General features: G+C 34.0%; 1 protein-coding gene across 2 annotated transcripts; it reads left to right on the top strand.

Annotated features, from left to right (window-relative positions):
* The first annotated feature begins 2,754 nt into the window (after positions 1-2,754).
* On the top strand, positions 2,755-57,832 carry LOC149801700 (enhancer of mRNA-decapping protein 3-like). 2 transcript variants are annotated; one of them, XR_016420715.1, is made up of 8 exons: positions 2,755-2,819; positions 13,269-13,448; positions 17,747-18,078; positions 27,337-27,648; positions 30,963-31,116; positions 32,003-32,220; positions 34,807-55,008; positions 55,268-57,832. XR_016420715.1 is itself a non-coding variant. In XM_089955970.1 (7 exons), the coding sequence occupies exons 2-7, from the start codon at positions 13,285-13,287 to the stop codon at positions 35,133-35,135; spliced, it is 1,509 nt and encodes a 502-aa protein (XP_089812096.1). In that variant the 5' UTR covers positions 2,755-2,819; positions 13,269-13,284; the 3' UTR covers positions 35,136-57,832. The 2 variants fall into 2 exon arrangements, 1 of the variants encoding a protein (XP_089812096.1); XM_089955970.1 differs by having other exon boundaries at positions 34,807-57,832.
* Positions 57,833-60,948: the final 3,116 nt, after the last annotated feature.

Here is a 60,948-nt window from a genome sequence, read left to right as displayed (position 1 = left end):
ATACATTGAAACAAACTGCTGACACAATTTCCTGAAAAAGTGAGCTAGGTAGAGCTTTTTAAAATCCAAATTCATTAAATTTTGCATGCATACGTGTATCACATGAAGGACTTATATTTCATTTATAATTAAATATAGTAAGAAAATGGCTTACAATTCAGTTATGAGCAAAGTAGACTTCATTTATAATTTGCATATAAAATCCTATCTCAGGCTGTTAACAACTGTAACACCTACCATTTAATTTTCTGGGTGTGAGGAGACTTGGAGTCTTACCTATAAGTAGAGTGAATGGTCACTTATAGTTAACTTATAGCCTCTTAAAACTGACGTGACTTAAGCTACATATGAGTTAGTTTCGTAATTGTACACCCAATACCTGGATTCTCCACCAACTGTGACCAGGTTGACATGGGGGATGTAAATACATCTCCACACACTGTTTCTATTCTACATTATATTGAATAGCTTGGTTTACATGATGTCCACCTTAACTCTTCCTTACAATTTTGATGTTAACTATTGGTCTTATGTTTTTTCTGTCCTGTTTTCACTCTCATCTGTGATGTTAACATGTCATTCAGATCTTACCAACTATTTGCACCACTTCTGGTCAACTCTACCACTGAGATTTTGTCTTTCCATCATTTCACTACACTGTTCAACTTCTATCATAATTATTTTATAGTTGATTTAAGAGACGGACACTTTCAAAGTTCCACATCTTACTTTCATTCATCTACATTTCCTAATTAAGTCTCTGTTAAGACTGTCTTCTTTTGGTCATAATCACAGACCCACAGGATGAACCTTATGGTTTATTTGTTCACTTGTTCTGCTTTGGTCCTGAATGTCAGAAATCAGAAAGCCTTGTTACTTTTTTAAGGTACGTCCCTTTCTCAGAGCGTATAAATTGCATAACTTTGAAATTAATGACGTAAAAATGTTCAGGTCTATACAGGATGAAGTGATGTGAATCTTTTGCCTTGCACTGACTGTGTTCAATCTCTGAGGGTCAGATGCCCTCATGATGTATACTCAGGACAGGGGTTGGAACAATTGCATATGTTGGTGGATTATCTGATAAATCGGTCCATGGGCTGAACTAAACCATGGACAAATGAAGAAACTAATGTTCATGTCATAATATCAAAATGTCAAATACCATAATGAGTATCCAGGCTGAGCATTTTTCCCTGATTTTTCTGAAACTTTTATAATTTTGCAGCTTTGTGGACATACTGAGGAACTGACATTTGTGTTGATTTCCCATGTAATATGGACATACCCCATCTAAGGTGTATTTACCTGCTTTCTATGTACATTATTATTGTGTTTATTCTAGTGCAATATTTTTAGTCCATACTTTCTAACTGTGTATTGGCCAAGTTCCTAGACACTGGTGGGTGACTTCTCATATTGCAACTGGGGTTGTGGTCTCATTGGGGATAACTGCAAGCAGCCATGTAAATGACATTCTATAACGAATAAAAGGTTTTATACATGTAGTTAATATATTATTTTCTCATAATCACCTATTTAGTATAGTAGGTTTTAGTGTAGAAACATAATAATGGATGTTATGTATTTTTATTTTGTTAAGACTTTATTTTCTTTAAACTTTGTAACAGGAAAGAAGTGATACAATTTAAGAACAAATCCAACAAATAATTTATTTGTATAGATAAAAAGTGAAAATTCAAAAGACACTTGCAGTATTATGAAATCACTTACAAAAGTCATAAATACCCTATCAGAAATCCCAAATTATAACATGTTCCGAATGAATTCCAACAGTCTTGAATTTCCTGATGAACTACAAGTACATAATCCAGAATTACTTTGAATGAGTTCCTAATAATACCCAAGTAGTGTTTTCCTAAAAAAAAAAAGGTCAAGGAGCACATTGTATTTCAAATGAATAATTTAATAACTAAATAAATTCCTCTTCAAATATATCTTAACACAACCATAAACTCTGAATATAGATTCACAAAGATCAGGACTGTATTATTTGTTTACAAAGTTTCTGTATATCAATATTTCACTTGACTTGACCTGCGAGACGATATTATTTTCTATGGAAAAATCCATTAATGTATAAAAAGGTAAGGTCTTGAACTCAAATTCAAGTAAACATTTTATTAACTTCTTTAATTCATTAAAAAAAATCAGGTAGGCATCAACTCCACAAGGCTCAATCACGGACAAATATGAACGACTATATAGTTATACAGGACACCTGCATCTTTAATGTAATAGTATTATCATTTTGCTGCAGTAGGTCACTGTCGGATGAAAATTTATATAAAATAAAAAAAATAAAAATTATAGTGAGGCCAGAAGTACATTGATATTGTATTCTTAGTTCTTTGATCAACACTTGAGGTCTGCATAGTGAACGTTTTAGCTTTTAAAAATTTTTTATCATGCACGTGGCTTTGTGTAAATACATCAATAATGGCACAGCGCAGATACTGAGAGTTCTCTTGTAAAATTAATTTAAAAAATTGCCGCATTAGTCATGTGTTTACATGGAATCATCTGGAAAAATGTTTGTGCTAACCGCTTAAACCATTAACAAACACTAGTGAAAAAAATATCACATGCTGACAGTGTGTCAATACGATAATTCTTGTTTATTAAATGACATGTTAAATCATAAGAACATCTTATAAGTTTAAAAAATATTTCGAGGTTAAAAAGTATATTTTGTTTGGACAATAAGCAATGAATTAAGCGACATATGTAGAAGCCATTTTGTATTTGTTTTTCAGTTAAATTTTGTTTAAACGTCCACCTGTTCAGATCTTAATAAGGTATGTCATCTAAATTTTTATATTGTATCACTTCAGATGTCCTTTTTATTGTTTAGTTTTCACTAACAGATTGTTTACTTAAATGTGGTTTGCTCACAAAGTATTGAAGTAAGCTAGTCAAATACAAGGTTTAGTAAATGTTTTCGGTCTTCGTAATTTTGAGTCTGGTCAGTCCCTGTTCACTGTCCTGTCTGATCAGTTTCAAGGCAAAGGGCGTAGAGAAATGATTTCAAAAAGATTGGATCGGTTACATTTATACATCAGTATCTGTAAACTTCAATGCTGTCTAGAATTTAACTTGGGTCAAGGTCATGGATCGTTTCACTTTCAGTTACTTTTATTTGACGTTTGGATTATGTTTTACCTCCCTTACTTGGAGTTACATATTTGTACATACGTATCCAAAGGTATTGTTACTTGTGAACGAGATGAAGGCCAAAGACGAGCAAAGTCTTTCTTTATTGATTTATTTATTTTTCTTGATGTAAATCAAAATCTTTGTATCACTACAGTTAACTCTTGAACTACAATGTAAAACGTCTACCATAGATTGTTGGTTATATTGACATTGTGCTTTCACTAAAACACTTCTTAAGATGTCTAGGTGGTACAAAATAATATGGGCATGGTCTAGTCCGATGTCGAATGTGGCCACCATGGCATCTAGTCCTACAATTTAATACCTCCACAGTGATATTTATTTTTGGGTGTTGAGTTCTTACTGCCTCAATAATGGCACTGTGTAGCATGTTTGTTGTTGACTAACATCATAACAAAAGCCAAATTTTATGGAATATCTAATTCGCTTGGCAGACCTTAATGACGCTTTGCTACAAATACACAGATAAACAGTTTCATCAGCACAGCCATTTGCTTAGTAGAGCCTGGATGGATGTATCTCAAGCATCTCAGAGGGGATGGTCATTTAAAGTTCCTCTAAAAAAAAAAAAATCACAGTTGTTTTTGCTTTCCTAACAGAAGAAGGCAAAGTTTACACTTTTCAGGCAACTCAGTCACCCATTTCACCTGGTGGCATGACCCCTGCATTTGCTTGTATGGGAATTTGAATTTATTAGGAAAAATACATCATATTAAGTAAAGTCTGACTAAAACATAACTTTAATTTGTAGAAAATCATGGGTACGGGCTGCCAAGCTTGTGAGATATTCCTGAAAATTTGACTTACTATTCTGATGCTAATCGACATCAGAACATGCTACACAGTGCCGTTATTTGGGAAGTAAGACATTGATGCCCAAAATATAAATACCAGGGTTGAGGTCTTACATTGTAGGACTACATGGCATCCATCTTGAAAATCTTGTGAACATTGTTCCTCCAAACAGAAAGTTATATCATTTGACATCCACTATGTTCACCAGAGCAGCTAATTGGAAGATCTTGTAATTATTGAAGAATATCAAACATTGTTTTCAACATTCCACAGTTAAAAGGAAGCAATGATCTTGTCTTTAGTTTCTGAAAATTCTTTGTAGCCATTTGAGCACAAGACCCTTTGGGGGACTCTGCTTTAAATGCAATTTGCTCTAGGCCAGTTGTTCATTGAGCCATGGTCCTCCAGTACACTGAAATACACATTCATATTTAATGTTGAATGCACACACATTTCAACATACAAGTTCTTGGTGTACAATTTTTTTTCTTGTTGTGAAATGAGGTCTGGCTATACATGAGACCATTTATCACCAGAGAAACATTTGGACTTTTTGAGAGAAAATGTATTACAGGACAAATTTTAACCACATATATTAAACATTTTATTTTGTTGCCTTTACATTTTGCGGGGTTACATTTTGCTACTAATCGAGAAGAAGCAGCTTAATTTTTCACACAGTGAAATGACCATGTGGCACAGACCTTACAACTCACAGTTCAACGACACTGTTTGATCTCTTTTAACAAAATGAATATTTGTACTTTGGTGTCCAGTTTATCAACGATTCCAAGTAATTGTAGATGGATTAGGTTGAGCTGCATTGGTAATGGATTAGGTTGAGTTGCATTGGTAATGGATTAGGTTGAGCTGCATCAGTCATGGATTAGGTTGAGCTGCATCGGTCAGATCTTAGTAGAATAGCAGAAAAAGTCTGCACTGTTCACAAATGTAAATGAATTAGTTTACTGCCCGTAAACATTTATAAAATTGGTAACCCAGCACATGAACATGCATGCGACTAGCAACGATGCAGGAACACCCATTCGATGAAATACCTTTTTCCAAATCTTCGCTTAAGATAACTGTTTTGTAAGAATTTTCTGTAAATTATTTCTTAAAGTACAGATGATTTTCATATTGAATGTGACATCTCTTGGAAAAACTGAAGTTAACAATTATTGGTTGTACATTATTGCATTTCATTTTCAATGTTATAAATCAGATTGATTTACTGGTTGTATTGCATTTCATTCAGTGTTACAAATCAGATTGATTTATTGGTTGTATTGCATTTCATTCAGTGTTATAAATCATATTGATTTATTGGTTGTATTGCATTTCATTCATTATTATAAATAAGATTGGTTTATTGGTTGTATTGCATTTCATTCAGTGTTATAAATCAGATTGGTTTACTGGTTGTATTTGCATTTCATTCAGAGTTATAAATCAGATTGATTTATTGGTTGTATTGCATTTCATTCAATGTTATAAATCAGATTGATTTATTGGTTGTATTACATTTCATTCAGTGTTATAAATCAGATTGATTTATTGATTGTATTACATTTCATTCAGTGTTATAAATCAGATTGATTTATTGGTTGTATTGCATTTCATTCAGTGTTATAAATCAGATTGATTTACAGATTGTATTGCATTTCATTCAGTGTTATAAATCAGATTGATTTACTGGTTGTATTGCATTTCATTCATTGTTATAAATCAGATTGATTTATTGATTGTATTGTATTTTGTTCAGTGTTATAAATCAGATTGATTTATTGACTGTGTTGCATTTCATTCAGTGTTATAAGTCAGATTGATTTACTGGTTGTATTGCATTTTATTCAGTGTTATAAATAAGATTGGTTTACTGGTTGTATTGCATTTCATTCATTGTTACAAATCAGATTGATTTACTGGTTGTATTGCATTTCATTCAGTGTTACAAATCAGATTGATTTTACTGGTTGTATTGCATTTCATTCAGTGTTATAAATCAGATTTACTGGTTGTATTGCATTTCATTCAGTGTTATAAATCAGATTTATTGGTTTTATTGCATTTCATTCAGTGTTACAAATCAGATTGATTTACTGGTTTTATTGCATTTCATTCAGTGTTACAAATCAGATTGATTTGCTGGTTTTATTGCATTTCATTCAGTGTTACAAATCAGATTGATTTACTGGTTTTATTGCATTTCATTCAGTGTTACAAATCAGATTGATTTACTGGTTTTATTGCATTTCATTCAGTGTTACAAATCAGATTGATTTACTGCTCGTGCTGACAAGATGAGTTCTAAACTAAATTATTTACCTTTGGAAAAACATGTTCATCACCAGAACATTTGATGAGTAACATTTTATTTTAGAGTTTAAGCCAGAGAAGTTTCTTATAGTCATTATAAATCATACAATAGCATCCCATGTGCGTGTCAGGGCAGTACATCCACTTTGCATTATCAATAGTTTCATTATATGAATCTGTCTAGCAGTTTGAAACAATAAAACCATGATCTTATATCATCAGGTATATTAAGCAATGAAACAAATGAAAGCCGAGTTGAGTTCTATATGCATATTGTAAATAATAATATTACTAGTTATAAAAAGGATGATTTTATCAAGAGGGTGAAACAAATTACATGTAGTTGGAACTAATCACCTTATGGCCCTCAATTAATTGCACATTTACAACATTATTATACATAGTTGCATACACAATAACAAAGGCACGTAGTTGCACACACAATAAAAGGACATATAATTTGTACACACAATAAAAAAGGGCACATACAATATTAATTATTTAAAGTGGAAAACAAAACTGAAATAATACATAAAAGTTTATACATGTACTGTACCTGCCCCACCCCCATAATAATAAGGTAAATTTTCATATGGAAATAAAAAACAGCATTTTGTAAGAACATGCACCAACTAGAGCCATGTATATACATAAACGCAAAGGCAGTGTAATAGAAGGTTTGGGAATTCGTACTCTAAGTTGTAATGTTTTTGGTCAAATCAGACATGTTCCAATGAAATGGATTATAATTAAATGCACTTATATTTATACTTTTTCTAAGTTTCATTAGGATTCTGTTTGAAATTTGTGTCCAGAAAAATTTACAACATTTTAGAGTTCTTTAATTGGTTTTGGAATGGAATGACAATGAAATGTTTCTTAAATTGGGAGTCTGGCTTTTTTTTTATTTCTAGCCTTAATTAGTTCCTTAAAATATATTGGAGCCATATTACTTGAAATTTTGTGCACAAGTTTAGCCTCTATTTAGTGTCAACATTTTAATATAGTTCTTTGCATTTACAGTGTATGTTGTTTATTGCATTTACAGTGTATGCTGTTTATTGTATTTACGGTGTATGCTGTTTATTGCATTTACAGTGTATGTTGTTTATTGCATTATCTAGAATGAGTCTGCAAGTGGAGTAATTTGCAAATTTTCTTCTCAGAAGTGTTTTGCCAAATGGATTTACAGTATAACATAAGGTTGTATAACGAGCTTGTAATACATTAACTTACATGTATCATGTATGTTTGGTTGATAGTCATGATCTATCTATGTCCGATAACCACTGAAATGAAATGACTTTATGACTTATGAATTGAATATATTCATTCCGTTGCAAATTGTTGTTAGCCACTTCTGAAGGATTTTGTCATGAGCAAACCATTTGTCGGTAAATTTTATTCAACTTAATTTTCAGATGGTTGTTTTTGACTTTGTCTCATTTTTTGGGTAGTAATCAGATGCCTGGATTAAAGTCCTTGAAGGCCCTAGGCACTTACGTTTTATAGGCCCTAGGCACTTATGTTTTATAGGCCCTACGTTTTGTGGCTTTTTGATGGATGCATTTTTTTACATCACTGCTTCTCTGTGTATACACTTTTCAGTAACATGGTAATTAACAATACATTTATTCAAGAATATATCATTGTTACAGTTTTTATCATACAAAGGAAGAAAAAAAAAACATGGTCTTTTTTTCATAGACCCTTTAGAACTCGTAGGACCTAGGCATGGTGCCTACTGTGCCTATTAGATAATATGGCTCTGATATTAGTTCAGACTTGCCCATGTTTCCTTTTGTTATAATTTCCATTCACCAGAACCACTCCAGTGGCCTATGCAGTGGACAGAGCAACATGTGGCTGGGTGGAACATGATACTACATGTATGTGGCATGATGCCCCATTGCTATACATTGCCATTAACGGCCACATTGTGGACATTGGAGTGATATGACAGGAAAATTGTTAAAGCTGTGTTAAAAATCAAGCTCACACAAACATCCATACGCCAGGAATCTTCTAAATTAGATTATCTGCAGGAACACCTATAGGTCTGATTTTAGCTGAACTCTAATAGAGTCATCTGTGTATAGGTCGTTAGATGAAATACCATTGCCTGTTTTCAGAGGCAGATTGTTTATAAAAACAAGTGGATCCAGGATTGATAACTGTAGTAATCAACATATAATTGGTTCTTCAGTTTGGTGAATTATGTTACAGTTTGATGGGTACATATCATTGTCATAATATGTTAATGAAAAAACATTTTGGAGCAAGAGTATCCAAAAAACAGTACATGTGTGTTGTGGAAAATTGTACACAAACACCATAAAGAACAGTTTTCAAACTTGTTGCAGCTGGCTATACTTACTATGTATAAGCCCCTTAAGGCAGCAGTCAATGAAAGGGGTTCTCAGTACAGAACAATATTCAGTAATGATAATGATTCAACCACAGATAAGGAACAGCTCAGAAACAATCAACAAATTAACAGATTAATGCTTATGCAACTTGAGTCAATATATTTTAAAGCTTTTGATTTCAGTAGCAGTCTTACATAGTGGAGCAGGAAGAAAGAAAGATGGATATTGAAGTGTTGTGTAAATATTGAACTATATGGTCATTTCCCCCTCCCCCTCATTTTTGTTATACTTCCCCCTTATTTTGATGACAAGGTGGAAAATCCCCTCCCACCATGATACAATCACGGGAGCATCTCAGAAGTTTGTGGCTTCCTTTCATGGTGCCTTCTAATTTCTCCACTCCAAACCCAAGTTTGTATAAACAAGTTTAAACAGCCAGCAATGTTATCGCAGAAAAAAAATCATCAGGTGGTACATTCGATCACCGATAAGGAAGTTAAAATCAAAATCTGCGACATTGGCGAAGCCCATGAAAATCCCTGAATACACTTTTTAAGACATTATTATTCATACTTTTAACACATTAACCCCTGGGTATGAATTTAAGTGGCAGGAGGTAGTAGCCTACTGCCGAGCTCTGTAGCGTCAAGGTCATGTATGATACAATAAAGTGGTTGGTATTATAGAAAGGTAGACAGATGTAGCTCTACAATGATACCAGATAATCTGGAATTTCTAGCTGTACTACAAAATACAAAGGGATAAACCTCATTTTTTGGACCAGATTTTTTTCTACCCAAAATTCGCTGGTGGTTGGAATCTGATTTTGTGTCCGGATTTTAGACTTTTTGGTCTCAGATCTAAGGCAGAATTGAAAACAGACAGATGAACCTTTGCAAAAAGTAGGATAAGATGGGCATTTGGAATAAAGACTGGTCTCGATACAAAATGAATGGGTCCATTAAGCAAAAAAAAAGAAAAAGAACTTAAGCTTTTACCCTTCTGCTGATGTGTGAGCCAAATAGCCAATGAAAAACTATGTTTCTAACACAACTAGGCAGTTTGTTATTGGAAGATCACCTGGAAGTGCTGTTTTAGGATATATTCAGAAATAGCTTTCAAAATGTGTTTCCTACTCGAATTTCAGATGAAAACGGCAAAAACCTCCAGGGGTTAATGTGTTAAGAAGAAAAAAATATTTTTTATGTGCAAGAAAAATACATGTATATGAAATTTTCAGGAGCTATGTTATATCCAAATTATTGTTATTATGCAGCATGCTACAGTAGTGTCATGCTGTATTATGTTGTTTACACAATGTTCCTAGAAAGGTACACCATTTACTTTATTTTGGATTACAGTCAGTTATAAAATACATTAATACATAACTTAAATCATGGAGGAAAAAAGCCAGCAAAGAATACAAATTAAATATGCATAACACTCATCCTGATCAGGTCAAAATTGGCTGTGCCAAGGCAAAGTTTACTATTTATTTGCCCCAGGGCCAAGTAAATAGATTCTTATTCATACATTGAGAATAAATCTGCATTTTCTACCTTAAAAGAAGCTAAGAGGCCAATGTTAACAATGCTTAGCATCTAGAGTACATGAATTATTTAATACTCTTATTAATTTTGCCTTCTGGTTGATGGTTTAGAACATGTTTCAAAGGAAGCTACTTAATTACTAAAATGATCCAGATGATGAAAATATTGTTTGGGGTGATGACAGCAGGTTAAAAACCTTTCTAATATATGGCTCCTCATTTGCATAGATAATAAGTGACATAATTTGTATACCAAATTGAAAAATTTCAGTTTCACACCGAGCCCTTGTTTTTTTTATGGTATTTTCATTTTGAGTTGACACCTTTGATAATTTAGGCATTTAAATGTAGATAGAACCGGTTTTATGCTTCCTCCAGGCCACTGGTATTTTCAAGTATGTACAGCTTTATTAAATAATCACCACACAAAATTAAGACACTTGTAAAAAGGTATGTAGTAGAGGTACATGGTATTACTGGTTTACAACATTATTTTTTTATAGTATGTACTACACATTTTTCACTGCACCAATACTTAAATAGTTTCCCTCAGTAATGGATGGAAATTCCAGTGTAATCTTGTTAAAAATTATATTTTCATTTTTCTTGACAAAAAATAATTAAGAAAAATTATTATTATTATTATTATTATTATTAATATTTTACAAAAGACCTGTATTTGTCACAAATTAATTTTGAATATTACAAATATAATTATATTTAAAATCCTAATCGCAGTGTTTCCCAAAGTATAGTACTCATACCACAAGTGGTATGCAAAACGATTTCTGGGGGGTACGAGACAGAAAATAAATCTCAAAAAATTTGCTATAAAACCCCACTACGGCACAAGGAGATTGGCTACACCTAAAAAACCAATATCCCAAAAGGGGTAGCTGAATATTATAAATTTGGGAAACACTGCTTTAGTCACATATTGGGTGGCCAAATGCCATGTTGTGAAAGATTTTTGTGCTAAATCCAGCTTTTGGGAAAATGTTGAATTTTAAATAAATGTCATTGTTTATCTATTTACTAGCATATGTTAATGTGTTAAGTACATGTATTCTTTTGTAAGATTGCAAATCATCAGAAGATTTTCAGGAGAGCAGTTGTAAAGTTTTGCCTTGAGAAAGCCAAAGGGAAAGTTAGCCAACTGGAGTAATGATGCTGTAAGCAGAGTGTTGTGTTCTCTCTGCACCACTGAGAAAACCCACCATTTCCCATATGTGCTGTCAGTCTGGTGGACCTTCACACTGAACAGTTCTGTCCACCCCTTGTTATAAATGTTGCCCCTGACATATTGTTTGATATGGTCAACTCATGCAGGTTTAATAGATTGGATTCATATTAAACATCTGCTGTTAGAGTTATTTTTATTCGATAAAAATCCCTAATGTTCCTTGAGATTTCCAGTATGTGGGTTAACAAGATGTTTATTCATGATTTTACCAACTTGAAGTGAGTGACCCTTGCCTTTTGTGGGATTTTTGGGATTAGAGGTGCTGCAGGATAAATGCATGGATCCATTCCATTCCACTGTATGGATGAATCTGATGTCTAATATCGTGTTATCTGTACTCCTCCCGAACAGAAAGGCATATAGTCTTGGGGTTTCATCAGAATTGTAATGTATAGTTTGTCCTGGATAAAAATGGTGCTGATCTGATGGCCAATCTTGAAAATCTTACAAGGATGGTGAACATGGGGTTTTCACTCAAATACATTTTATGACATCTGGTTGATCCTATTAAAAATGGGGCCTATCTGATCTTCAGCATGGCCACCACATTGGCAGTGTTGAAAATATTGAAATTGCTAATCCCCCTGAATGTAAAGTAATATTGCTGTCGGATTTTAACTGAAAGACTTCTTACGATGTTTAGCTGGTCCAAAATGAAAAGTGTTGATCTGATGTCCGATTTGGACACTATAGTGGCCATCTTGAAAATATTGTTATAGTTAATCCTCCTGAATAAAATGTAATATTGCCACGTGGTTTTGACCAGAAAACTTGTGGTATAAATGTAGTTGGTCCAATATGAAAATGATTTTGATTGAATGTCTAGTGTGGTCACCACATTGACCATGGTTATATGGGTTTTTTACTTAACAACTTCTTATGATGGTTGGCCCTAATGGTGCCATTCAGACATTCAGTATGCCTGCCACAGAGGCCATCTTGAAAACATTTTCACCACAATTTCTCATATCAGCATGGGGTTTTCACTAAAATACTTCTTATGGTGCCTAGTTAGTCATAAATGAACATGGTGCCAATCTGACGTGTAGAACATGTTTGTGTCTCGTGGGTCGGTGGTTCTTTTTGAGGTTTTCCCGGGTTCTTCCTCCACCATTAATAGTGGCCGCCATGTATAGCATATCGTGTGCTGAAAAAATGGCATTAAACCCCACAACAACAACAACATGTGTGTGACTGTTCACATCAGGTCTGAGCTAACAGCCTTCCCATTGACTTTTGGTAAGGAGATAAGGTGAGGCTGAATATGGTGATTGATATGTTTGCAAGACATAGCAGACCCTAAACTTTTGGATGATATCATGGAACTTATTCAGCATATTAAATGCACAGAATTAGTGGTCTGTTCTTAAAAAAAATGTCACAACATGAACGAATACTAATTTTTAACTGTGACCTGCATTAGTGGCTGTCAAAATAACTACTGGCATCAAAATTTGCTCAGACCGCTACAAAATGTATTGTCTTTCTTTTCCATTTTAAAAGAAAGAGATGCACTGTGTAATTACCAACAAAATCAAGGTTATTGATGCAAGTTTAGCTACTGCCAGAATTTTGTTTAGTTGGAACCTATAGTGCTAATTTGCATAGATAAGTAAGTCTTTAACACTTTCCTTCATTCCATTTGCTTGCAGAATGATGTACAATTGGTGGATTGCTAATAAGCAAATGTAATAGTATGATGCAAAATAGGATAAAATTATGAAACTCAAATAATGTTAAATTAATGCTTACATCATATCTTTTTTCATTAACATTTTTACTTGTAATATTGCAGATTAGTATTGGTGAAGATGAGTATAAATTGGATAGGATGTCTGGTCTCCCTTGACTGTGGAGATGTCCTTGGAACTTACCAAGGTCAGGTCAAGGCGGTGGACAACAATGGGCAGACATTGACAATTTGCCATACCTACAGGAATGGTATTGCATGTGAAATCCCAGAGATCACCATTAAGTGAGTATTTATGGTGTTATCAAATCTGGTCAGGCTGATCTCATAATTAACATTGGAGAAGCTGGACAGTTATTATTTCTTATTTTATTACTCCTTATTCCAAGAAAATATCAGAATATAGTGATTGAAAAACAGGTGGGCATTCCAAGCTTGCTTTGAATATTTTGTTCTCAGCATGTTAGGAAAATAAATGTGTTTGATAATTGCTTAACAAGTGTTTGATACCTTTTGCAAAGGAAAACGTGTTCCTGAAATACAGTGCATGGGTTCAAAATGAAAACCACACCTCAAATGAGTAACAGTAGGAGGGTTTAAAGGCAAAAACACAGTACTGGCTATATGTAGTTGATTAAAAGTAAAGTTCTAAAACACTTAAATATGAAGAAAGATAAAGCCATCCAAATGAAGATAAATATGGGCTTAAAGTGCATATAAAATAAACAGTAAAGGTAAAACAAAAATTAAATATAGTTGAAACATGCATTAAACTTTTGTGAAATGTCTTATTTTAGATTACATGAAACCTTTTGACTCTGGCTTCTAAAATGTCTTTTTTTGCCAGACATGTTCAGATGATGAGCTGATATGCCTGGTTTCTAACTCGGCATGTCAAACATTTGACATGTGGAGTCCATAATTATTCCGTGCAGTATTATTCTGTTAATTATTTTGCTCAAATTATTCCAACACCTTTGAGTCCCAAAGCATAAGACAATGCAGCTCTGAAAGCCTGTCACACAATCTCTTGCAGATCTCTAGACATTTCCAAATCTTTCTGTTGATTGATAGCCCAGGTGTCTTTATTTTGGGAGTGTTACAGGTAACATTACTCCATGACGACATTAATGTGTGGAAGCACATACAATACCTTAAAACAGCATATGGTCAAAGCCCAAGGTAAATGGAATAGGTGGTAGCAACAAACCTTTATTTTAACCTGCCATAAAATGTTATTTTGGAGATCAGTTCATTATCAGATTATGCCAAATATGTCTGCATTATAAATATTTTGTATTTTGGGGGGCTTACATCTGCAGCAGATGAAGTCATGCAGGCATTCAGCACTAATACAGTAATGGGTATACTTTTCAAGACTTCGATTATAAATACCTTTAAATGGCAATTATTTGCTTTATTTCAATTCTCTTACATTCGTATTCCTTGAAAAGTCATTGTATACACTTTCTGAGAAATACATAGGGAAAAATAAATGTCATGTGGACATTTTTGGATGAGGCCAGCCTGAAGGTGTGATCCAATACTAACTGGAATGAATGTTGTATGCTGTGAGGTCACGAAGGAAGCTGTGCATGTTGAAAAAAATGCATACTGATGGACCTTTCATCATCTTTTTTGGATCCACCTGTACAAGTCCATGGTGATCAGTAATTTTTATCTGAAAGTTTTTTTGATGACATTTAAGGTGTAGAACATTAAACAATCAGGATTGAATAGACTGGTTAAACTGCATAATCCCATTGATATAAACTTTACCTAATATGAATTATAATTTTTTTGTCTAATCAATCGAAAAGCATAAAATAAGGTTGTTGGATGATTCATTATTAAGTTTATTTTTTTATTTAAAAGAATTGGAGAGGGAAATTACAGAATGAATGGATAATTCTAAAATGAGCAAAACAAGTTCAGATTGGAAAACAAGCACTTTCAGTACATCATTTCAGGAAATATGTAAATATTTTTCTGTTTTTATCATTATTACATCTTCTCTGTCAGTCTTTGCAATACATTTAATCATTATACAGGGTGGTAGGTTAATTTGGGGGAAGGGAAAAATGTCCCAAAAGGGCAGAAAACTTTTGAAAGCCCTAATGTTGACTTTGTGATATTGCCATCCGTATGCATGTGACAAGTTTCACACTTCTTCATATTCTCATAAACTGCTCACTCATTTCACATTATAGCGAGGGTGCATTCATTTTGGGGATGAAAAATGTATCAGAAGTAGGGGTGAAATGGTTCATCAGTATATCATTGCATCGATACCATTACTGTACTGATCACATATTGATACAAGAGGTAAGGAATAAATACAAAGTATACTAAATATGTTTAGATCTTTTTAATCTTCATCACTCATGACTAATTATTTGTCATTTGCATAGGTATTCTGGAAATTGAGAATATATCTGAGACAGTTGTTGCAGGCACCGACACTCAATTTTGTTAGTAAAAATGAAATAGACTATTGAGAACACTCGCTTGACTTGTACAAAAGAACACAAATTGATGTGGTTCATAATCTGGCCTCATGTGCCAATTGCATGATAATTCTCCTATCCACACAGCATGTTCAGGATAAAGGAGAGATTCCAAATGTGTTCTACCTGTATAAGGAAATACTTTGCTCATTGTTTAATAACCACTTTTACATGAAGTTTCTATGTTGATTTGTATCTGATCTGCTGTGGTCAAATTTGAAAGCTATATTACAAATGTGTCAAGCTTGATATAAATGGTTGTTAAACAAGCTTTGATTGGCACATTGGGTCCTAGAACAAGCATTCTGTCCTAGTTTGAACCTTGTATCAAGGAAGTTTTTCAAATGCTTGTTTACGTTTCAGATGACAGTTTCTTTCTGCCAATGCTGGCTGATGATTGTGATGATGAAAATGATTTTAATGGTTATGAAATATATCAGGTTATTGGAGCTGGGAAATGTTAATGGAGATCTTGAGTCCTAAATTGGTGTTAAATACAAGTCTGATGTACGATTGACAAAAATGGACAGCATGCCTGTCAAATCTCTTTCAGTGCTGTTTCAAAAATAAATGCAGAATTTGCAAAATAAATTAAAAGCATTTATTCAAGAAAGTGGAACTTGGGCAGAGCTTATGTTAGTGAAAAATCTTATTTTGGAGTAGAAGCATCCGAAAGATAATACCTGTGAGCTTGGAAAATTGTCAGTAACAAGCCATAAAGAACAGGTGCCCAACTTATTTGAGATGATCTGAGCTAACTATGTACATTCACCATCAGACAGAAGCACAGAACGATACACATACACAGAATATGCTCAGAAATAATAGATTAATGCTTGTACAAATGAAGGTGACACCTTTTAAGATTTTGATTTTTACGAAAGCTATTACAGAGTGGAGCAGGAAAAAAGACAGATAATTTAGTGTTAAGTAAATGTTGAACTATGGCTGTTTCCTCCTTCCTGTCCTTTTTTCCTATTCCAACTTTATTTTTGTGACAGGAAGAATATTTCTCCCCTTAGATAAAATCCTGGTAGCATCTCTGCTTAAATCATACATGGGAACACATTTGGAATCTGTATTTTTATGCAGAGATATTTAATCAGTGATTGTATGTGCAGACAGGATAAATAAAATCACCACAGAACCATTGAGGGGGCATATTTTTTGTAATAGAATGGGAGTAGGTTATGTCATTAGTTTTCTTTCTTCACTAACAAAAACAAGCACATGTGGCTGTGGCAAATTTTCACCTGCGGGAAGTATAATGTGATAGATTTTGTTGATATTCATCCCCAATCCTATGCCTGGTCTCTTTCTAGATGAGATTTTCTTTGTACAAGGAAACTTCATTATTTTGTCAGTTTTGAAGATAACATTGTTGTGTCTTCCAAGGTTAAGTAACACATAGAACTGATTATAAGATGTTTATAATGCATTCATGCATTGCAAACAAAGAGCATGGTGGCTGAAATGAGTCCTGCATCTGTTCAGATGGAACATATGGCCTAAAATGTTGAATACAAATCACTGACAACTTGAAGGTAAGCTGTTTGAGAGTATTTTTGTGTTCTTGTCATTGATGTGAATGGCATTTAAATAGATGCCATGTATCTTGTCATTGATGTGAATGGCATTTAAATAGATGCCATGTATCTTGTCATTGATGTGAATGGCATTTAAATAGATGCCATGTATATGTCTGACTGTAATCTGCATACTGGAAATAAAACATAAAAAAGGGCACCATCTACCACTGACAAATGTTCTGAAGAAGGAAAGACCATCAAGTTCACATGTGTATCGATAATGTATCATATCGAAGGCTGTGTATTGTGAATCCTATCAATATGTGGCACAGTTGTATCGTTTCACCCCTACCCAGAAGGGCCAAAAGGTTTCATAAACCCTAATGTAGATTATGTGATATGCCAGCTGTGCTTGTATGCATGTGACAAGTTTAACAATTTCTTCATTTCCTCTTACATTGTGTAATTCAGTGACTTTGATCAAGGTGAATCGGCCTATCTCAATTACTGTTTACCTATCTGTTAATTACTAACTTCTGTTTTCAAGTGCTGCTGATATAAAAGACCTTAAGCTAGTTAAAGGTCCGGAAGAGGCAGCCTGCATAATGTTAAAGCCCACAACACCTTCCAAACTCAGAACTGAAGAGACAGAGCAGGAAGCTGTAGCCCCTACTGTGAAAGTGTTAGAGCCACAAATTGGTGGCTACCCAGATAGTAATCATGACAGTAATAGTTTCCATGTATCACCCAGTGGCTACAGACAACAGACACCTACTAGGGACAGAGGAGAGAATTTTCAATTTTACAGAAATGGAAATAGTCCAAGATACACACCAACAAAAGAAGATCAAGTGGAATTGAGATCACGCAGAAATTCAGGTAGAGTATGCTTAGCAAAGTGTTGGATGACTCTGCAGCAGGTGGTCATTGATAACTGTTGTATGTGCACAAGTTCAATTACTGCATGATAGTATATGGGGCTAAGCCACCAGGTTATCAGCCAATGAAAACACTTCAAGCAAACAAATACAGCATGATGAATTATCAGTTCTTTAAATGACCTTGTTAGATTGTATTTTCACAACACTGATACTCATGAGATTACTGTATATACTCGTGTAAAAGTCAAATAATTTAGGAAAAAATAAAGGCCTGGAAAAAAGGACTTTGGCTTATCTGTGGGCCAGGGTCTAAACTTTAATGATTTTATGATTTTTTTTTGTTGACTACCATACTTACTAAGCTGTTATAAACTACTAGGATTGCTTTTGTTATTATTGAAATAAATGTAAATAAAGACTTCATAATTTAGAGGCCAGGTTCAAGTTTACCCGGAAGACCAGGCAGTACTATAATCTACAGTACTTACACGACACAAATCATCTTGTTTATTCCCAAGCAGATTAGATGTAGATTTTGCTTTATTTGTTTTTTTGACCAAATCACATTCTTCTAGGTAACACTTAAGCTAGTCGGTAATAGCTGTTTCATTTACATTGATCCACGCACTTGTTACTTTTTTTCAGTGATATATTTGATGCTACAAACTGAGGTAGTCTTTATGAAAAGTTACACACATTTAATTGTGCATGGCACAACCAGCATAACTGTTACATGTTCATGAAAGAGTGGTAATAATAAAGGCTAAAATTCTGAATATAGATCAACTAAGATCATCATTATTCTATTTTACTCTTGTGTTTTGGCTGAACAAAATCATAACTTTCAACAAAATGGAAAGCAGGATGTTTTGGCATCTCCTTTGTTTATAGTTGGGGCATTTGTCTTTTGTTTTCCGACAGCAATACAGGCCAGTTAATCATTAAAACCCTGAAACTGGCTTGGGTTAAGAGGGAATTTTGACCGACAACTATACGAGTACTTTGATGTGTAATTGCCCTTCACTCTGTAACATTAGCACAATTACCATAGTTTGTAAAACGGGCTGTAAGGTAGCTTAAATCAAAGCAAATTACGACTCAGTTTTTACGGTAATAATTTTTAAACATTATTTCTGAAACTTTATTATTGTATTTTTGTACTTTTCATTAAAGTTTAATGTACTGGTGCCCATGATTCGAATCCAAGGGACATATTTCATTCAGTGGAATGTACTACATTCAGCACATTCAAACTTAAAATGTACATGCAGTGGTGCCATTATGTAAATACGCTTACTAGCCTAACTGCAAGCATTGAATCAAACCCAGTTGTTGTTCATTGTTGTCATACTGGGATAATATTTTAAGGAGGTATTTACAATTTCAAGACAAAATAAAAACATAATTATTGGGTGCAGTTATGTAACAAGTCTAATGCAATAAACAAACAATAGTCAAATCAAAGGGAGAGGTAGTGTTAAGCAATCAAGTTATGCACAATTCTGAATCAGGCTAAAACAATAAGAAAACAGAAAATTAAATAAATGTTTTGACTTTTCAAACAAATTTATACCATTTCTATGTTATAATTGTACATGCCAATCCCAAGAGAGTAATTTTAATTTTTGCTAATGCAAGTTTGCCTAAAAAAATGCATTTAGAACTTACTGTGTGCATCTTGTGGTGTCTTCTTGGACTTTTGGGTTGGCTTATACGTTAGTCATGTACTTTTTAGTGTTTATACCTATTCAGTTTGAGGGGTTGGCTTATACGCACTGGGTTTATACACGAGTATATACAGTAACTTTTGATTTCAATCCACGAAGTAAATGCATTGAAATTAATGAAATGCACTTTATTTACGTAAGTATCCATTTCCATTATGAGCTGATTAAATGACAGTAATGAGTCATTTTAATTTTTTTACTTGATTGTACAGACATTACTTGATTGTACAGAGAGTGACTTCAGTGTGCAGTATTCAAAGCAAATCAATTACATGTATGCTAAAGGAGTGGTCTGTGTTTGTATTGAAACAACAAGCTTTTTGTTATGATCAGTTTAAAAGAATATAAGGCTGTCACTGTGTCTGAAGTAACTATTCCACCTAAGAGACATATGCCAGACTCTGTAGCAGCAAAAAATGTCAAATATGACACAAATAAGAGACAAAGAAATTTTCAGTCACATGGAGATGATAATTATTCAAGGCTTGAAGTCATTGACTCAGAAGGGATGATGTTTTGCGGTTATTGCAGGAAATATCCCATAATGAAAAGGTTGGAAACTTAGCCATTGTATTTTTAAATAGAACTGGCGATTCAGGATTTGATCAAGCAAGTCAGTGCAGCACAGTATATGCAAGACACTAACCAGAATGTTCAGATAATCCCTGAAGTAAGACTTGATAACACTCCACTTTTTAAAATGAATGAGAATGAAATGAAAAACAACAAATGAAAGCTCTCTTTAACACAGTATACACCCTAGCCATGTTTTTCTTAGTATGGAAATGCTGTGTGTCCTCCAGAGACAACCAAAAAAAGCAGTCTTAAGCTTGGTGCTGGTTGTAAGAACAGACTCAGTTCAACAGCCTTGGTTAGAAAGATCTGAATTCCAGTAAATTCTTTTCCATTCTTTCTGATAGAAGCTTTGATGCTACCATATCTGAACAAGAAATATTGTATTCAAAAGATCTTGACAGTAACAAAAGCTTAAGACCTTTGAAGAAATAAATATGTCATACATAGTTTCTTTTGTTTTCAGTATTGATTAAGTACATCTCATTGAACCTAGGCAAGAGATTGAAATTTTGAGACATGTGAAATTGCAGACAGGACAACTTGAATTGTCTGAAACCACTTATCCTTGACAAGTGGTTGAAAAAACATGTGATCAGCCCTGCAGATGTACTCATTGTGATTGAAAATGGAATTTTTGTTTTCATAAAACTTCCTTTTGCCTCATCTGTCCATTAGATAACATGAGCTCATGGTATGACCTTGCACCTGTCCATTAACATTTGTTTGTGAACCACTCTGGAGGCCATGGTTTTGATTGGATTTCGATCAGACTTTGAAAATAGTGTTATATTTAGGCTCTTACAAAACGCAACAAGAAAAGAGTGAAGACAGCAAGCTTTGTAAAATTTAACAAATAATTTATTTCCCTAGAAAAACAAGATAAAAATGAGAAAAAGAGCTAAAGTTTTACAAATCAAATCCAAAAATAAACCAAGAATTAAAGAATTGAAGTCCTAGTAATAAAATGTCCTAATGAAACTGAGTTTGAATCCCAATGAATTCCAAACTGGAAAGCGATGACATATGCTGTGGTCAGCGTCATACTGATGCGTCAACAGTTCTTTGTTGAATCATAGAAAATAATATTCCAGTTTTTGAATTCTTTGTAAATCTTGATAACTGTTCTTGTCCAAGAATTAATTTAGAGCACAAGTATTTCCAGGGACAAAGATTCTTGGAATCTGAATAATTTGAAGAAAAAGTTAAAAATTCAACTCAAACTGGCCACAGCATAAAACATTTTGACTTCTCAAGTGTTATGGCAAGAATGACTATTCTTTGTCAATGCATCAATAATAAATCTAGCTATGGCACAAAACAGATGCCTAGATGCAGGTCAATCCTCTGGAAAAACAAGAATTTGAAACAGTTGTTACATGTTATTTGTCATGTATTCCAAGTATGACTTTGATTTCACTTTATGAATCTACTCTAAGAAAGAATAAAAAGTTGTTTACTTCAACTCTTACTGATTTCTGAATCAAGGTCAGGAACTAGGTCAGCATTAGATACAAAGTTTTTGTTATTAGTGTTTATGAAAAATAGGTCAAACTGAACTGAATTTCTGGAAAATGAATTTCGGGAAAATGTCAAATCCAGTAAATAAAATTACATTACAGTAACTTGTAATGGAATAAAAAGTTTAAAACTAACAAACAATGAAATCAAATAAAAATTAAATCAAATATACATAACACTTCCCCCCATAAAGAAAAAGAAAGATTTATATAATAAAGCTTTCTTTTTACCATAGATTAATTATAAATGAAGCTTAAGAAAAACATAAAAAGAACTTTTATGAATTATACAAAGTATACATAAAATAATACATTTTTATACATGGGAAAATGTATCTGCTATTACATGATCTTTTCCCTTAATGTGCCTGATTATCATTATTATATTCCTAACAACAAACTCCACCTTAGTAGTCTTTGATTTTTATTTTTCATCTTGCCAATGAAAGTAAGGGGGTTGTGATTACTAAACACAACAATCAAAGAAGGAGCTGAACTAATGTAAACTTCAAAATGTTGTAATGCCAATATCAAAGCCAAACATTCCTTTTCGATTGTTGAATAATCTCCTTGGTGCTTATTTAGTTTCTTAGAAAAATAGTACACTGGATGATGAACACCATTTTCATCTTCTTGAATCAATGCTGCTCCTACCCCAACATCACTTGCATCAACAGACAGTTTAAATGATTGACTGAAATTTGGAGCTGTTAGAACTGGTGCACTTTTAAGTATGGCTTTTAACTTACCAAAAGACTCCTGACATTTTCCAGTCCAATGGAACTTGTTTTTCTTGCTCAATAAATTTATCAGGGGTTCTGCAATTATGGAAAATTGGAACAAAATTTCTGATAGTATCCAGCCATACCTAAAAATTGCATCAGTTGCATTTTACTTACAGGCACAGGGAATTCAGAGATAGCCTTGACCTTAGCATCTATAGGTTTAACTTGTCCATGTCCCATGATATGTCCTATAAAAGTTACACTAGCACAACAGAACTCACTTTTGGATAAATTGATTGTCAAATTTGCATAAGTGAGTTCTCAAAGAATTTCCAAATTGTTGCTAGATGTTCTTTCCAGGTGCCCTTGTAGATGATGACCTCATCGATGTAAGCATCACGATTATCTAGACCAGATGTAATCATATTCATGAGACGTTGAAAAGTACTTGGCTAACCTTTCATCCTAAACGACATCATTTTATATTGATAAAGTCCATCTGGAGTCACAAATGCCAAGTTTCCTTCACTCTTTCTATCAGTGGAATTTGCCAAAATCCTTTCAGAATGTCACATTTAGTGACATACGTGGCATTTCTGATTTTATCAATGCAGTCGTCAATTCTTGGTAATGGAAATGAATCTGTTTTTGTCACACTGTTAACCTTCCTATAATCAGTGCACATACGGAAAGTTTTATTTGGTTTTGGAACAAGTATACATGGTGAACTCCAGTCACTTACTGGGTTCTGTGAAATAATTTTCCAGCAAATATTGAATTTTTTTTCTTCAAGTATTCCTCTTTGAGAGGGTTCATCCTGTACGGGTGTTGTTTCATAGGTTTGGAATTTACAATTTCGTCATGGAAAATTTTGTTCTTGTAGGAACATCTGGAAATAAGTGCTCTATTGAAATAGTAACTGTTTAAGTTCATTCCTTTCTTGCTGTTGCAATGTGAAAGTTTCTGGTCCACATCATTCATAATTTTTGAATTCCGAAGACTTGTCACTCCAAAATCAGTAGAGTCTGATGGTATTCCTTCACTTAGGTACAACTAAATTAGTTGCATGTTTAACCTGGCTACCTCTCTCAATATACTCCTTTAACATGTTTATGTGGCAAACTTGTTTTTGTTTCTGCATCTCAGTAGCATTTATGATGTAATTTAAATCATTTACTTACTTTTTAATTGTGTAGGGACCATGATACTTGGCCTGAAGAGGATTTTGTGGTATGGGCAAGAGAGCCACAACTCTATCACCAGACTGAAAACTCCCTTCCTATGAGTTTTTATCATACCTTTATTTCATTTTTGAGTGAGTAGAATGCAGATTCACTCTTGCAACCTCACAAGCCTTTGACAACTTATACTTAAAATTGGAAACATAATCGAGAAGATTAATTTCAGTATCTTCGTTAGAAAGAAGTTTCTCTTTCAACAGCTTCAATGGTCCATGCACAGTGTGTCCAAAAACCGGCTCAAAGGGACTGAATCCTAAAGATTCTTGAACTGATTCCCTAATGGCAAACAATAGTAAATGAATGCCTTCATCCCAATCTTTACCTGTATCAAAGCAGCATGATTGAATCATATTTTTCAAAGTCTGATGAAATCTTTCTAAAGCCCCTTGGCTCTTAGGATGATAGGCAGAAGATTTGAACTGTTGGATGCCTAATTTATACATAACTTGCTGGAAAATTCCAGAAATGAAATTCGACCCTTGGTCAGATTGGACAGATTTGGGAAGGCCCGATTGAGTAAAAAAAAACTTTGTCAAAGCTTTTGCTCTTGTTTTAGATTTAATATTCCTGAAAGGAATTGCCTCTAGAGACCTTGTTGATGCACATTTATGGTCAACAAGTATTGGTTACCTGACTTGGTCTTAAGTAAGGGACCAACACAATCTAGTATTATTCTGCTAAATGGTTCATTGAAGGCAGGAGTAGGTTGTAGATGAGCCTTATGTATCTTCTGATTGAGTTTTCCTACCATTTGACAAGTATGACAAGATCTACAGTATTTATAAACATCACTTTTGATTTTTGGCCAATAGAAGTGAATCAAGATCTTGTGATAAGTCTCATTAATCCCTAAATGACCAGCCAAAGGAGTTTCATGGGCCAGACTAAGTATTTCCTGTCTGTATGATTTTGGAACTACAGTTTGATAGTTCACTGACCACTTGTCACCAGCATGTACCTCGGGAGGTTTCCATTTTCTCATAAGAATTCCATTTTTAATGAAATAACAGACAGATTTTTCATTGGCTTCAGTTTCACTAATGGCCTTTTGAAACAAACAGGAGATTTCAGGAACTTTTTCCTGTTTGATGACAAGTGATTGTTGTTTGTTACCCTGATTAGGATAAAGAGAATGAGTAGTTAAAAGAGGATTACTGTGATCAGTACCTTCTGATTGATCCAAACAAGGAGTGAAAGTAACCTCATCAAAAGCCTGACCAATACATGTGTCAGCTAAAGGAATACTTTCCTGATCAACATTCTCAAGAGCTTTCTTTGCCATAGCTCTGGTAACTGCACAAGCTGGGTATAAATTAGGGAATTCTTTTTCAGTAGGATTGACTTCTGATCCAAACAAGGCTTGTCAGTTACAAGTGGATTAAACCACAACCTTATCTCCAGCTAGGTCATTGCCTAGTAATAAATGAATGCCCTCAACGGGTAAAGCAGACACTGTTCTGACTGGCATGGTCCTAAGACTAAGTCTGATGACAGATTTACACAGTGGAGAGGAACATTAACAAAACTGCACTCTACTTCCTGAATAAGAACTCTTTCATTAGAAGAAGACTTCTCAGAAAAAGGCAGAGTACCTGATAATAAAAAGACTTGGAGAAGCTTCTGTGTCCCTTGAAATTTTCATAGGGATGGGATTGGCTAAATCATACAAGAGTGATATAGAACCCTTCGACATGAATAGTTCATAATTCTCCATAACAAAATCAGACTGGGTATTATTAGACCCAACAAATGTATTGCTTTCAGTACACGACTGTGACCTTGACCTCCCAGAAATAAGAGCATTTGGAATAGGTCTGTCTTGATTCTGATGCTTATTTTTCAGTTTGTAGCAATCAGACATATAGTGTCCTTTCTTGCAATATATACACATAGGAAGAGACAAGGATTTTTTTATCAAGCTTTAAAGTTGTGCCAGATTGAGATTTTGAAGGACTTGTATTAGGCTGAAATACTTTTCTGCCAGAAGACTGCTGAGTGGAAGACTTGCCTACAAAAGGAACTTGATGAGCTAAAGAATACTCGTCAGCGGCACGAGCAGCTTTTTCCAGGGTTTCGACCCTATGCTCATCAAGATAAATTCTAATGTCACTATGATAACCATGTGACGGTGTCTGCTACACACAAAAGCATATAACACTGATTAAGTTGCATCATTTTTTGGTGATGTGTGCTTGGTCGTGATGGAATACGGGATAGTGTGTGAATGCAAGTGATGGGTCCTGTTTACCTACAGATCTGGTTCAAGTCTCCATAGAGTACAAATTACAAATTCTCTAACCTGTATGATAGTATTATTTGTATTAAATATTATTTATACCTACTATTACCAAGCATTCTTCTGTAGAATCCAGGGATAGTACTTTCAGTTCTGTATATATATATATAAATATATACACATACATTCATACACACAGACACACAAAGGACATGTACTCTCAGGTTTGGATGCTTGAAATTTAAATTTGAACCATTTCTGACACATGGAAATTCCAAACTGTTTTTATGACACGTTAATTTGGGATGAAGCATCGTTCTTAATTACCCTTAATTTGCCTCGGGCATAATTTCTTTACTGGTGCTGTCCATAAGATTGACTGCACATGCTAGTGATCAACATAATCTAGACTGCTCTTTACACCAATTGATCTTGGTAAATAGGTTTTTATCATCAATATCTTGGATAAGTTCAGTTACGATTGAAGTCACTGCGTATTAAGTATGCCTTCTGTGTTTGAAAAGGGTTCTTATCTGACAATAGTAAAATATGTAAAATGGCAAAATATAGAGGTCGGAAGATAGTTAACATAGTTTTGTGTTCTTACAAGACTGCATAAGCATGCCTAACAAACTGGTCTACGGTCAAGTTATGTAAGGTGGGTAAACAATATCAGGTCCTCATGGGCCTCTTGTTTTATACTTAGTTCTTGAATGTTTATTTATTAATCAATCCTGCAAGAATAGCCACAAAACACAGTCTGCTAATAAAATGTTAAAAGGTTTTTGATAGCTTTAGATCTCTCAGGCCTTGCCTTCAACCTTTCCTTAATATTTCAGCAGGCACTCATGGAAAGCAAGCCATGCTTGATCATCACCTTAATGTTCCTGTAGTTGTCAAATTCATGTTGTTTTCCACATACCTATCTTTCTTTTAATCTATGATATAGTTGTGAAACTAGATCATTGTATTCATCTTTAGGAGAAATGTAAGAACTAATCATAGCTAGCAAAAACAGGTTACAGTTACTCACATTTCAAATTCCACTGATAACAGAAAGACTTTTCCATGTATCATTATTTCCTTTACAGTGAAGCATATGCAACTTTAAAACATGTATTTGCCTTCATCACAGGGATGAATGCTCATGAAAAGCAGGTCACAGTAACTTACAGATGCTCAAGTGACTTAATCACATATCATTAAGCAGAACTTTTTCTTGTTTTTTTTACAGCCTCTGATGAAAAATATTCGAGAATATCATCAACACCTAGAAAGATTGACTTTAGACGAAAACCCACCATTAGAGAGAACTGTTTCAGTGCTCCTGTTGAATCTATGCTAGACGAGTTTGATTTTGAAAAAAATTTAAAACTTTTTGATAAAAAGGCCGTGTTTGAGGAGATAGAAAATGGACAACCAGAAGTCATTAAAGCGGCTGAGAGTAAATCAAAATATCGACATGATGAAAATATTTTGAATTCAGGACCAGTGACATTCCAACAGATTAAGTTACCTTCTCCATCTGAACAAGAATATGTTACAGGTTAGATTCGAGTCTGTCATTAAATACATATCAAAATATACTTGCTTATAAGCTTAGTCCAAATGCAAAGTGTATCAGCATATTTGGATCTATGCAGTTTGTTAGGAGTAATCAGTAGAACAAAAAACACAGACCCTGATCTTCCAGTGCATAATATATAATGCACTGGTAGATCAGGGTCTGTGTTATTTACTTGTAAGTATATACATTACCAATTATAATGTTAACAGGGAAATGAACTAGAGGGGCAATCCCTTTTTTGATAACTTGGTCTTATTATAATCTGCAATTCATGAAGTTTTCTGTCTGGATCTAAATTTATATATATATAAAAAATATAAGTTAGGGTATTCAGATTATTCAAAATTTATATGAAACTAAACCCCCAAAATATAAATTGCATTTATGGGTGACTGTATGATATTGAAATGCCTTTCCTGGCTCCCAAGTATGTTACAACAGCCAGTAGTAATTTTCTACCATAATATCAACATTTGCTCTCTACAATTGAAGGTCATGAGTTGCTAAGATCAGGAAACTTGGGGACCAGTGTTATTTCCTTGATGTCTCAATTTCATAATTTGGATTGAACTTGATTGAAGTATCTTGAGAATAACAAGTCGGGCTTGGTGTGTGTGTAATTAGGATTTTTAATGTAGCTTTAACAATTTTTCTGTCATATTGCTACGATGTCTGCAGTGCGGCAGTATATAATGATGTCTAGCACTGGGGCATCATGCCACAGACATGTAGCATGATGATGTCCCACCCAGTCATATTATCCTGACACCAGGCCGACCAGTCCTAACACTAAACTCTTAATGCTGAGCGCCAAGCGAGGCAGCTGTAAGTGCCATTTTTATAAGTCTTTGGTATGACTCAGCCTGGGTTTGAACCTACAACCTCCCATTTCTGAGGCAGATGCTCTAACCACTAGACCACCGGAGCGGTCGTCAGGCTTGGTAAATGTCACTGTGCTAGTGTTGTTCAGAACTTAAAGAAATTATAATCACACCATGACTAAGTTTAAATTTTCAACAATCTACAGTGTAAGTTGAACTAAATTGATGACCATATGAACATGGCTTTTCACCAGTAAACTTCTTATGATACCCACTTGGTCTTAAATGAAAATGGTGCTAGTTGTATATCCAATATGGCTGTCTTAAAAATCTTGTCACTTCTCCCTTGAATGGGCAAATGTTATGATGTGGTTTATCACAAAGTCTGAAATAAAAATGGTGCGAGTGATACTTCCAATATTGCTGCCACACTGTTGTAAAAGTCTTCTTGTCACTATTCCACATGAATGAATAATCATTACGACATGGAGTTTTCAACAAAACACTTCTAATGATGTCTATTTTGTCCTAAATGAAAATGGTGCCAAGCTGGTATCAAGCATGTGAAAATCTTAATGCTGAAGAATATCATAGATGGTTTCATTGCTCAACAAGTAAACTGAAGAAATGGTCCTGTCTTGATTTCCTGGGATTTTTTTTCACCCATTGGAGCATCAGCCCCTTCTAGGGTCTCTTGTTGATATTACTGTCTAGTTTTCCCCTACCTTTACTTGAAAAGCAGAGGATATAGTATTTGCATTTCCATCAGTCAATCATACTTTCATTTCCTACCTATAACTTTCAAACCATTTAAGATTAAGGAATACAATTTGGTATACTTGTGCATCATCACTAGGGCATGTTACACTTGACACATTGGAGATTCTGTCTTCAAGGTCAAGGTTCCAATTTCTTTGTTTTCCATGACATTTGTCTTGTGCTCTTCAACTTTCAGTGTATTTGAGATTAAGGGGTGAAACTACATCTAAGTAGTTATGTGTTAGAAACTGTGTTGCATACTAGATTGTAGTCTTGTCTTCAAGGTCAAGGTCATTGCTCCATATTTAAATTTTCCATGACAATTTTCATTCTGTTCTGTAACTTTTCAGTTGTTTGGGATTAAGGGATATAACTTGTTATACTTATACATCATCATTAGAAGCTGTGTCAAATATCACATTTGGGTTCCTATCTTCAAGGTCAGTGTCACAGCTTATTTTCATTTTTTTATGGTTTAAAAGAAGATATGTAAGTTAGTATACTTGCATGTCATCTTTAGAGAGTACATCATTTATTTCATCGGGGTTTCTGTCATGAAGGTCAAGGTCACAAGTTTTTCTGTTTCCATTTTCCTCAAAATTTGAAGCATTTTGAAATTAAAGAATCAACTTTTGTTATATTATCATCAGAAGCTGTGTTGTAAACCACATAGGTGGCCCTTTCTGAACAGTTAAAGTTATGGTTTAAAGTTCTTTTGGTGCTATAATTTGATAGATGCTTGCAACAAAGGGATCAAGTTTGGCATATTTACATATTATCACTAGAAGGTATATTATACCACATTGCAAACTCAGTCTTAAAGGTCAAGGACAAGGTCAAATCACACTATTTGTTTCCTTTCTTAAACTTAAGTGCTGTTAAGGATTTGTTTATTGCATACCCATTTCATCGCATGTGCCTGATATGGCATTCGATACAGCTGTTCAATCGGTATTGCCATATCAAACTACTTGGGTGCTTTCTTTGACATCTCCTTGAAGATAGTTTGAGACACAGTTACTCAAACATTTTATAAATCCCATTTTGATATCTCTTGGACAGTCTGAACTTTTTGTTTAGATTAAAATAAGATCATATGATCCTATGAATCAGTCTGACTGGACTACAATACATTTAGGGAAGGGTCATTAATATTTTGTATTTTCTAATCAAAAGAGGCAAAAATAAATGTATGTGAGGACCAATTTGTGCAAAGAAATGAGAAGTGAAATGAGGCCCAGTTTTATCAGATTTGTTTCCCAGTTGCTTGTACACAGATGCACTTATGACATAAATCAAAATTATGTACTGTACCATTTTTATTTAATAGCCTCCTTGTCCTTTTTATTCCCAGAAAAAATATTGTACCATAATGTAGCTTCAGAAAACTGTCTTTTTACTCCTGAATTTTAAAGTTAGACTCTTGACATTTAGGATTAGACTTCCCAAAGTTTGACCTAGGTATCATGGACTCATTATTCAGAATTTTCTTTATGGCTTAATCCAGGTATGAACAAATCTCATTCATTTTAAAAATACACAGTGCATGATTACCACTCTTCTAAACCTAATAAACAGTTTAATAAAAGGTCATACTTAAAAGCAGGTCACTTTAGTGAAGAGCTATAAAGATAATTACTTGTATGCAAAATTAAGACCTTTGCAGTGGGGACAAAATATAGTCAGATCTAAGATGGGCTTCTTATCTTTCAGATTCAGGTCTAGTCATTCCCAGTATTACTTATGACATGAGATGTAGACTGTTTGCAGCTTCAGAGAAATATGGCTTTTCTGTGGAAAGGAGAATAGAAATGGTAGGGCGGTCAGCCAGTGAAATGGTGCTACAGTTGTTAGGTGGTAGCCATAGGTAAGTTTATACTTTACAGTAGTCAGACATTTAGATTTGTCACTGGTTAGAGATTCTCACTTTGAATATCAAGTATTTCTTCTGTAAAGATAAAATGGTAAGTTACTTGAAGCATGTCTAAACTTAGAAAATACATTATTGTTTCTGATCACAAATAAGTATGTTTCCTAAAAGCTAAACTTAAGTTTGGTTTTACAAAAAAGTAAGGAATTAATCAAGATATCTATATTTTATTTGGGCTCCAGGTGGCCAAGAGGTCTAAAGCACTCGCCTTTACCAATCACTGCCATCTCACCTCAGTCCACATGGGTTCTAGTATCATACTCTGTCAATGTGGGTATATGAGAAAGCTGCCAGTAGCTTCCCAATATTTGGTGGTCCTTTCCAGGGTTTTCCCAGGTTCTTTCTCCACCAGTTATGCTGCCACGTATAACCTATCTTGATGAGGAATGGCATATAACCCAAATCAACAACAACATACTTTATCACATTTGGTCAAGTAAAACATTTTGTTACATACACAGGAAGAAAATAAACTTTATCAAGAAATTGTTTGAGGCATGAATTAAAAACTTGATTAATTAAAGTACACTCTTGTCAAAAGTTCTTTGCAAAATTTTACTTAAATCATTCAGTAGATCAAAAGTTTTAGAATTTCGTAATGTCACATACATCCTATTACACATGTCACCTGCAGAAGACGCTTGTAAAAATTCACATCCAAGAAATCTTTACAACTTTGTCTAAAACAATCAATTTGTTCAAAATCTGAAAGAAAATGAAAATAACATCATTACCTAAAGTTTACTGAATACATTAGTTGTTAATTAGTTACACTGCATAAGACAACCATGTAATTAAAAGTTTGTCTTCTCTTTCTTTTCAGGTTAAATCCTCAAAACGGTCATCAGCTTCCAACAGTTGTGGTTTTATGTTGTCCTCATATTCAGGGAGCTCAGGGGTTGAACTGTGCAAGACAGATTGCCAATCACAATGTCAAAACTGTTGTTGTCATTCCACATCTGGGTCGCATGGAAAAAATTGTGGAAGATGAACTTAACCTATACAAGCTGTGTGACAGGAAAACATTTACTAGTGCCAAAGGTACAAGATCAGATTACAGTGCAATTATATGGTGATTTAAAAAATGATTTTTCAGACTAAATATTACATAACATAGGTAGACAAAAATAATTCTTGATCAGAATACAAAGTGTTGTTGTTGTAGGGTTTAACGCCATTTGTCAGCACAGGATAGGCTATACATGGTGGCCAGTATAACTGGTGGAGGAAAAACCCTGGAAAACTCCGGGAAGAACCACCAACCACGAGAAGCTGCTGGCAGGCTTTCTCATGTACTCATGGTAGCCGAGCCTGAGACTTGAACCCATGCAGACAGAGTTGAGATGGCAGTGATCCAGAACGGTGAGTGCTTTAAACCACTCGGCCACTTGGGGCCCCGAATACAAAGTGTAACGTGTTTGAAAAACTAACAGTAAATTATAAACATTAAATATCAAAGAAGATGTGTAATAACAGCAAACAATTTTGGTCACTGTTGTTGAATTACATGAATACTGTGCAACTAGGTCTGAGATGAGGATATCAGTGGGTAGAAAGGGGAGTTGTAAGAGTTGCCTCCCTTTACATAATTCTTGCTGGATGGCTGAATTCGAAGGTAACAGAGTTATTCTTATGTAACTTGATCAGGTATATATTATTGGAAAAATATTATACACAATAATACTTTGCTTTTTCTGGTCTTCCAAGATAGTAAATGAAAGACATCATGTTTTTAAAAAAAGATTCTTGATATTTGATATTTGTTTGGTGCTCATAAGTGCATCGATGGACTTAATGATATTTAGTATAGTTTTGTGTCCCCTTTTATAGCCAACCTGTTTGTAAGCTAAAATGAGCATATAGAATGATTGCATCCAGCATGCATTGTCATCATTGTTATGTGTTCTCAAAAACAGCTGAGCAAATATCGACCAAACTTTTTTAGGATTGTTCTTCAGGATATGCTCTCCCAAACTATATTAAGGGTTGTTCCCTTAGCAACAGTGTGGCTTACATAGCAACTAACGTGGGAAAGCCTAGCTGGAATATTACTGAATGTTCTATCAAAAGTATGTTGGGGGTGGTTCCCCTTGCAGTGCCCCTTTCTGCTACATCTAAAAAACAGCTGAGTTATGTTCAGTCAAACTTTGTATGACATGATGTATCAAAATTGTGTCCATGGTGGCACCATAGCGGTGGTGTGGCTTTTAAAGCAAGCATATGGAAAACCTGTTTGTATCTTCTCCAGAACAGTTGAGCCAGTATTGATCAAACTTGGTAGGAATGTTTGTTCAGAAGTGATGTATCTCATTTGTATCCAGACTAGCTCCACTAACAATGATGTGGCTTCATAGCAACATGCCCTAGAAAATGCCCCTGTCAAGTTTGATCAGAATTGGATTATATATTCTGAAGATGTTGAAAATTTCATATTATTCCTCTGGATTGGTTGGGTTTGGTGTTTTATGGGACATTAGCACAAGTAGGTTATTTAGTAATGAGGCAATAGGAGTAAAGTGCCTTGTCCATGGACACACCAGCATTGTTGACTCGGGCTGATAATGGTAGGATTCAAAACTGACACCCATTGGCGGTGCATGCTCATCTCATATTATACCATTATAGAGACAGTCTTTTAACAATAGTAATACATTAAGTCTTTCTTGTCATTACTTGAATTGCATAAAGAGACAGTATCAGACTTTAGTATTAAACTTTAGGTTGTCTTCTCTAAATAATCTTGCTCAGCCTGTGTGTGTCCTTATATATGGACTCGTATAATCACAATTCCCGGATTTATTTTTTTAATGACTTTTGTATAGAACTTTAATGCAATTCTGTGGGGATGATTCGGCTAATACATATTAATTTGATCAACAGTGTTTTCTCCATCTTTCCGAGAAAAGAGGCTCAAATTGCCCCCAAAATAAAGTTTTCTGAGACCTTTGCACTGTACGCATGGACCGCTCGGTGGCCTAGTAGTTAGAGCATCCACAGCATATATGGGAGCTCGCTGGTTCGAACCTTGGCTGAGTCATACCAAAGACATAAAAATGGTTCTAACAGCTGCCGAGCTTGGCACTCAGCATTAAGAGGCTAGTGTTAAGAATGGTTGGCCTGGTGTCAGGATAATTTGACTGGGTGGGACATCATGCTACATGTCTGCGGCATGATGCCCCATTGCTAGACATCACTGTAAACTTCCACACTGCAGGCATCATAGCAATATGACTGAAAAATTGTTAAAGCTATGTTAAAAAAATCACACACAGTCTACACATCACTTTGATTGTTTAGTAAATTACCTTGTATATAATGATATCCACCATATAACCACCATTGTGCTACGTATTTTAAACCTTCTAATACCAGTAATGACTGCTTTAGTCAGGTGTGTTGTCCAAAATTATTATGTTGTACTTCATTGATTTTCAATCAATGTTGACTTTATTTTGTTTTAGAATGAAATTTAATTTAATATAGTAGTTTGTTAAATTAAAAATGTTTATTCAAAATTATTATGTTGTACTTCTTTGATTTTCAATCAATGTTGACTTTATTTTGTTTTAGAATGCCATTTAATTTAATATAGTAGTTTGTTAAATTAAAAATGTTTGTTTCTATCAGATGCCATCACAGGTGCCGTAGACATGATAATCAACTGTATGGACAGTCATGAGAGTGATATGCGTGATCAGACCTGGTACAAAATCCATGAAAAATGGGCCAATCAAAACAAAGCTCCTGTTTTGACGATTGATCCCCTCATAGATGGTGCTACAGTTGAAGCCAAATGGTGCCTTCAGCTGGTCTTACCTTTACCCCTGAAAGGAAATAACTCACAAGTGTATTTGTGTGATCTGGGCATTCCAAAACAAGTGTTCCTTGATGCTGGCATCAAGTATATTTCTCCATTTAGTCACAAGTTTGTCATTCCTCTGCATCCAAATTCCTAAAATACATTCATAATCAGTTACTCTTTCTTTGAATTTATATTTGCCATATTCAGTATAAGACAATTCAGTGGAAGACCTAACAGCATATACTGGAATTTCCAGAAAAATCTGAGTGCACTGCCATGAACTTAATCGTTTTCAGACATGTGTCTGTAGATGTACAAGAAGAGCACAACCTAAATAGTCAATTTGGAATGAGTGAAACAAATGTCATGCATGAAAGATTCATTATAGACCGTAAATTGAAAGAAATTTACACAGAAATAAAGGAAACTGAAGACAAGTTCATCAACTGTTTTGGAATTAATGGCACACCACTGTTGTCATTTTGTGAAGGAGAAAAGAAAGGCCATTGTTGATATCGGATGTTGATCATACCAATCAGTGGTTCCAATTTTTACATTAGTACATTTCTCCTACACGAGTGCTTCTGGTCTTTTTGTAGTCTAGGAGAAACCATGCTTGTTGAGGGATGACATTTTCAGAAACAAAGATGATGGAACTTAATATTGTAAAATACAGTATACAAGACATCAAGTTACATGTACTTCATAAAAACAAAGTTGACCAGTAAAGCAACACATTTTCACAAATTTGGTTAAATCTGATCATAATACAAAGCAAGCCAGAGTTTTGAAATCCATTTGCAAATTCGGTATGTGTTACAGCACTGCATACTTGTTGCCCCTTAAGAGAGAATGTGACAATTCTCATGAAACATTATCCTGAAGATTCAGTCAGTTTAGATATATGGACAGTGTATTCTGCAGAGGGATCATCCTTTGGTGTGCTGTCAATTTTTCTCAGATTTATCAATGTTTGATAAAAAGAATTAATCTTGTTAACACTGCTGAATTCCAAATATTCAGACTTCTTTACAAAAGAACCATGGAGAAAGCATACAATACATAAATCACCCTACAGATGCTAAAGACAGTATCAAATAGTCGTGTGCAATTTTCTTGTAGTAACATAAGTCACGTCAACTAAACCATCATATTGATGGTCTTTCACCAACAAGAAAAAATGTTCTGCTAGTTGTTTAGTGTTCATTTATTATCATCTCAGTTCTTGAAGTCTTTCTTCACATGACAGTTGTGTTGTGTTCATTGATATTCATCTCAAGTCCTGAAGTCTTTCTTCACATCACAGTTGAGTAGTGTTCATTGATTTTCATCTTAGTTCTTGAAGTCTCTCTTCACATTGTAGTTGAAGTGATGGAAACCAGATGTTTGCTTTTCATATGCTTGGATTCCGTGATGACATATATTGGCAAATGCTGAATGGACAACTTCGGTTGCCTCAAAGAAAGTAGTTCTTGGACTGTATGCATCACATGCATACAGATGTGGAAGTAGTATAGTGTTTTGCTTCTTTCATTTATATAAACGATTATGAATTACGTGCCATGCCAATTTTTCAAACTATACCAAACTTACATTGTATCTTTGTTTTTAGTTTTATTCTTCTGTGTGTACCAACACTTGTTTGACAGTGTATAGGTTAGACATGCTGTAGAATAACTGTTGGCAATGAACATGATTATGAACTAGTCTGATGTATAGAATCCATGGCATTATTGGTTATTGTTTCTTTGTGCAATCATGTTCATGAGTCTCTGCAATGCAGCGAAAATGACCATAATTGTCCTTTTCAGAATCTGCTCATTTGGATGCATTGCTTTTATCAATTTAGAGATTCATCACATTTTGTATCGTACATTTAACAATATTTTGCTTTTTTAAGTTGATGTCTGCTAGTTTAGAAATCAATCATCACCTCATGTTGCATAAGGAGACTTTGCCTACTTATTACATTCATAGGCTGATATATCGTCTGCTGCACTTGAAACATTCGGAATTCCAGTGCTATGAATAAGAGACTGATTCCTATCTGTATTTAGCAACATTCTGTCATTTTGTCACGTAAGAAGACCATTTGAAATTTGGTAATACAGATATTTTTGAAAGGATATTGATGTTAAAAAATACTTTGCCATTTAAATGCATGCACCAAGAGAGAAAACTGGGCATGTAATAGGCTCTTTACTGACGAAAGATCCTTTAAGCTTAGTCATCATGACATAGCAGTTCATTTTTAAGGAGCCATCATATCCTGGTGGTGACTTCAGAGAGGGATTCACATATAAGGTCAAAACTTTATAAAGTTTCCTTGTGGAGGAATCAGTTCATCAAGAATTCAGTTCATTTCGTTCTGGACGAAAATTTATCCAACAAATTTTAATGATGGGGCACAATTTTCTGTGACATCAGTGGCCCATATTTATTGTGCAAATGTGTTCCAAGCAAATGCACAAGTTTGGTGTGCGGTTTGCTTCAAGTCGTCAGGTGTAGATGTGAGTTCATTATGATTATTCTTATTATCATCATCAGTGATATAGAATCTATACTTATGTCCTTCGTATATAGTAATATGAGAAATTTTTTATGAGGGATAAAAAGTGACATATGTAAAGAAGTTATTTTTGTGTGGCATCAATTCATTTTATACTTTGAGCTTGGTAAAGGGTTCTAGTTTTCAGGTGCCTATTCAACATGCAGTTCATTTGCAGTCATCGAGTTAGCAGCAGTCGCAATCACCAGATATCATCAGCATTGAAGAACATATCACCTACACACAGAGTTCATCTAGAGAAGACCAGCATTTGTATAAATATTGTCAAGAAAGGCATGCAGATCTATTCATATTTGTTGTACCATTAAGCTAGCCGTTTATGATTTAAGTTTTTTGAGCAGAAAATTGTAAAACAAATATCAAACCTGTTTTATAAATAATTTATTAAGTTTTGGTAAATAATCCCATTGTAACTAGCATAAGTTGGTGAAGACCCTTTTTGTCACTGTTTATGCAATAGTTGCTGTTCAGTCTTTTATAAATTTGAGTTAGGCCATTTATACAAAGTATTCTGATATTTTAAGCTCATAATGTATGTGAAACTGTCCTGTAGAAATAATGTAAATTGCACATTGTAACATATCATATTCTTGTACATTTTGATTTCTATTTGCATGTATATTTCTAATTTAACACCAATAGAAAGAAGATCTCTTTTAGGGCCTTTAATTAGTACCAGCAGTTGGGTTGTCATTGACCTAGAGTAACTTACATGGTACTGAAAAGGTATCCAACATAATATTTTACCAGACTCCTACCAGTATTAATTGGTCTAACATTTATTATTTGATATTCCACTGCCAGTAAATAATTTATTTTTGTCTCCCCAGTGAAGCATAGGCATCATTTTTCTGACGGTGTTTTATCATTGTTGTCAGCTTCAGCAAAACATGTTCTATTTTGCTTCGTTTCTCTGGCACTGGATTCTTGTTCTGATATTGAGAATGTGTACATGACGATGTCTACTGTTGCAGCAAGAATTCATAGAAAACAAGTTCAATTATAATATTAGAATGGGTGATCCAGTGCTTGTAGTATACCAAAGTTTTAGTATGTAAATTTTAGATATAAATAAACTCCAGAGCAGAGTAAACATATGATGATATCTTTCCTGTCCTTACCTTGCTTTACGTTATTTTAAGGTCATATTCCAGTTGTCTGGAATATGAGCTTAAAATGTATCTTTTCAACATTTAGAAAACAGAAAAGAGTCATTTTAATGCAGGCACTAGTACACCCACACATCACAGGAGAGAGTTTTGCATAAATGAAAAATGATGATCGACTCTGTAGATTTTCTTTAAAGATGATATTTAAGTTTTGACATCAATACCTTTGGCTGGTGTATTAATAGATCTGCTGTTCTAAAGTTAATAACATTGTATTACATACAACAAGACTTTTATTTCATGATATTTTTATGATGGCCAAGAATAATATTTAGGTTTGTTTTCTGATACATCATCACGTTTCCGGTTACATTGATTTGCAAGCAGATACATCGAACTGTTCTCAATGTTGGTGAATTTATCAGGTATATAAAATCATGTAATATACTCACCAAGAATTTTTGTTTCATCACTGTAAGTATTCAAGCCGCATCAAGTTTCTGAATCGCAAACTCTGTTTCATCAGAGCTGTTATTATTGTACATTGTGTCCCTGGTGTATTGATTCATATCATTTGAGCATTTTATTTGTAATGTTTTCTGTATATAGACAGTTTGTGGCTGTAGCAAATTGTGCAATTGTATGTGTATTAGGATTCTAATTTTTTGTTTTGATACAATCATTATTTAAGCTTGAACAAGTGCCAAAGGATAAAAAATGATGTATATTCCAAATGCCAGTAAACAGTTGGCCAATTTCATCCAAGGTAGAGTGTTAATCACTACTTACATTTGTTGTGCTCAGCTTATGTCATTGAGGCAGTTTGATTCAGTGGTAGACACCTTGCTACACCTTGTTTTCACACTATGAAATGTACAAATACATATACAAATTGCAACAGTTTTACCATCTATCATCTAATTTTCAGGAAAAATGCCTCTCCTGCTATGTGTTACAATGTTAATGAGAACATTGGCTTTGTAGAAAAGGGTACGGTATTTATTGAGTAGACTTGGTTAAGTAAGTACTGGTGATTTGCTAAAACCAACAAATACAATAATCTAACTGTAATGCCCATATAAACTACTTAATGATTCTTTATTACATAGGTGCTTGTAAACTTAATGACTGATGATATGGTCAAATAAAAAAAAATGTGGTTCTGACCCCATTTCTATTTATCGTGCCAACTACATATCTTTCTCTGAAGAAGAAAAATTGGAGAAAAAAAGAGGGAAAATGCAGGAGAAAAGAATTAACAAAGAATGTAACTACAATCAAAGTTAAATTCAGGGTGCAAATGTCACAGATTTTCTAGTTTATGCTTTGTTTAAATCTGTCTGGCCCCCCCCCCCAAAAAAAAATTGTACCAATGTAACCAGAACCACATATTTTTTATGATGCCTGATCTGATCTGTTAATTACTGTGTACACTTATCTCAGTTTTGAGAAGTTGTAATTCGTGTTTAAGTGTGTAATATATTCTTTGTATATATCATATATTTCTGTTCTACTTTGTGATTTAAAAAAAGTCCTGTTTGTAAAGGATAATAATGTCCTGCATGATTTTAATAGTGTCTATTTTTGACAGTTATATTATACATTTATTTTATAGATAAAGTTGTAGAAAAAGAAATATTTTGATATATGAAGCAAGATAAATTCAGAGGCAATATTGATAGAAGTGTAAACAGAATTAAACGGTTGTTCCCATCGTTGCTTTCATGTAAGAGCAGATAACGATTGCAAGTGCATTATGATTTCCATTGATGGAATTACAACGTGATGTTGTTGGAAAAGGATTTTTATGGTTGAAAAATGGTATTCCAAATAACAAGATGTCTAAAAAGGACTAAATCTTACATGGAGTGAATCATGGAATGCTTCTTAATCCGACAGCAAAACAGATTTTTTAAGGAAATTGAATACGATACTTTGAAGATAGAACATGTGGAATAAATAGGTAATGAATAATTTTCTTGCCCAGAAAGTGAGAAATATTCCATGTGGATATGTCTATGATGGATACTAAGTGCTAACAAAATCAGAACTTCCGAGCGTCATTGTGGTACCCCAACACCACCACTCACTACGTTTTACCTGGGATATCACAGTCTTCATTCCATGGCACTCCTTAATAATGTACTTAATGTACATTCATGTTGCATGGAAGCAGAATAACCTGTGGATTCGACTGACAGGATTTATGTCTTACCATTACACACCATGACGACACTTTGGATTCACTCTTGTTACATTAAATGAAGTTTGTATCATGGATGGAACCCCTGAATGATTACTTATTATTCGTAGAGTGTGACAAATTCTTTTAGGATTCATAGTTGAGCTTAGATTCAAAAGATGTGAATTGTGAATTATTCCTTCCTAAAAGAAAGACATTTTCTGTTTGAATAAAGATTTGCAGAAGGATCTCTGAATTAAGGCAACATATATTTCTTTCTGGTCATCTTGTGTATTGTTTGAGGAAAGAATTCAGTTTTATGGCCCATATCGAACAAGCCTTTAATTGGGCAGGAGTTGAAGAGTTGATCATAGCTTGAAAAACTATGAAATTTACTTTGCATAATTGACATTTTGATGCCATCGTTTCTGTATCATTCAGGATATCAAGAACAGAGCGTGTGTTTTCCTAATATGTCCTTTGTTTTGTTTTGTTTTTTAGTCAGGGGAGTAAATAATTGGTTGTCATTGATATCATCATGGAAATATTGGCCATAAAATCATTTACATCTTGATTGCTCAATAACTTACATTTCATGCACAAACTCGTTGCTTTACTAATTCATACAGTTGCAGAGTGTACATTGAACATTCGTCAACTGAATTTATTGTTCACTTGTGAACAACAGGGCATTATCACATCAGAATGGCTCATTTTTGAGCAGATTTCTTTTGTGTTTATTTGAATGATTAGTAATGGACTTGTTCCATATACAAGCAACAGTATATGTATATTTTGAGATACTTTATGGTGGATATTGTTGAACTGACCCAAGCACTAACTTGTCTGTGTTGTTTATGTTACTTGTATATATTGGTTCAGATCTTATTTGAAAAATACATTTGATGTCTCAGATCACAACAAAGTCATTAAAAGAATTTTGCTAGTTGTAACCTTTAACGTGAACTTTAAACAGGGTTTCTCGAAGTTAAATTTGAGAAAACATTCATTGCTAAATCTGTAAATAGAAAATTATTTTATAGTGTTTCTGTGTACAAAGCAAATGTTTACATGTTACAAACGTTTATCCACTAATCACATAATGGTTTGTTGTTAATGCAGTATTTTGGAATTGCTTGGGTCCAATAATTACAAATTGCAAGGCTGCTATAGTAACTTAACTGTATTTTCTGGAGTACAGATGACCAGGTCCGTTTTAGTATAATATTGACTTTGGTAGTTAGTCATGTGCATTTTCATGCCCAGTCACAGAAATGAATGGACACGTAGCATTACTTTCTTCCATCCATTCTTCTGTATGTAGTATCAAGTTTTACAATAGGTCAGTCTGGTGGGGCAGTCATTTTACATAAATTCATTTCTAAAGTGGTTGCCTTTAGCGATCACTGCCATCAGACTATGTCATTGTGGGTTTGAGTCTTGGACAAAGTATGCAAGATAAAAGCTGTAATCATGCATTGTTGTGTGGATGGAGCAGAAAAAGGGATTTTTCATTGAGTAATTATATTAGAATTTATCTGCTGGTGATATTTAATTTTATTTAATTTTAAATAATAAAAATTGAATGTTGAATCAAAATATTGTAATAATTATCTTCTCACTGTTAAATATGGGCATTATTGGTGCAGTAAAGAAGTTATTGCTAATTTGTTGTTCATTGCAATAATTTCTCTAATTATGTACAGACATTTCTGATGAATTATTTTTTAGGAGGAAAATATCCGGCAGTCTAGAAATGCATATTTTTGTAATTGTACATGAATCCCCACATTATTTGGAAATGGTTTGGACTGAATGTAGCATTCTCTAATTGTTGTGTATGGAAATGGCATAGGCTGAGTGAAGCATTCTCTAATTGTTGTGTATGGAAATGGCATGGACTGAATGTAGCATTCTCTGAGTGTTGTTTTGATTTTACTATATCTGTCTGAGCAAAGAAAGGAGCTAATACCAAACTGCACCTTGCAATACCATTTTTTAAAATTTGCTTGTGCCCTAATATGTCACTGGCATAATCAGAAAGCTGCATCATAATAATGCCATTTACAGGTGATAAAGACTGCATTTTGCAGAACATTGCATTCAATCCTTTTTTTAATAAACCAGTGCTGTTCCACGTGTCTGGCAAGAGACAATTGAAATAAAGATACCATTAACTGTTCCCACTCCATAGCTGAGCTGACATAAATGAAAATTTGTTAATTCCATTTATTAGTCCAGGGTCATACCGTTTTATGTTAAATGACCAATCTACCAATCTGTGTCACCAGTAATATGGTCCCAAGCAAGTTTGGTAATGTGATGTCCCAGCAGATTATTTTTTATGATGCTTCTACCTTTGGATTTTTTATGCAGATTATAGGGTCATCATGATTGTGCTCTGCAAACTCATTATTATTAAGTCTTCATGTCATCACTTGTAGAATTTGGCATCATATGGATGAAGAATTATGCTGCATTATTCAATATCTAGTCTTGTACATAGGTAGGAATTGGCCACAGTTTTGTATTTTGTATAGATTATATCTGTATAGTATATATAATCAGCATTGTACAGTTTAAAAACAAATTTGCATCTACTTTGGGGACTGATCTAACCTGGTTACTGAATATTTAGTTTCTTTATTTCATCTGCAGAATTTTATGTCTTTTCTTTTATTTTTACATGGTCAGGTTCATCACAGCAATGAAACTTGCATTTTCAGGTACACTTGGACATTGAAATCGTACCCTTAGGCATTCCACGTGCTGTTGCACCATGTTAAAATAAAACTCCGTTTTGTAGATTTTTAGTGTATAATTTACAGATATTGATAATGTAAGAATAGCATATGCCATTGGCTGCATACAGGCATTTGTCAGAGCACTTGAAAAAGACAACGAGTGCTAAAAGCCCGAACTCTTTGTTTTGCCTCGGCAAATGATTGCATGTGGCAAAATTGTTTATCATGCCTTAGACATATATGGCATATCAATTGGTATTTAAGCTTACAGTTTATTGCTGGATTGCACAGGTTGAAGTATACTGTACAAAACATTGTCTTGGTGTTTATCGTAATAAGTTAGCCAACAAGATTACTGTGTAGCAGATTTTTCATTTAAAAAATGCAAAATATGTACACAGACACCTGATGTTTTGTGTGAAAAAAATGTATGATGCTCTCTACAGTGTAAAATATATTGGCCAGGATCTGGACTGTCACCAGACATTAAGTAGTTTGACTCTGCTGTAACACGGCAGTTGGAAGCCATAGAACCAAACTGTGTTATAGACTGAACTATGTTATAAGCAACCAGATCAGAGTGCTGAAGAAAACGATGCATTTACCCCAAAACAATAGCTGGGGGGTAGGTAATAAATGCTGGCACTAAAATATGTGCTTCATTGGCACAGTTACCATCTTAAATCGATGCATACTAAATGAGAAATACACCTGTAGTGAAAACAAAGCTATATATACTATTTTACTTTATTCAGAGAACCATGCACTGGTACATGTATGTGTTTACTGTATATATATAGATGTCTAATGTATTGCATGAATAGAATATCAACACCGTGTACTCACCTTCGAATCTCATGACATTCATGGAATCCACAATACAAGTAATTCCATTGAAAATGTGCACACAAACAGATCTAAAATATTCATTAATTCATTAATTTTGTCACAGGTCATATTGGTTTGAATTCAGTGGGGGAAAAATAGCACAATCATGTAACGAATGATGAAGCAGATTTACTTTTCAGTATGTCCCAAGTCGGTAAAAGTTTGTGTTTTAAGCTGCCGTTGGTAGCGTTCGTAACCATAAATTTTTTTCCTGCAAAAAGGAAACTTTCATGGCACAGTAAACGTGTTCCAGTCACATTGGAAAATGAAACAATCCATCAGATTCCATTGCTTTTATTTAAGTTTGGTAACTGACTTTTTTTGAAGAAAGGTTCTTTTTTATAGAAGATTGTAGTTGGCTTTCTTTGATGAAAGGTACATGAGTTTTTGAAGTCACCGCTAAAGGACAGTTTTGGAGAACCAAACAAATGCCCTTTTCTTATTGTATTGCATGAGTGAGACTGATTTTTTTCCCCATTTGCTTAGTACGTTTTCATAACAATCTGTGCTTCAAAGGTTTTGTTTTCTTTGAAATTTCCTCAAACTACTTTATCTGGTTACATTTTTAAAAAAGGAATTAGCTGTCAATTGCAGTTACTGTTCTGCCTATTGACAAGTAATCTTTTTTTGTGTTTTTTCTTACATTTGTGGTAGCGGAGTGATGCTGCCTTCCACACGTCAGAAATTTTAAAAAGGTCATTGGATGATGAAGACTCGGGTGTTCTGGCCTGATGACAAGGATTACTAAAGAAAATGTATGTTCTGAAGGATTTAATTCTAAGTGAAAAGAAGAGGAATTTTACTTGCCATCCACATACAAATGTCAGTCTGTGTAAATATATTAATTACTAACGAGCAGCCGAAAATCCGGTGAAAGATAGATTATGAGATAATGCCTCGTCCGGTTGATTTCTGCTTCCAGAAATCTCAACAAAAAAGCAGATATCTCACAACATACTCTACTCATGCTAGATGTCAGTATAAGCAGATTAACAATGTACTGTTAAGATGGTTTGTCAATATGGACAAAATGTTTATGTAACAATAGATAAATCTCAGTACATTTTATGTGAAGTCTGCAGCTTACTTTCATGTGGCTTCTTTTTTTCTCCACTCCAAATCAATGGTTGTATATACAGTTTTAAACCGCCAACAATGTCGCCAGTTAAAAAAGAATTGCCAGACGGTGTATTTATCCGCCAATAAGTAAAACAAAATTGCAATTTGAGACATTGGCAAAGCCTGTGCGATCCCTGAATAAACTTTTTACACATTATTTTTTATACTTTTATGTAGAAAAAACTATTTTTTCGTGTACGAGCAAAATATATATAAAATTTCAGGAGCCATGTCACCATTGTGGGTCCTGAAATTTTATGTGATCTCTTCCCCAAAATGATAATAAAGTTTATATGTTTTATTGTACTTTTAAGAAAGATTTTTTTCGTGTATGAGAAAAATACATGTATACGAAATTTCAGGAGCCACACCACAACCATGTTATATCCGAATTCATGTTATAACGGAGCATGCTATAGCGGGGTCACTGTATTTAGCAAGGAAAGTTAATTTTGAGCAAAATCTGGATACAACTTTGCAGGGTCCCATTTGGATATGTAAATTGTACTTATTTTGACCAAAATTTCTTTTTCTTCACAAAATTTTGAGTTTTTCTTTAATATGTGCTCCAGTGTTTCTGTCAACATCTACTGTTGTACAAGTATCTATTTTTGTATCACCTGCATTGAGATGTAGTAATTTTTCCACCTGCATCAGCATTGGCATTGGTGTCAACATCAACAATGTTAAAGTTTTAAATTCAAATTTGTTGAAGTGAAATGCATGCCATGATATTCTTCAAGATCCTGTGTGTACCATCTCACCTGCTTAGCATAATTGTGAACATTGTTAATGTTATGTGTTTTTGAAAGTTATATATCTACAACATCATTAGGATAATATTTCTTTAGGTCTAAAGTTTACATGTTGGTATGTGAGGAATCCTTGCCTTGCTCGACTCAAGTAGAAAGCTTGTTGCAATATGGTGACCAATGGCAAGTTTTATGTTAAAGTTTGTAAACACCACATATCTTTTAAATTTGTTGCTGCATTCATTTGTGATGTTGGTGCTGTATATACTCACAGGTCGAGTAAAACTGCAAACAACAAAGATTCTGATCTGACATAGCATAATACATCAACAGATCAGGGTTTATGTTGTTTTGTTCTACTGATTACTCCTAACAAACTGTACAGACCCAGAGCTGCTGAGATATTATGCAGTGGCAGATCTTGGTCTGTGCAGTGTGCAGTTGGACTTGTTGTATAAGTGAATATATAGGGTATAATATATTCCAGTATATCTAAAGTTTATACCCCAATATGCTAGGAGTTTTGTCTTGCCTTCTTAAGCAAATAATATAATTCACTGTTGTAAATAATGTCAGTCTTGATGTAACAACTCTGTTTGAATAGAAAGTCATATTGGCGTGGAGTTTTAACTAAAAGTCTTCTTATGATGTCTAGTTGGTCTTAAATAAAAAGATCAAATGTCCAATATGACCACCGTAGCCATGTTGTAAATCATGATAGTGCAACTCCTCATGAATAGAAAGTCGCATCTTTAAAACATTGTTATCTCTGATCTGGGGCCCATGTGGCCAAGTGGTCTTAAGCGCTTACCATTCCGGATCACTGCCATCTCAATGCTATCTGCATGGGTTCGAGTCTCAGGCCTGGCTAACGTGGGTATGTGAGAAAGCCTGTCAGTAGCTTCTCATGGGTCGGTGGTTCTTCCCGGGGTTTTCCAGGGTTATTCCTCCACCAGTTATACTGGCTGCCATGTATAGCCTATCTTGTGCTGAAAAACGGCATTAAACACTACAACAACAACAATCTCTGATCCTCTCCAAATGGATGGTTATATCCACATGGGTTTTCACCAATATACTTCTGATGATACCTAATTGATTCTAAATGAAATGCATGCCAATCATTCAGCATTGCTGCCACAATGACCATCTCAAAAACCTTGTCAGTACTCTCGCAGAATGTTTGGTCATTATGACATGGGTTTTCACCAGAAGACTCCTAATGATATTGACGTTGTCCTAATGAAAATGGTGCCAAGGCGACATTCAATACATTCACCACAGCAGCTAATTAATTTTTTTTATTATCACTGAAGAATATCAGATATGGTTTTAACACTTAATAGTTAAAAGGAATAAATGGTCACATGATGAATCCCAGAAAATTCGTCTTGCCCAGTAGAGCTATAGTCCCTTCAAGGGACTCCTGTTTTTCTTTACTATAGTCTGTTGACAGATTGTTTTGCATTGTTCTTTTCTGTTTATTATCCACACAATAAGCTTCAGCCATGTGATGAAGGTATATGCAGTATTATTTTGTAAAGAAATTTAATTTATATTGTTAATAGTTTCCTAAACACAAAACTATCTTTGACCATTTATTTGTGTTTATGTACCGGTGTACTGATGTTTATGACACTAATATTAGTGGAAAGTGAGACATAACAGTTATTTTCACACCAGCATCAATGGTATTGTCGGCACTTTAAGTGTACGGGGAATGTGTTTTATTGGGATAGATTTCCAAAATACCTTGATCGATTCTCATCATACTTGGTATAAATCATTATGAAGCTTAGAAAATTAATGCTGCAACTTGTTTGCTTTTCCCATTTACCGGGTACGTTAGGGTTAAAGGTCACAGTCAAGGAACATGTGCATTATGGTTTTTGTTTAAAAAAAAATTAATTTGCTTTTATTTCCTAAACCCACTAATAGATGTGTCATCATTCATGGCATGAATCATGAAACCAAGACAGTTCATTCTATGACAAGCTCGCTCATCTGTTACCTTGGAATCAAGGTAAGTCAGAGAAAATTTGCATTAAGTTTTTGGCTTGAGAGTTTTTATTTGGCTTATGTTCCTTAATCATTTGATGGATTCTCTTCACCTTAGGATCAGTCATTATGATGCTAAGACGATTCTTTTTGTGATGAGCTTTCACACCTCTTTGACAAGAATTTTCCTTGCTTATATTTCTTAAACCCCTGTTGGTGAATCTTCATAGATTTGATGATTATTATGAAGCTAAGATGATTCATTCTGTGAAATGCTTAACAATCTGTTCTTGGGGTTGAGGTCACATGTTTTAGAATTGTTACTTAAATTGTGGGCATGATATACAGACTTTAGCTTTGTTTTTTTTAAAAATATTATTGGCAAAAGGAGAAAACTATTTGAGGTGAAAAGAAACTGGTAAATACATTTTGATATTTAATTTTGTTCCTATAATTGTGCTTACTGCAGAAGACCAGTCATTGGATTTGCTCAACGAAATTTTTTATATCATTGTTGGTATACACATTTTGGTGTGATTTTGCAGTAACTGCAAGAATTGGACCATGTGTCCATTTGTGCCACACTTGTAATTGGGATATCTTCCTTTACTTATTATAAAGGAAGAAGGTGAAATATATTTTCATACAGGGTTTGATTTAAATATATGCAGTATGTTTACAAACCATTTGTGCATTCCATTCTAAAAAGATAACACTTGTATAGCAGATTTTGTGTATCTTAGTTCTGTATAGTTGATTTCACTTATCTTCTTACATTATAAGTGTAAATTTAATTTTCATCTCACTTGGACACAAGGCCAATTAAGCTTATGCTACGACCATGTGTATTTCTGCATCTGTCAACAGCTGCTATTTTAAACTTCTAAAAATAGAATACTACACTGTATTTAAATTACAAGATCTCAAAAGCTACTCAGTAGGGACAGACCGAATTGAATAGAAACTATCATGGCATGAAGGACTTGAATTTTTTTTTTACTAGTCAAGCTGATCCACCATCAATTATGGCCACTGTTAATAAAAGTAGAGAACCTTGCAATGTCTTGTCAGAAACTGATCAGCAGAATTTAACCAATGTAACAGAACATGTCTCAGTAAAAAGAGTTTCCAGTTTTACACAGTGTCAGGCCCCCATGCAAATATGGATTCATTTAGGAGGAAAACAAAAATCCCCAACTTGAAACAGTGTTCATAGAAACCTTGAGACTATTGTTTTCATAATTGATGCACTAAAAAATATGGGTAGAAATTCCTGCAGAAAGCATCATTCTGACCCAGATTTCTTGGCCAGTGCTTGTGCATTTGGGTATTAGGAAGATGTCAGATGAGTGATATTAGGACCACTTGGTACTCTTGTTTCAAGAAAACAAATTAATTAGTTGATGAAGCCCATTAAACTAGGAATATGACAGAAACATGTTTTCTTTTGATGACGAAAATGGACAGGATTTGTTGCTCCTCTCCAATCAAGCATCCCATATCTAACCAAATTGTCTGATTTTTGCTGTATTATATTACGACGATGACAAAAGGTATAGTCAAATAGGTGACTGTATTTCTTTTGAGTTCGAATGTTTGATTTTAATTGATATTGCTCTTAATGTTCATTGAGATATATATACAGCTGTGATTTTCTCTCCAGTAAAATGTAGACTTATTTAGTAGTGGATCTCCTGGGAAAATTACACTCATGGTCTAGCCAATGTCAGAAGTTGCATGTATCATTTTTTTAATAAAAAATGTGTTAAAGATACATTATACCACCAGAAAGAATTGTGGTTGTATTCATGTACTAATGATACAGTACAAATTTTTGTAGTCTATTAAAACGAATCACCTAAATAGAAAGGGAAAAGAGAATCTTCGTGTTATAATCACCATCCAGTTCTATACGAAAATGATTGCTAATGCTCAATTAAGTATTATAATGCAACAATAGAATAGGGCATTCATTGTTTGTTGAGATTTTCATGTTGATTTTGAGTTGAAGAAGTCTATTTTATGTGAGAAGATTTAATTATGTTGAGTGATGACACATGACAGCATTTAAACTGGTTGAACAGTGAAGCTGTTGCATCATTTGTGTGAGTGTGTTAGTTTGTATGAACTTTAACATGTTTCAAAGTTAAACCTGTCAAATTAGTTGCCAGAAACAGTGGTAACTGAACTTATTTTTATTTTATTACATGGTGATGAGTATAGAATTTACATGATGATGAGTATGGAATTTACTTTGTGATGAGTATGGAATTTGTATGGTGATGAGTATGGAATTTACTTTGTGATGAGTATGGAATTTGTATGGTGATGAGTATGGAATTTGTATGGTGATGAGTATGGAATTTACTTTGTGATGAGTATGGAATTTGCATCATGATGAGTGGATTTGTAAGGTGATGAGTATGGAATTTATATGGTGATGAGTATGGAATTTATATGGTGATGACTATGGCATTTACATGGTTATTGTCGTTTATCATAATTGAGCTATTGCAGAAGACTGTGTGTACTTGATTATGAGTGTGGACTTTTTATAAATTAATTGGACCTATAAAGAAAGAATTGGCATGAATTGGAGCCTGTCCATTTGTATGCAGTTTAAACCTGTACCAAGTTATCAAAATAATTGTCTGAAGCAGGGTATAAGATGAACTCATTTTGATTGATTGTCATAAGAGGGAAGAGTATACACTACTTCTAAAGTATGAGTGCCTTTTTGTGCATACAAATGGCCATGATGTTATGGTTGTGGGTGTAAAAGTGTTGCATGTAATATGTATTATGTATTATACCATTGTTACAAAGGAATGGGAGCAAAAGTGAGCTTGTGTAGACATTTTTCACATTATTGTGACCAAAGTCATCATCATTGTTTAGGTATTGAGGGTCATAATTTTGATTGTGTTTTAAAGGACTTGACATACACGTATCCTTATTGTATGTATGCAGATTTGTGTGGAAATTTAATTTGGTTCATCTGGTTATGTTTTATTTTCTGAGCTCTCACAGTTTAATAATTGAAATATTTTAGTAGCTGTTCTGTGAACTGTGTCGTAAAGAGGAGATAAGGAGAATGCCAGATCAGATGACACATATATTTCCAATATTTTATCCTTCGGTTTAAGGAGAAATATACTTTTATTTAGTTAAAGAAAAATGTGTTAAACTTTAAACATTGGAATTAAAGAAAAATGTGAACACTTTGTACGTGTAAAATTTCTTTAAGTGCTTCAGTTATTTGATTATTATGTATCTGATGGAATGCACAGGATCTTAAATTAGTGGTCATTAAAAATGAAATGTATGAAACATATTAACATAATTTCATATCATTTGCAAGCCATGGAGGATGAAAGAGCTTAATTGATGAGTTTCATAAAATTCATTTCAAATGAGCATTCATTTAAGATTTTATTTATCACATGACTCCTCAAAAATATGATTTTATTTGATGAAAAACATGAGTGTAGTGAAATGATATTGCACCAAACAGTCTCCCAGAGGATATCAAACAGTGCCTTTGCCTGCACAAATTGCCTTGAGAACCCCAAAGTTGGCCTCATTTTGATCAATATTTTCTAATTTAGTGACATGTTTTATATGAAAAGACTGATAAGTTTACTATAACAAGACTAGATCTGCTAGCTTGGGCAGTAAATTTTCCATTAATTTTCTCAAATTCTTTCAGAAGCAGGGTCAGATATTGAAAAAAGACTTTCTTCAAATTTCTGGCTGATATATTGTAGTGGAAGCTGTAAAGGGAGGTAATCTGCTGCAGAATGTCACTACACTCAAATGATGCAATATTGCCACCATACAAGTTCACCAAAATAATACTTGCAGAAATATTTTATTTTTTGGTCACCAGTATGTGGTTACATTTAATTTGTAATAGATATTGACTTTGTGCATGTCTGAAGGTGTTATCTACACCAGTAAATTGAAAAATTATATTGTTTGTATTTCAAAGGTGTATCATATGGTTAATGCATTTTATAAATGAGGAGAAATATTTGACTTGAATTGTAAAATGAATTCCAGAAGACTTTGCTTTAGTTTTAAATTTTACATTTCTAACATCATTTGAAAGTATTTCTGTAATATTTCTTGGCCAGCTTTTTAACTATTGTATGATGCCTCATGCCTGATGTTTAAAGTCAGTTTGTCCCATTTAAAGAACAGTTATTCAATAGTTTGCCATGGCACTCTTTTTGTAGTACTGTTTTGAATTGATCTAATATTGAGACATTGTGTGCATTTTATTTTGCCAAGGTCTTTGCAGTGGATAGATTATTTGTACCATTAAGTGCAATTCCACTCATGAATGTAGCTATTTTACTAAATTTGAATGAATTTTACATTCATCAGTTGTAAGAAGATGTATTTGCTACAAGCAGATATGACAGCCAAAATGTCTGCTAATATACTTTTCTTGTTAACCAGTGTACATTTACTGGATCTCTAATTATGTACTAGCTTCCTTTCAGTTAGCATCGTTGCTAACATTGGCTTTTTGTCCGTGTTTGATCAGGTCTTAAAATTGTAAAACTGAGCACAAAATCTGAACTCAGAATCAAAACACAAAAATAAAACTTGTTCTTATAATCCATCAATTTTATTGAAATTTTCATGTGTCTAGTCTGACTCTGCGTGATGTTGCAGCTATTAAAATTTTAGCATATGTAGTTTTTGTTCTCAGTTTCATGAAAACAGCTCCTGGTCTCACTTTCATAAAACTTATATACTTGAGAATCTTCATAAAACAGCTCAACCCTACAGTTTGCTCCTCTGTAATATTACTATAAAGTTAATTTTAAGACTAGCTTGTCAGTGTAAAGTTTCAGAATAAGCACCCTGCTTCAACACATCATGCACATCGGCATGTTCTTGTATTTATAGTGGTGATTAAGGTGATATATAAAAAAAGGGAGGAAAAGATGGAAGCACAAAAGACTAAAATTTGGAAAATACAAAGATTTTTTCAGCCTTTGAATATCAGCTCAGTTCTTGGTTCTTGGTAAGTTTACCCACAAACACCAAACAAATAGTCATGAATTCATAGTCAACTGTGCTTTTTACCCCTCAAAAAGTCCAAAACCATGTCTGCTGAAACATTATGGAATGAATTCCAAGTTTAAAAAAAACAAAGGTTGCCTCCATTTATCACATGATATAATAGAGGATGCATGAGGTACATTCCTGAACACATGGGAAGTCATTTCAAAACAGGCTTTGATTTTACTCAGTGTTGAGCAGTTTTATGAAAGCAGGAACTGTCTGAAGAGAGATCATTTTTATTAAATCAGTATTTTTGTGGGATAAAATTATACTTAAGTTCATATTAGATGTACCTACACCTGGTACAGTTATTTTAAAATTCAAAAAATGACATCATGTTATGATTGCACTGGTAATAATGTGTAATTTTATCACCCACATTGTGTGAATGTGTTTATTCTGAGATTGTACCTGTATAAGATGTTCATATTTTTATGTATAATTACATGAATCTGTATTCTTATTAGTTTTTAAAAGTAATTGAATAATTTTAGAATTCAGATAAGATGTTTGCATAAAAATAGATGGAATTTTAATATTGTCATTTGTAAATGAGACTTTACTTTTTAATGCATTAATTTTTGTGTATTAACATATTTGTGTTTTCGTTCAGATCTGTGATTGAAGTCATTTATTCAGGTTCTTTGTCTAATTACATGAAACCTAATGAACATTGCAACAAAACCTTTTTAGCAGACACCTGTATAAAAGCCACTTATTCAAAAGTATATATGAACCCATACACCTAATTTTAATGACATTTTACTTCTGTATAAGACATCTGTTGGGAAAGGACAAGTTCTCTGACCCCTTGAGTGTTATGTATAGCTTTCACTGTAAATGGAATTTCTGGCTGATAGCTACAATTTCCATTGATTTGAGTAGTTTTTTTTTCGGCAAAGCCATTCCAGGGGAGAGATAATGATGTGTAGATCTTTTCATTCTTGCAGTGTTAGTAAAAGCAGTACATTTGTTGTTATTTTAGACCATCATGTCAGACAGACAGACAACAGTGGCATGCATAGTTTACTTGGCGATAAGGCCAAGTGAGGTTATGGCATGATCCTTCTTATATTGTTAATTATGCATCGTCTGTCATGTGTTTTCTGTTAACAGTTGCTGTTTACAACTTATAATAAAAAGAACTCGTCAGAATTTAACCAGATTTGATTAAAAAAAACATCCTGTTATGAAATTTTTTCCAAGTTGTTCGCATGTTGATTCACCATAAGGTAGGTATGGCTTCCGTTAGTAACAATAGAAAACCTTCAAACAATGACTTCTCAAAAACTGTTTCACAGAATTTGACCAAATTTACGGAAAGCATTGTGGCATGAACATTTTTTAAATGTATTAGCATAATGCCAATGAACCTCAAATATGGATGCCAATATTAAAAATGGAAAAACCTTTGAATGGCTTATGAAAAACTACTCACAAGAATTTGACTAGATTTGACATTAAGCATCCTGACATAGATGCTTTCAATTTTATACATCAGATGCCAATCTGTGCTCAAATATGGTAACCATTACTAAAAATAGAAACATACAAATCAGAGAACAGAATTTGGCCAAATTTGATAATGCTTTCAAATTTATACAAATGATTCCAATTCACAAACAACTGTGGCTTTCATTACTAAAAATGGACAAAACTTTAAACAACTAATCTGAAATGAGCGGAATTTACCAGATAGGGCAGTATTCTGGTACTAAGGGCTTTTTAAATTTATCAGATGTTGCCAGTTCATTGCCCATTACTAAATGTTGAAATTCCTTTAACAGACAAAAACTACAGAATAGAATTTGTCAAAATTTCACTGAAAGCATTCTGGCATAATGAGGCTTAAGGTGATGCAGATTATGGTAGTCTGTCTCAGGTACATCTTTTAAAGCAGATCTTAATAGACTTGGCTTAAATTTGACAGAAAGTGTCCTAGCTTAATGCTATTCAGATTTATTCTATCAATGCTCTTCTGACAGCTGCCTTTAGCATATCTTACAAAGCTGCTGAACAGAATTCAACAGGTTTGACAAAAAGCATTTTGGAATAGGGGTCCTTTCAATACAAGTATGGATGAAAGTACTAAAAGTAGATAAACCTTGACTCATGTAATTTATAATGTATGCAAACAGCAGCATTGGAAGAAATTTTAACAGAAAGTCTCCGACTGAACCAGATTCTTTTTCGAGTAAAAAGCAAGGGTAATAACCTATGATATTGACCATATAGAATGACAGGTTTGGAGTTGTGCAGAGTTCTTTCCCTTGCAGAAAAATTCTGAAACATGAGAATTATTCTTAGAATACAGAATGCATAATTTTCAGTAGAACAAGTTATAATAATAATAATAATAATAATAATAGGGTTATTATAACGATTGATGAATAATTTATAATTTAAAGTGAAGAAAGATATTAAAATAACTATGTAACAAGTAACAGTCTAAAATGACAATTTAATAATATTGCATTTATAAGACTAGTTTGAAAAAAAATTTATATAGCACCAGTTGATTCCATACCATTCGTTAGTACAGGAGTACCCTCTTTCAATGCAAGAAGACCAGGTCAGGTCGGATGCCATGTTGTCCTTTGGCAAGAAGTTGATATCATTCTGACATTGATTTTAAGATTAAAGGTCTTCTCTTGAGGGTTTAACTTTACTGGCTTGTAATCATGGCAATACAAACAAGAAGAATACAGATGAATACTTTGGTTTTATTTCTTTTTAAAAAAAAAAATACAGATTTCACCAAACTTACCATGCAGTGTAACTTTGTCTTCAACAATCAAGTTTAGTGATCAGTCCATGCTATCTATTAGCAAAGAAATTTGTGCTGCACGTACAGGCATCTTGTGAATATGTTGACTTTAACAAGTAAGAAAATATTTTTTATATTTTGGAGTTTCTAAGGATGGTAAGATTTAGAGTCGGTACTTGACAGTTATGAGGATTATAAGGACAAATAAATGGACTTGTCTATTCTACAAAACGTTTGTTGGCCAGTAGAACATACCTGGGTTCTTCCTCCACCATTAATACTGGCCGCCATGTATAGCCTATCGTGTGCTGAAAAATCGCGTTAAACCCTACAACAACAACAACAACAGTAGAACATAAGTAATTTTGTGGGACTCTTGTTATTGTAATTTACTATGTGTTTACTAGCAACTTTGCACTTGCAATCAGTATGTCATGATACAGTTTTGTGTATTATGATACTAACTAGTGGTTGAAAAGACAACTTGTAATTCTTTTCAGCTGTTGATTACATGCCTTCATGAAATAATAAGATGAGGTTAGTTCCTAACAACAATTTCAAGCACTTATTTTTTTCTATTTTTGAAAAAGATTGTCTTAATTTTTTTAAGGTTAAATTGGTTTTGTTGACATGTTCATATACCTTCCATACCTTCAATGCACACATGACTTTAAACCCAATATACATTGGATTCAAATATGACTGGGCATATGGCATATGATGCTTACATTTTTTGCCCCATTTGTGTCTCAAGGGGGTATAGAGTGTTAAACTTGTGTGTCCACCCTGTCCCATCCATCATTAATTTTGTTTGCTTTCATCCAGATTTGGTATGAGACACTAAATTACGAAGGCCTATGACAATTTTGATTTTAATCTTTTGGAATAAAATTTTATGACACTATTGCACTGGTTCAACTTGGAACTTTGCCTCTAAATGCATTGCATTAGTTGGGGCATTCATGTTGTATAGGCAAATTTCTGCTTAATATTACTTGGCCCATTTTAAAATTTTATTTGGATATTGTTTTAAATATTTTGAGATTAAACAGTTTGGGTCATGCCATCTAAACATATTGGAATGTTTTTATTAATAATAAAGAGACTCTTAAAAATGTTATGTTACTTTTTTTGTCATTGTAAGAGTCATATTTTTATCTGGTTCATGAAAATGGGATTTTGAAATATGTAGAAAAAATGGGTTTTCAATTTTCTTAATTTTCTGTTTCATATTTTGTGATTGGACAGTTGGAAAATTTATGTTATTTCATTTTATTACCTTTAGCAATTACAAGGACTGTTCTAGAATGCACTGTTCTAAGATTTACACCAATTTTTAAAAAGTTACGCTGAAAAGTAAATCAAATGCATGAAATATGGGTGTAATATTTTCAAGCCCTATCTTTATTTCTTTATTAAATCCCTCCTGTATTTAAAACAATTCCCTATTTTTTCAACCCCCTCCCACCCAAAAAATCAGTTCTAAAATAGACCCTATGATTTTGATAGTTTATGAAAATGTTAATGCCATTATGAGCCTTTTTATTTGGTTTTAGTTTTTGCTTTGAATAATGTGTATCTGTTAGAATCCAGAAAATTTGACATGCTATAAAAAATATGGAGTAATAAAGAGCATGGCTCATATGAATGGTGTTGATTTGTATTTGAAGTACTAATTTAGACTCTAGTATGTTTGCTGACATGTTATTATCATTATGTACCAATATCTGGCCATAGTTGTTGTTAATACAGAATTTTCTTTCTTTATTAGTATCCAACACTCTCTCTCTCTCTCTCTCTCTCTCTCTCCCTGGAGGATGCTTTTATTGACAAGGAGAGTAAAGAAATCTACAAAAATGAAGAGCCTTTTGTTTTAGGTAATATATATATATATATATATATATATATATATATATATATATATATATATATATATATATATATATATATATGACTTGGGAAGAGATTTGGGGTAGAAAAAGTATTGTTAAATAGTTGTATATACATCCATAATACACAAATATGGGAGAAATTATTTGCATGAAATATGCATAGAAAAGAGAAAGATAAAAGATGGCTAGTAACTTAAATTCAAGTGTATAGATGCTGTTGTTAAATATGCCATCTTGAGATTTTGTGGCCTGAATATTTTATTGTTGAACCCACTTTAATGAAAGAGCAAAACATACTAATCACTTTTCTGAATGTTGCATCAACAGTTCTGTCACAGATTGTTGCATCAACAGTTTTGTCACAGATTGAAGTTTGTTCAAACGTTTTCTATACCCTTGGATGGATTTTCTTCATACATGGAGGAAACCATTATGAAGCAACTACTCACTGTTCCTGAATGGATCTTCATTTCAGCGTGGCATTTCACTAAAAGACTGGTGTTTAGTTGGTCTTAAATAAAAATTGTACTGACCTTGTGGCCATTATGGCTGCAATGGCAACCATCATGAAAATCTTCTTACTACTCCTCCTGAATGGTAAGTCAAATTGACATGAGGGGTTTCACCAAAAGACTTCTATTGGTATCTAGTTGGTCCTAAATGAAAATGGTTCTGCATTGACATTCAATATAGCCACTACATCGGCCATCTTGAAACTCGTGTTATTACTACTCCTCATGAATTGATGATTATATGAACATCTGATTATCACTAAAATGCTGTATGGTGTCTGCTTGGTTCTAAATCATGGTGCTGATCTGATGTCAAGTATGGTTATCATGGCAGCCATCTTGAAAATTTTGTTGCTCCTCTGCTTAGACATTGAGTATGACTGCCACACTGGTCTCCTTGAAAATATTGTTGCTTCTCTGCTTAGACATTGAGTATGACTGCCACACTGGCCTCCTTAAAATCTTGTTGCTTCTTTGCTTAGACATTGAATATGACTGCCACAGTGGCCTCCTTGAAAATCTTGTTCCTCTGATTAGACATTGAGTATGACTGCCACAGTGGCCTCCTTGAAAATCTTGTTGCTTCTCTGCTTAGACATTGAGTATGACTGTCACACTGGTCTCCTTGAAAATATTGTTGCTTCTCTGCTTAGACATTGAATATGACTGCCACAGTGGCCTCCTTAAAATCTTGTTGCTTCTTTGCTTAGACATTGAGTATGACTGCCACACTGGCCTCCTTGAAAATCTTGTTGCTTCTGTTGCTTCTCTGCTTAGACATTGAGTATGACTGCCATAGTGGCCTCCTTGAAAATCTTGTTGCTCCTCTGTTTAGACATTGAGTATGACTGCCACACTGGCCTCCTTGAAAATCTTGTTGCTTCTCTGTTTAGACATTGAGTATGACTGCCACAGACTTATGGTGTGCAGTTGGTCTTAAATATAAATTGTGTCAATCCGATACCCATTATGGCTGCCACAGTTACCATCTAGAAATCTTATCCCTGCTCCTAAATGGTAAATCAGATTGACATTTGGTTTTCGTTGTTATGTTGGTGACAATGGTACCAATCTGACTACGAGTAAGTCAACAAAGCAGCCATATTGTTATTGCCACTCCTCTTAAATTGAAAGATAATATTGACGTGGGGTTTTCATCAGAAGACTGATTATGATGTTTAGTAGTTCCTGAATTGTGCTGATCTGACCTCAGATATAACCACTGTGGCAGCCGTCTTTAAAATCTTGTCGCTACCTCTCCTACACGACAAGTCATACTGACATGGGGTTTTCAACTGAAAGACTTCTTGTGTCCTGAATGAAATGATGCCGATCTGACATCCCGTGTAGCCATCATGGCTGTCTTCCAGAAACTCTTGTTATTGCTGCTCTTCCAGATGTACGGTCATGTCAACAAAGAATTTTCACCAAAAGACTTACAATATCTAAATGGCCGTAATTGTAATTGGTGATTTTTGACATATAATAATAGACACTTGAAAATCTTTACACTATTTCATCTGAATGAATGGTGATATTGGCATGGGGTTTGCACCAAAAGTCTCCTAATGGTGTTTTCTTTGTCCTAAATGAAAATGATACTGGTCTTTCATCAATTATGGTTTTCATCGTGGTGATTTGAAAATCTTATTTCCCAAGAGAATATAAGAGACACTTCGATTGCTTGTTTTTTTACAGTAGAGTATTGGTCATATCAAGGGACTGAAAATTTGGATGAAATCAATGTGATTTTAGTTCTACTGGTCTTGGGTCAAAATAGCATATGTGATGGTCTGTCATCTGCTCGTTAGTACAAATGTGTTATCGCTACTTCTCCTAAACTACACTGAGGATTGAAATGAAACTTAACACAAACATTCATCTCAAGGTCTGGTTGTTCCAAACTGAAATTTGTGCTGCTTGGACATCCAATATGACCACTTTGGCCATCTTGAAAATTTTGTTACTGCAACTTCTTTTGAATGAATGGTCATATTGATGCTTGAACACATCATAATCAGCAACATGATGCAACATCTAGATCGCTACAACATTCTAACAGACTGCCAGCATGCTTTCCGTGCCAGACGAAGCTGTGAAACACAACTCATAACCCAGTGGATGAGCTCGCCAAATCCTTAGACAGAGGGAAGCAGTATGACCTTGCAATCCTTGACTTCAGTAATTCTTTCGATCGTGTCCCCCATGAAAGACTCCTCAGTAAGTTGGACCACTATGGCATCAGGGGTAACACACATAAGTGGATCAGAGATTTCCTATCAGACAGATCGCAGAGAGTTATAGTAGATGGAGCAACATCAGACCCAGCACCAGTTGTTAGTGGGGTACCTCAGGG

This window comes from Sinohyriopsis cumingii, chromosome 4 (assembly GCF_028554795.1).
Source record: "Sinohyriopsis cumingii isolate HCF-2022 chromosome 4, ASM2855479v2, whole genome shotgun sequence".
NCBI lineage: Eukaryota > Metazoa > Mollusca > Bivalvia > Unionida > Unionidae > Sinohyriopsis > Sinohyriopsis cumingii.
The sequence above is the reverse complement of the archived record's forward strand: the minus strand, read 5'-3'. Positions and strand labels throughout refer to the sequence as shown.

Bases quoted from the DNA above. Each gene is read 5' to 3' on its own strand.
- LOC149801700 (XM_089955970.1), top strand. From the start codon at position 13,285: ATGAGTATAAATTGGATAGGATGTCTGGTCTCCCTTGACTGTGGAGAT. The intron at 13,449-17,746 runs GTGAGTATTTAT...TCTGTTTTCAAG, and splicing joins ATCCCAGAGATCACCATTAA to TGCTGCTGATATAAAAGACC. The intron at 32,221-34,806 runs GTACAAGATCAG...TGTTTCTATCAG, and splicing joins AACATTTACTAGTGCCAAAG to ATGCCATCACAGGTGCCGTA.